General features: G+C 35.5%; 1 protein-coding gene across 1 annotated transcript; it reads right to left on the bottom strand.

The window, feature by feature from the left end:
* Nucleotides 1-23,207: 23,207 nt before the first annotated feature.
* On the bottom strand, nucleotides 23,208-53,138 carry OPRK1 (opioid receptor kappa 1). The gene is made up of 3 exons (XM_044658017.1): nucleotides 52,882-53,138; nucleotides 33,547-33,899; nucleotides 23,208-23,737 (listed from the first exon to the last, which is right to left on the bottom strand). Exons 1-3 carry the CDS (start codon nucleotides 53,136-53,138, stop codon nucleotides 23,208-23,210), a joined length of 1,140 nt encoding a protein of 379 aa, XP_044513952.1.
* Nucleotides 53,139-72,089: the final 18,951 nt, after the last annotated feature.

The following is a 72,089-nucleotide window of genomic DNA, read 5'->3' as shown; positions in this document are numbered from 1 at the left end:
CAAGATAGCTGATAAACTACCATTTTACCCTTTTGGACAAAATGGAGACAGTGGGTTAGACAATAATATTATTAGGTACATTCTGAAAGGGTTTAATGATCAGATTGAAACTGTATTAATTAATATTTTACTGTCCATTTGGATACTGGAGTAGTTAAGGAAATTATCTTTGTGACTTAGATAAATGTTTTTATCAGTGACTTTGGCATCATTAACAAATTCATAGATGATAAGAAAACTTTGCAGGATAGTTACCATATTTTATAACAGTCAGATATCAAAAGATTCTAGAAAAGATTGGACAGTACTCCAAATCTAATAAGATGACATTTAATGGGGACAAACATAAGGAACTTGAGCTAGGCTCAGAGGCTTTTTTGTGCAAGTACAATACAGAGGAGAAATGTTTAGATTAATAATTATTTCCCTTTAAAATATTCAGGTTTCAATGAATTATAAGTTCATTATGAATTCAGAGTATGATATTGCAACCAAAGGCACTAATACAATATTAGGCTATTTTGAGACACATAGGGTCAAAAATCAGAGTGACAGGGAGGCAGACATAGGCTCTTAAAAGCGAAAAACTTCTTACATCAAAGCAATCTTAAAGTAGAATTGATAGCCTTATGATATTGTGGATTCCTTATTAATTAATTAATATTAAATGTCATAAAAATTATTGGATGATCATCTTATTACAAATATTGGAAACAGAATTCCTATTTAGCTATACACACATACATATATATTTATGCGTGTATATGTGTGTGTATCTCCCAAATAAACTCCCCCTTGTTACAAAGGAAAACAAATTTGAATGATATAATAATAAGCACTGATCTACATGCATAGTACACTGTATTTCTAATGAGACAAAAGAAGGATATTTCATCATCTGTCCTCTGGGCCTAATATTAACATCATTTACTTTGATCTGAGTTGAGTAATCTTACTGTATTATTTCATTTACAATATTGCTGTTATAATGTACATTGTTCTCCAGGTTCTCCTTTCATCTCTTGGCATTAATTCAGAAAAATCTTGCCACTGTTTATGAATTCCTCACTTTTTGTCATTTTTTAGCGAACAGTGATATTCACATACCACAATTTGTCCAACCATTGTTCAGTTCATTGGGTGCTCACTATGTTTCTAGTTTTGCTGCCACAAAAATGTGCTGCAACTAATATTTGATATATATAGGATTTTTTAAATCTTTGTCCTGTTTGGAATATATAACAGTAGTGGGATTACTGAATTAAAGTGTAGTAAATTTTCTTATAAATTCCAAGCTTCTTTCTATAATAGTTGGATCAATTCATAACTACATTCAAGGAACATTAATTCTATCCCATACATCAAAAACTGACTCTTCCATCTTTGCTTTCTTTGTTGTCTAGGCCTAATAGTAGTAAACATGCATCAAAGTGTATGCATAATCTAGTAACTTTTTGGACATAGTTCCAAACTCCTTCCTAGAAGGACTAGTCCAATTCACAGCTCCACCAATAGCACACTGTGTACTTGTTTTTATCATAGCTCCTCCAACATTTTTCATTTTCTCATTTTGTCATCGTTGCCATTATGATGAGTGTAATGTGGTACTTCAAAGATATTATAATTTGCATGTCTCTAATTCTTAATGATTTAGAGCAAGTATCTAGCCTTCAGCCTACTTTTTGTCCTGGTAAGACATGAATCTTTTTTTTTTACAATTTTAAATAAAGTGTTATTGTATTTTTAAAATGTAAAAACTGTTTTCAGCTCTCCCATGGAAAAATAGGTAGCTGGTCTTCTGGAAAAAAGCTTACCAATCTTTGATTTTGAATACCTTCTTTCATATGATGGTTTATAGCTTGGATTTCTTACTTTTAAAATTTCATATTTCCTTTGACTATTTTTCTATTATAGAATGATTCTTAGTCTCATAAGTCTGAATTGGTTTCATATATATCCTGGACATGGGACTTTTATTTGAGAATATATAGGAAAAATTTTCCCCAAGTTTCCCTTCCAATTTTTGTTATTTTGTATTTGTTTGTGGAAAACTTTTAAAAAGTTATATATAATCAAAATTTCCCCCAAAGTAGGACTGATATATATTTTGATTGTTGAGGGGGTAGAAAAAAACTCATGGTTGGAGAAAAGAATGTTTTGTACACATTGTCAAGTTTTATTATTCTACAGGAGTCTAAATAATTTCAATACCAAAGAAATGTTACCTCTTTCCTTCCAAAATACTAAGCAATGGAAGGATTTTTTGAGTCATTTTCCCTATATCAGTCTTAACCTTCTATGTTTTTCTCTCAAATTACCATCCTCACAAAATTCTGGGCCTGTAAAAGATAGAAATCCAAATAAATTTATAACTTGTTTCTTTAGGAGTAATTTATTGTCAAATAGCAACCACATGATGGAGCCCCATGTGTTTAAGAGATGATCATCTTATTTCATGTATAAGAAAATAATTATTTTAGTCATTTAATGGCAATTTATGCATTGTGTTTTGGTACTAACAATGCCTTTTTTGGTATCTGCCAAGAAAGCAAATATAGATAGCTTGGTTTTTGTTTTTTTCTTTCTGAACACAGATGTCACTTGTACTATTTATAAAATATTGCCAGTGTTTAGAAAAATCTTCAAAAATATTACTAATTTTTCTTGTCTAGTGTGCTAAATTCCATTTATATTTTTTAAATGAACTATCATTGTGAAGTCGTAATCATGGTGTTTTATAGTGTTTCTTTATCATTAATGACCGTGTTGTTGTTGTTGTTGTTTTGTGTGTGTGTGTGTGTGTGTGTGTGTGTGTGTGTGTGTGTACCTAAAACCCAAATCCATGAACAGAAGGAATATGGGAGTGAATTAGTCTGTCAAAATTGTCCATGTCCAAAGTCCTATGGAAGTCAATGTTAATAATCCTCCTCTTTTAGCTTCACATTCAACCTACTTCCACCTCCACCTCTTCCATTCTTTAACATTTCCAAGTCTCTCATACCTGACCCCCTTTTCCTTTGTCACTTTTTACCCTTTCAACACTAAATCTTGCAATTAGTTTCATCTTTATGGCCTTCTATTTCTTTTTTCCATAAAAGGAGATTAGATTAGATGATACCTAAAGTCCTTTCCAGCTATAAATATTTTATGATCCTATGATGTGCAGAGCACTAAACTTCCTATTGGAGAAGATACCAAAATTATACAAGTCACTGATATATGTCATTCATAGAGCTTGGAATAAAAAAGAAAATAGGAAATAGTCATAATTATAATGCAGTATAATATATGATAATTACTTAGAAAGGCACAAAATTATAATGATTAAAATTCCTTGGATACTGTTAATTTCAATATAAATTTATTAATTATAATTATTAATTTAAATATTAATTTATAGCTATTTGTTAGTGAGAGAGACAGAGAGAGAAAGAGAGAGAGGAAGAATATCTTAGCCATGGAAAACAGTACCAGAAAATTCAACCTGTGCTCAGGAGACAAATAGTAGTCCAGTTTGACTGGAGCATAGAGTAATTAGAAACAAGTAAAAGGGAATAAAATAATAAGAGACAGGATGGTATGAGTCTATGTAGGCACTTGAATATTGAGTAAAGAATCCTGGCAGTAGAGAAATTCCTTTTTGTTCGTAGGGGGAATGAAGCATTAGTAAATTGGGGACATGTACAATTGAGTGTATTTTTCATTTGCCCCAAAACAATATTTAAATAGAAAAATAGAAAATGATGATTCACATGTATGAGTATTCCTAAAGAGAAATAAGCTACATTATATTATAATTTGCTCAAGATGACTCAGTGTATATGAGGAAGAAAAGTTTGGTTATTTCAATCTGAAGTGATTGGTGCCTTCAAACATTTGAAAACCTCTCATAAAATAAAGAGACCAGACATTTCATAGTGCTACCAAAGTCAAAATTAGAACCTATGGAGAGAGCTTATAAATTGCTGCTTTTCAAATCAACATAAGAATTTCTTCACTATCTGATCTATCTAACAAGGGAATGATATTATCCTGGTAGCCAGTAAGCTCCTCAGAATTTGATATAGTTAAACAAAACTTAACAATGAAAAATGTAGGAAATTAACTTTCTATCCTATGTAAAAGTTTGAAATTATTAATTTGATCATGTGGCAGATTTAAAGACAATGTTACCAATCTCCACATAGGTTGAAAGTAAGTGGAATAATTTACCCTGAACTGAACTTGAAGCTAGCCTGGTTTTTATTAGTGGATCTAAGGTGCAATGTCCTATGGGAAGTTTTTCCTAATTACCTTATTATTAATGACCTAAAGACATAGAGGGTATTTAGTCCAACTCTTCCACTTCATACATTAGGAAAACAAATCCCAGACATGTCAAACGATTTGCCCAAATAAATGAAAGGCTTTAGTCATTGTAAACAAAGATTTTGAGAGTCTTTACATTTCTTCAGGCTTGATTACTTCAGATTTTAGAGAATCATTTTATTTATGGTATAAGTACATAGATGTACACTAATGTTATAAAAACAAACATTTCTGGCCATAAAAGAAGAGATGGTGGAATTGGTTCAGATATAACAGATTTTCTTTTGAGTTTTTATAAAATATTGACAATGAACTGATTTTTTTCCTTGATGTGCACAAGTGAATTAATAAATGCCTCCATCATTAAAAAAATTACTTCCCCAAAGTCACATAGATATTAAGCATTAGAAGTAAGACATGAACCTAGATCCTCAAATTCAATTCTTTCATTTGCTATGTTGTCTAATTGGCTTCCATATTTGAGTAGGACTCTTGGCACAAATCTAGCTCCAGCACCAGTTTCAGTTCATGCTACAACCTTTGGCCTCCTGATTGACTTCTCAAACTCCTAGTATATCTCCTCTTCACTTGTCAAAGGTACACTTTCTTTGATAAGATTGATCTCCAAGCAACAACATTGAACTATCTAATTAGCTATTACTCTCAACAGACCTTTTCACATCTACTAGCACACCAGACTCATTAGTTATTAACCTACTCTCAACCAACCATTTTACTCTTTGTACCTCAGTGGTTATGCACTCCTAACTGCTAAAGAACGTATTTCTTTCTCTAGCCCAGGTTTTTATTCTGTTATTACTATCTTCCCCAACCATGTTTCTTCAATGGCTCATTCTAGATTTGCCTGAAAATTCTGCTGTGCCCTATGAAATGACAGTGCTATAATTAACAAACTTCTTTATATCTTTTTTAAAATAATTTTTTATTTTAGAAAAATTTTCCATAGTTACATAAGTCATGTTTTTACTTTCCCCTTCACCCCCTCAACCCCCCTCCCCCCCGCCCTGTAGCCTATTCGCATTTCCACTGGTTTTATTATGTGTGGTCAGTCAAGACTTATTTACACATTATTGATAGTTACATGGGTGTGGTCTTTTCAGGTCAACATCCCCAATCATGTCCTCATCAACCCAAGTGTCCAAGCAGTTGTTTTTCTTCTGTGTTTCTGCTCCTGTAGTTCTTCCTCTGAATGTGGGTAGAGTTCCTTTCCATAAATCCCTCAGAATTGTCCTGGGTCATTGCATTGCTGCTAGTACAGACGTCCATTACATTCGATTTTACCACAGTGTATCCATCTCTGTGTACAATGTTCTCCTGGCTCTGCTCCTTTCACTCTGCATCAGTTCCTGGAGGTCTTTCCAGTTCACTTGGAATTCCTCCAGTTTATTATTCCTTTGATCACAACAGTATTCCATCACCAACATATACCACAATTTGTTCAGCCATTCCCCAAATGAAGGGCATACCCTTGTTTTCCAGTTTTTTGCCACCACAAAAAGCATGGCTATAAATATTTTCATACAAGTCTGTTTATCTATGATCTCTTTGGGGTACAATCCGAGCAATGGTATGGCTGGATCAAATGGCATGCATTCTTTTATCTCTCTTTGGGCATAGTTCCAAATTGCCGTCCAGAATGGCTAGATCAGTTCACAACTCCACCAGCAGTGCATTAATGTCCCAATTTTGCCACATCCCCTCCAACATTCATTACTCTCCCATGCTATCATTTTAGCCATTCTGCTAGGTGTGAGGTGGTACCTCAGAGTTGTTTTGATTTGCATTTCTTTAATTATTAGAGATTTGGAACACTTTCTCATGTGCTTATTGATACTTTTTTATTTCTTTATCTGAAAATTGCCTATTCATGTCCCTTGCCCATTTATTAATTGAGGAATGGCTTGATTTTTTATACAATTGATTTAGCTCCTTGTATATTTGAGTAATTAGACCTCTGTCAGAATTTTTTGTTATAAAGATTTTTTCCCAGTTTGTTGTTTCCCTTCTGATTTTGGTTGCATTGTTTTTTTTTTGTACAAAAACTTTTTAATTTAACATAATCAAAATTATTTATTTTATATTTTGTAATTTTCTCTAACTCTTGTTTGGTTTTAAATTCTTTCCTTTCCCAGAGATCTGACAAGTATACTATTCTGTATTCACCTAATTTACTTACAGTTTCCTTCTTTATATTTAAGTCTTTCACCCATTCTGAATTTATCTTGGTGTAGGGTATGAGATGTTGATCTAAACCTAATCTCTCCCATATTGTTTTCCAATTTTCCCAGCAGTTTTTGTCAAAGAGTGGATTTTTGTCCCCAAAGTTGGGCTCTTTGGGTTTATCATACACTGTCTTGCTGACGTCATTAACCCCAAGTCTATTCCACTGATCCTCCCTTCTATCTCTTAGCCAGTACCATATTGATTTAATGACTGCTGCTTTATAGTATAGTTTAATATCTGGTACTGCTAAGCCACCTTCCTTCATGGTTTTTTTTTCATTATTTCTTTTGATATTCTTGATCTTTTGTTCTTCCAAATAAATTTTGTTATAGTTTTTTCTAATGTAGTAAAAAGGTTTTTAGTAGTTTGATAGGTATGGCACTAAATAAGTAAATTAATTTGGGTAGAATGGTCATTTTTATTATGTTAGCTCATCCTACCCTTAAGCACTCAATGTTTTTCCAATTGTTTAGATCTAGTTTTACTTTTTTGGAAAGCGTTTTGTAGTTATGTTCTTATAATTCCTGTATTTGTTTTGGTAGATAGATTCCTAAGTATTTTATATTGTCTAGGGTGATTTTAAATGGTGTTTCTCTTTCTACCTCTTGCTGCTGTGATGTGTTGGAAATATATAGAAATGCTGATGATTTATGTGCATTTATTTTGTATCCTGATGCTTTGCTAAAGTTGTTGATTATTTCTACTAGCTTTTTTAGTTGATTCTCTAGGATTTTTTAAGTAGACCATCATCATCTGCAAAGAGTGATAGCTTAGTTTCCTCCTTGCCTATTTTAATACTTCCAATTTCTTTTTCTTCTCTAATTGCTACTGCTAGTGTTTCTAGTACAATGTTAAACAAAAGAGGTGATAATGGGCATCCTTGTTTCACACCTGATCTTATTGGAAAGGCTTCTAATTTATCCCCATTGCATATGATGTTTGTTGATGGTTTAAGATATATACTGTTTATTATTTTTAGGAAAGAACCTTCTATTCCAATACTTTCTAGTGTTTTCAGTAGGAATGGGTGTTGTATTTTGTCAAAGGCTTTTTCAGCATCTATTGAGATAATCATGTGGTTTTTGTTGGTTTGCTTGTTGATATGGTCAATTATGTGGATGGTTTTCCTAATGTTGAACCATCATTGCATTCCTGGTATAAATCCCACCTGATCATGATGAATAACCCTCTTGATCACTTGCTGGAGTCTTTTTGCTAGTATTCTATTTAAGATTTTTGTATCTATATTCATTAAGGAGATTGGTCTGTAATTTTCTTTCTCTGTTTTTGATCTGCCTGGCTTTGGATTCAATACCATATTTGTGACATAAAAGGAGTTTGGTAAGACTCCTTCTTTGCTTATTATATCAAATAATTTGTATAGTATTGGGATTAATTGTTCTTTGAATGTTTGATAGAATTCACTTGTGATTCCATCAGGCCCTGGTGATTTTTTCTTAGGGAGTTCTTTAGTGGCCTGTTCAATTTCTTTTTCTGATATTGGATTATTTAAGTATTCTATTTCTTCTGCTGTTAATCTAGGCAATTTATATTTTTGCATATATTCATCCATATCACCTAGATTACTAAATTTATTGCTCTATAATTGGGCAAAATAATTTTTAATGATTGCCTTAACTTCCTCTTCATTAGAGGTGAGGTCTCCTTTTTCATCTTTGATACTATTAATTTGGTTTTCTTCTTTCCTTTTTTTAATTAGATTAACCAGTACTTTGTCTATTTTATCTGTTTTTTCAAAATACCAACTTCTACTCTTATTTATTAATTCAATAGTTCTTTTACTTTCGATTTTATTAATTTCTCCCTTGGGATTTTTAGTATTTCTAATTTAGTTTTCATCTGAGGATTTTTAAGTTGTTCATTTTCTAGTTTTTTAATTTGCATGCCCAATTCATTAACCTCTGTCCTCTCTAATTTGTTAATATATGCACTCAGTGATATCAATTTTCCCCTTAGAACTGCTTTGGCTGCATCCCATAAGTTTGGGTAAGATGTCTCATCATTGACATTGTCTTCAATGAAATTATTAATTGTTTCTGTGATTTGTTCTTTCACTAAATTATTTTGGAGAAATATATTATTTAATTTCCAATTAGTTTTTGGTTTGCCTCTCCTTGTATTCTTACTAATAACTATTTTTATTGCATTATGATCTGAGAAGGTTACATTTATTATGTCTACTTTTTTGCATTTGTTTGCCATGTTTCTGTGCCCTATTACATGGTCTATTTTTGTGAATGTTCCATGTGCTGCTGAAAAGAAGGTGTATTCCTTTTTTGTCTCTATTTATTTTTCTCCAAATATCTATTAACTCGATTTTTTCTTGGGTTTCATTCACCTCTCTTATCTCTTTCTTATTTATTTTTTGGTTTGATTTATTTAGATCTGATAGGGGAAGGTTCAGGTCCCCCACTAGTATGGTTTTGCTATCTATTTCCTCCTTGAGCTCTACTAGCTTCTCCTTTAGAAATTTGGAAGCTATTCTATTTGGTGCATATATATTGAGTACTGATATTTCTTCATTGTTTATACTGCCTTTTATTAGGATGTAGTAACCTTCCCTATCTCTTTTAACCTTATCTATTTTTACTTTGGCTTTGTCAGAGATCATGATACCAATTCCTGCCTTCTTTTTCTCATTTGAAGCCCAAAAGATTTTGCTCCATCCTCTCATTTTTATTCTATGTCCGTCCGTCTGTCTGTCTGATGTATGTTTCTTGTAAACAACATATGGTTGGGTTTTGGTTTCTAATCCACTCTATTTGCTTCCTTTTTATGGGTGAGTTCATCCCATTCACATTCAGAGTTATAATTATCAACTCTGCATTCCCAGACATTCTGATTCTCGCTCCTAGTCCTGTCCTTTCTTCTTTCACTGTTTTCTTCTATACCAGTGTTTCATTATTAATCAGTTCCTATAATCCCCTCCCTTGTTGTACTTCCCTTTCTCCCCCCTCCCTTCTTATTCCCCTCTTATTGTTCTTTAAAGCCACACAGTGATCCCCCCCCCAAGCCCTCTCCCTCCCTAGTATTGCTTCCCTCCCTGCCAGTCCCTTTGTTACCCTTCTACTTCTCTATAGGGCATGAATCAATTTTCTGCCCCTGTGGATCTGATTGTTCTTGTCTAAGTTGATTTCAATGCACTTAAGTATTGAATATTCCCTCTCTCTTGCCTCTTTGCCCTTACAGTATATTGTTATTTTTCCCTGTTGATCCCACATGCTTCTTTATGGAATATAAATTTATTCCTTTTTGTTTGCTTTCCTTTTTTTCTTATTGTTATCTTCTTCCCCCCAGTTTTGTATATTTTATACATACATACATACATACATATATTTATATATCTCTTGACATTTCATCCTATACAGTTTGTCCCTGTTCCCTCTATGTAAACTTCTTCTAGTTACCCTGTTGGTAATAATAATTTTTAATATTTGTCAATACCTTCTTTTCTTCTTGGGATATAAATTGATTTAACTTGTTGTGTCCCTTAAAGAAAATAATTTTTTTCTCTTCCCCCCATTCTCTTAATTACCTTATGTTAATTCTCTTGAGTTCTGGGTTTGGGCAGCAAACTCTCTGTTTAAGTCCGGTTTTTTCTTGATGAATGTTTGGAAGTCCTCAGTTTTATTGAATGACCATACTTTCCCCTGCAATAATATAGTTAGTCTTGCTGGATAGTTGATTCTTGGTTGTAGACCCAGTGCTCTTGCTTTCCTGAATATTGTGTTCCATGCCTTCTGATCCTTCTGTGTTATCCTAACTTTGGTTCCCTAATATCTAAATGACTTCTTCTTGGCAGCTTGTAATATTTTTTCCTTGGTCTGGTAGCCTTTGAATTTGGCTATAATATTCCTGGAAATTGTCAGTTGTGGATTAAATGTAGGAGGTAATCTGTGGATCCTGTCAATCCCTCTTGTTCAAGAATTTCTGGGCAATTTTCTCTGATAATTTCTTGTAAAACGCTATCTAAACTTTTTCTTTTATCATGATGTTCTGGTAAACCAATAATTCTTAAGTTGTCTCTTCTATCTGTGTTCTCCAGATCTTTGGTTGAATCAATGAGGTGTTTCATATTCTCCTCAAATTTTTCATTTTTTAAATTTTGTTTAATATATTCTTGCTGCCTTGTGAAGTCATTTTCTTCTAGTTGTTGAGTTCTTTTTTTTTAAAGACTGAATTTCATCCCTTGCTTTTTGGTCATCCTTCTCTTTCTGGTATGATTTTCTTTGTAGATCATCTTTTGCCTTCTTTGCTTCATTTTCAACTTGGCCAATTCTGGCTTTTAAGACTTTATTTTCTTGTTTTAACTCATGTATTTTCTTTTTCAAATTGTCTCCAGCCTCTCTTGATTATTTTTTGAGTTCCTAAAGTTCTTGACTTAATTGAGTTTTAAATTCTTGAGTTAATTGAATTTTGAGATCTTCCAAAGCCCGTGTCCAGTTCATTGGAACTACTTCCTCTTCTTCTATTTCTGTTTCATTTGCTCCCTTTTCACTTCCTTGAAAGAAGATGTCAATTGTCATTTCTTTTCTCTTTTTCTGTTGTTTACTCATGTTTTTTCCCTTCCTTATTCTGCTAGTTGGAGCAGATGGATTTGATGATCTTTGATGAAAGATCTTCCCCCCAGTGGCAAAGGTTTGTAGTTACTTTCTCTGCCCTTGGAAGACTTCTCTCTCTGTCCAATTGTTGGGATTAATCCTGTATTGATTGGATTAATCTGCCGTGAGGCTAAAACCTCAAAACCTTGAGGGGAGGGAAAAACAAACAAACAAACAAACAAACAAACAAACAAACCAAAAAAGGTGGGGTGACAAGAAGGAGCATTTTTTTTTGTTGAACTGAGCTCTCCAGCAGTGGGGTGGCCCTGCGCTATCAGCTGTGTTTGATCTGGTTTTCTTTCCTCTTGAAGCCCTGAGTTCTCTATCTCGGTATGAGGAAGCCAAGCTGTCTGCACTCTGAGCTTTGGCTCTCTCTAAGCCACCATCTTCTGGGAGTTTTTGCTGTGTTTCTTTGTTTTCTCTTTCAGTCACCATTCCAGTGCCTGTGTTTGACTCCCTGAATCCTATGCCAGCAAGGCCCTCTCTCCTGACCAGTGCACCCACCGGCCCTGCAATTTCCCAGCCTCTGGAGACTCCACACAGCATGTGGGGGAGGCTCCTGGGATCCTGGGATTCCCCATCTATGCCCTCAGTCCTGATAGTTCAAGCATTGAAACCTTTTTCTTGGCATACCTCTTTAGTTGTGCTGCAGGGTACAAAACAATTATATTCTCATTGCTTAATAACACAATTTCATATTGGGATAGCTGTTGAGATGTAAAGGCTTGTAAATTGCTTGTTTTTTAAAAATATATTTTCTATTTGATGTGGGGAGTAAACTATTAGCTTGCATCCAAGAACCAATTCAGATGACTTTTTTATAATGAGGGCAACTGCGGCTATTGCTTGGAGACACGGTGCCATTCCTCTGACCACCACATCTAATTGAGAACTATAATAAGCCATGGGTCTGAGAACTATAATAAGCCATTGTTGTCCTAGGGTTTGTACCAATACTCCAGAAGCTACTCCTTTGTCCTTGTGGACAAAAAGATTAAATTCTTTGGAATAATCTGGAATTCTGAGAGCAGGTGATGTAAGTATTACTGTTTTTAGTTTTTCTATTGCATGTACATGCTCTCTTGTGAGTTTCAGAGGCTCTGAGATTGTTTTCTTGGTTAAATCTGTTAGAGGTTTAGATATCAGACTGTACCCAGGAACCCATAGCCTACAGAACCTTGTCACTCCTAAGATTGCACATAGCTGTTTTTTGGTTGTTGGATTACACAGCTATTTTTTTTGAAATCTAAAATTACTTTATCTTATCGACATTTTATCATTCCATCTTTTTCTGTTTTACAACCTCTAACTTTGTTATTCATTCTCATCATGAACTCTAATCTTTCTATTACATAGTATTTTCCCAGATTGTCAGTTGTTCACTAGACAGACTCTCCTTTCCCAATATTAATATTTTGGTGAAACAGTTCTACTTTATACTATATGCACTACCTTATAATTTTTGTTCTGTTTCTATTTTTGTTTTTGTTCAATTGTTTTCATCATATCTGATTCTTCATGACTTCATTTGGAGTTTTCTTGGCAAAAATACTGGAGTTATTTCCCTTTTGCTCTTCCTGCTCATTTTACACATATGTAAATTTAGTCAAAGAGGGTTAAATGACTTGTCTGGGATCATGTAGAGAGCAAATGTCTAAAGCTATATTTGAACTCAGGAAGATGAGTCCTCCTGACATCAAACACATCATTCTACCCACTGTGCCACCTAATTCCCTCAATTCTACTTCCTCCTTGCCAAACTCTGACTTATTCTCATAATCCTTCTTCTTTGCTCTTACTGATAGATTTATAAATGAAGCTTAGAGAAGTCACAAAATAGGTCAAATTCAAATTATGTAATCTCAGTTGTGCCTTTGTGGTAGCAAGACAATCTTACTCATCACTAGTAGATCCTCTATCTATTTCTATTCCAAAATACCTCAAGCTAACTTTATCACATCTCTCTTTTCCTCCTCTCACATCTCTTTAATATCTTTTAAATGTTATTTCTCTCCCCATACTCTATAGTTTAATTATACTAGTCTATTTACTAGTTCCTGTTATATTTCCTAACTTCATGTCTATATACATCATACATATATATGCATATATGTATACATTTATATAACTTCTATGTTTAGAATACTCTCATTTCCCTGATCTCTTTTGAGACCCAAGTCAAATGCTTTTTATTTTTCCTGAAGGAGGTTTTACTGGCCCTCTCCCATTCTCCATGCTCAACTACTTGAGCCTTCTCTTCTAAGATGACCTTTCATTTGCTTTGTATGAATCTTTTATGTCTGATTTAGTTGGTTATCCCATCAATATGTAAACTATTTAAAGGCAGAGATTTTTTTCTGTTTTCACCTTTTTTGTATGTCAAGTATTAAGCACAGAGCCTAGAATACAGTAAGTATTCAATAAATATTTGTTTTATTGATTGATCCATACCTCTTCAAATTGTCTTCTATATATTAATATGTATCCATATTGCATTCCCCTAATAAAATGTAAGCCCTTTGAGAACAAGGACTCTTTATTCCTTGTTTCTGTATCCCCCTAGCAACTAATGAAATTTTGTGTATATATCAGGCACTTAATAAATGCTTATTTAGCAAAATTAGACTAATAAGCATTTATTAAACTACTATTATGAGTAAGTTACTATATCAGTTAGCTAGAGATACAAAAAGAAAAATTTTATTTTGCTCTCAAGTTGCTTATATTCCATAAAAGAAAGCAGTATGTTCACATAAAAATATATTTGAAACAAACACAAGGGAATTTATGTGTAGCAACTAGGGATATTGGGAAAACCTTTGTGTACGATAACTTAGTTGATGTAGTGAATATTGCACTGGACTTAGAATCAGGAAAACCTGAGTTTTAATCCTGCCTCAGACATTTAATAGCTGGATGACCCATGGCAAAGTTCACCTTGCCTCAGTTTTCTCATCTGTGAGATGATAGATATAAATACTATGGATTCTGAGATCCCTTCCAGCTTTATAGCTATATGACTCAATATTCTTGGAAAGAAGTAGGTGTATTAAACTTTAAAGTACACTAGAGATTTCTCAAGGTGGATTTAAGAGGACATATATTCCAGACATGAGAGAACCCTTTCAAAGTCAGTGTTTTGTTTTATGGAATCTGATATCAATCCATTCTCTCTACAAGAATAGGAATGTGGAACCAAGCAAGACAGATCTTGATAGTATTTAGTATAATGGTCCACAATCCTTGAGTTCTCACTGAAGGATAATTATGATATATTAAAAGAGATTCCATCTTGATTATTATGGCCATAGAGACTTAATCTGAGGATGTCACAAAGCAATTGAATATGGGATACTTCTCGTAGAGGAATATTATCATTTTGAGACTATTGTCATCACTGACAATAATTAGTCATCCAAATGAGAGAGTAGAGGCCAACCTATGTTCTTACAGCCTCCTGGGTCATACCCACTGTTGTGGCATTTAAACCTCCAAGATCAATGTAGGATATTTTGTGTAATGTTATGGAAATTAAATTATATAATAGTCCCCTTTCCCTTGCAACCACTGCTTTTTGCCCTAGAACTATGATCTAGAATTGGATAATGGGTAAGAAAGTTGTCGGCTGGCACTCATTTCATTCGTCCTATCTGTGAATATACAGAGGCTCCCTGAGATCTCTTTTAGACCACGTTTTTACTACTTTGGTATATGATCCCTGCATTGCTATTGCTACCACCATTCTGTTACCACTCACATTTATGCTATGTTGTGTTCCTGACCATTTCCAATGCTAGTGTCCACCAATCTCTCTGTCTATTTTCCTAAGCTGCCCTGGGCTGGAAAAATGATTTACTGTGATCTTTCCTTGGTTTTGCCAATCAGAATTCAATTTAGTGCACTTTTGATGTTGTGAAGAAGTTTTGGAGGAATTAAGGCAAAAATGCTACCTCTCACTTTGCCATTTTGACTATACTCACTCTGAAATTCCCTTCCTTCACCAAAGTCTTTTGTCAATTCACTTCTCTCTCTGCCTTGCAGCAACAAATCCTGTTTTTTATGCTCCTCAGGACTTTAAGTTCCTCAAAACCTTAATTCTTTCCTCAGCAATCACCATTGCCCTGGCTGCTCTTGCTTCTGTTCCCCATCTTGACCAAGGGAGAAACCAGTTCAAGTCTATAGTATTCTCTTTTAAGTGCTTTGCTCCTTGATTCAATTTAAGACCTCTCCTTGACAAGCCTTAGCCCTGGGTCCACTCCACTGAATCTCACAATCCACTGTGTTCACTCCTACTCACATGGTCTCAAATAATGCTATAGGATCCACTGAAAATTTATTTAATGTAATCTGAACTGGGTACTCACTACTTCAAGGCAATTTATATTTTCATAATTGGCTCATTATCAAACTCATTGCTAAGGTTTTTCCATGCTTTTTCATCCTTCCTCAAGCCTTCCACAGTTTCCATTTCCCCCACTCACTCGGTTGAGAACTATGGATCATATTTAATCTGAAAAAAAATTAAGCCAGTCTCTGAGACCAGATTCTTCTCCTTCTCTCCCTCATCTCACATATCCATTCTCTATTACTACCATACATAACTTCTCTGTTAATGTCAAAGGTACTAGCATCTTCCTAGTCACCCAGGCTTGGCTTGCAACCTAAGTGTAAATCTCAAGTAATTACTTTTTTTCTCACTCCCTTTGCTCTGTTGCCAAGTCCTGACAATTTAATCTTCCTAAAGTCTCTTGAATATTCCCTCTTCTATATTCTGACTCTACCAGCACCATAGTGTAGGGCCTCATCATCTCATACTTAGATCATTGCAATAGCTTACTAGTTAGTCTCTGCATGGTCTCTACATATTTTGTTCATTCTCCACTAAATTGTCAAAGGGATCTTCCTAAAGTCCAGTTATAACTTATGCTTTGTTTATTTTCTGTATGTAAATTTATAGTCTACATTTTTTCTTTATAAAGTACTGAGCATCTTTAATGGCATATAGGAGATACTACATAATTTTTAACTATGTATAATCATCAATCTTGTTTCAATACATTTTGCATATTGTCTCCCTCAATAAATTGTGAGCTCTCTGAGAACATGGACTTTTGAGGAAGGAAGAATGGCTTCCTTTATATTACTAATACCTAACACACTTGTGACATGTGAGAATAATTTTTTTATTAATTGTCTTTATGTTCAAAATGTTTCCCTCATATTTCTTTTTCAAAAACTATCCATCCTTCAGAGTCTAGCACATATGTTATTTCCATTCATCTATATCACCAATGGATGAGGACATTACAAGGTGTATATCTTTGGCTGCTTATGGATGCCTGAGAATCAAGACCTTTGATGTATGTGAGTCCCCATCTTCAGACCCTCTAATATTTCCATACACATTAAGCACCTGAATATAGATTGAATTGAAGTGAACTGAATGCGCTTGATGATGCTATGATTGTCAAGTCATAAAAATACTTTCAGTAGTCTCTATGAGAGATGTCCCCTTGAAGGACATAAGGGTTGTTTTTTCTAAAGAACATCAGATCAAAGTCTGTAGCAGTGGTAACTGAGGCTTTGTTGGCAGAGTGGTGTCATTTGCTGAAAATTTTCCTTCACTTGTCAAGAATTGAAACCATCTATTCAAAGGTAATTTCTTTACACCAGAAGGATTAAGGCCAAAAGGGGCAAAATTTTGTCTTTTTTTTCATTCTGTTTCAAAGTCAAGGGGCCCTCAAAGAAGCTTCATTTCACTCTAATACATACTCCACTACCATGGTCCCATCCTTTGCTAGCTTAGCTTATAGGAACCTACTTCAAATGAATCTGCCCTTCCTGCTTATGTGGAGAGGGCAAATTAAAGCCTACTTAAGCAGCAATTTGACTAACCTTGAATTTTGACAATGTGATGAAAGTAAGTCCACAAATGTATTGTTGCATAGGAAACCTAAGGAAAAGAATTAGCCATAAAACATATCATAACCCTCTCCTTGCTTAAATTCTGTTGCAAAAGCAAGAAGGCTTTGAGTTACTCTTACTACATAATGTTGTACATATGTGTGTGGAAGGATTAGACACTCTGCAAGATTTATGCACTGCAAAACCCCAATGAACAAAATATGAGTAGGCTCATCCTGGTCTATCCAACTTAGATGCTGAGAAATCCTAGAGAGAGCAATAGTAGGGAAACAGAAACCCTACCTTTTATTCTCAGAGGATAAAGGACCAGAAATAGATTAACTTGATGGGCTACCTCTATCTATGACCAACCTATTCTTTGGGTAAAACAAATTTAATAGTGACCTTCAGGAGATAATCTAGTCTAGTCACTATCCCTAAGTAGCATATGGCAAATCTCTGTGTTTCACTGAGATAACTGAATGGTTTCATAATTTTCCATTGAAATAGTGTATAGAAATAGTGGGTACGCCAAGGTGTGTAGATGATACTTCAGTCCCCTTTTAGTGCAGTAAAGCAGTCTGTGCCTTATTACTCTAGGCCAGCCGCAACCAAGTCTTCCAAGTAGTTGTTGTGAAAACTAACAGGTTGATTGGTTAATAAGAGTGAAGGAGGGAGGATTGAAGATTGAGGATGCCCTTACTCACCAATTCTCTCATTTTCCCACTCCAATCTAAGTCCTCTGCAAAAAGGACACTTCTGTTGCTTGAGTCTTCCTAAAATCCCTTCCTGCTTCTGGCTAATAACCCCAAAAGTCCCCTCTAATTCTTTCTGACACTATAAATCCTCCCTTTGTTGATTTATCAGGATGTGACAGGTTCAGGATGAGAAGGTTAAACTCTGGATGTTGAAATTCAACCCAGCTGGGCCGGATCTGAGGTTTGACCCTCAGCCCTCACACCAACAACTGCCTCTGGACCACTATGTTTTTAGTCAGGGTTTGAGAGTCTTTAGGATCTTTTTCAGAATGGTTCTTCTGGTGAGGAAAGGCACTCCCAGAGAAATCAAAAGGTTTCCTTTCTCTCACTTACAGGCTGGTAGAAACAGGTTCAGCAGAGATAAGCTCCTTTTCTCAGCTTCAAGAGAGGAAGAACCTCATTGGTAGTTGCTCCTTCAAAAATCTCTCCTTCAACATTCCAGAATCTCCTGTCTTTGATTTCTTAGCATGCAGTCATGCTATCCTCTTCAAAACCACTTTTAATTATACTTAAATTCATTTATAATTCTATCATTTCTACCATAACACCATATAACCTCTTAAATAAAAGTCTTCCTCCAATAATACAAGAACCTTTTAATGAATAAAGTGATTTAAGAAACAGGATTCCCAATTAATTCAAAATCATTTTTTTGTTGTTCTTTCCCTATATTTTTAGTTATAAATTCAGGATCCTTGATCCTTAAAGGCAAAACCTATTTAGAATTAGGTTTTAGGGTTTTTTCTTTTTACTGCCAGAATCTGGGACACTGCCTTACATTTAGTAGCTTCTTGAGGGCTTTTGTTCTCCCCCACCATACCCCAAACCTTATCTTCTTTCTTAGTACAAATTCTAAATCAAAAGAGAAGCAAGCAATTAGGATTAAGTGATTTGCCCAGGGACACATAGCTAGGAAGTGTCTCAGGGCAGATTTGAACCCAGGTTCTCCCACGTCCATCCTATCCACTGAGTTATGTATTTGCTTCTTCTTGAGTGCTTTTCAAAATATTTAGAATTATAATACTTAGAGGTGAAAACTGCCATATCAATCATCTATTACAACCCTTCATCATATATATGCAGAATTAACATGCTTAGAAATGAAAATGTTTGCCCAAGGTCACAAAAGTAAAAAATAGAATTACAATTTGAATACAGATTTTCTTTTTATACCAAATACACTGCTCTTTGGGGAAAAAATAATTCTGACTCTTTGCAAAGTAATTAGATACCAGGGGGCAGCTGGGTAGCTCAGTGGATTGAGAGTCACACCTAGAGGCGGGAGGTCCTAGATTCAAATCTGGCCTCAGACACTTCCCAGCTGTGTGACCCTGGGCAAGTCACTTGACCCCCATTGCCCACCCTTACCACTATTCCACCAAGGAGCCAATACACAGAAGTTAAGGGTTAAAAAAAAGTAATTAGATGCCAACATTCCACTTTTTTCTTTAATTATACCTTAATGTTTCCAATATTCTCTCTATGAAAAAGAAATAGTCCCAAAATACCTCTATAATATCAGGAAATCACTTTACCTTACTTTTTTTTTTTATTAATACCAATCTAGAGAGAAAAAGTAGTAGAATGAATGAGTCAACACGAGAAATGAATTTTGGGAAATTTAGTTTCTTTTTTTAACAGTATAATTTTTTCATCACAACACACAACCATATACACAATACATAATTATCACCATTTTAGAATATAAGTATGTACATTATATATATGTCATACATATTTCTATCAGATCTCAGAAAAGAAACAAGAAAATACTTTTGGCAATTAGAAGAATTCATTACGGCAAAAGGCTTCCCTTTTTATACATAGTTTTCAGGTTTCTGCTGAATCAAACAATTCTAGCTTTGGGAACAAATTCTCATGAAAGGACCATACAGTACAGTCACAGTTCTCTCTTTGAGAAAGTGCTAAGAGAAATTCAGCCAAATGTATTCCTTTTACTCCAATTATTTATCCTGTCAGGCTGCATTATACATACTAAATGACTAAAAAGGGGGTAAGAATGAGTATTCAAGTTTGGGGCCAAGTTTTGCTCAGAGATACACCCCCAAAGGTCACTTGCTTGTCAAAAATTGACTGTCTTTTGAAATTTTCCAAAATTTCTTTTTAGTTTTTACTTTAAAACAATAGATTAAGAAGACAGTGATAATACCTCTGATTTCATTAGGCTATTAAACTCCCTGGGAAAGAAACTCCCTTTACCAATTGTGGTTGGCACCTTGTCTGCAGTGTATAAGAGCTGTCTAGTGTATAAGAGCTGTCAAAAGAAGTGAAGTCATTTGCCCAGGATCACATAGATAATATGTGTCAGAAGTAGAACTTGAAACTAGATTTTCCAATTATCCACTAAACTATCAATATGTATCAATATAAATTAAAAAAAAATCTTTGTTAAGGGCTATTCAGGGCAAGGTCATAATAAGGATCCTGGATGCCCAAGAATCACACCTTTCTCTGCTACCGGGGTCACTCTATTAATTCTTTTATCTATATCTCGCTCACTGCTGCTTTATCATATGGTACCTCTCTCCAAATCCTTAATCTCTTGTCACAAATCTATGTGATAGAAGCAATCACTGGTAAAACTAGTAAAGTAGAAAAATTGCCACAAAAAAAGGTGAGGGGTAGCTACCTAAAGTTGGACAGCCTCATTCTGTCCTCAGATAGATACTTGTGTATTGTCTTGCCATAGAATGGCATAGCAAAACATAATATAATAGGGACTAATAAAAAAGGGCCTTTGACAATGCCATGGTCTGAGGGCACGTACCTGGCACAAATCTTGAACCTCCTGCTACACAGAAAAAAAAATTTCTAGGAGAGGAGCTTAAAAACCAGGCAATATTTTTGACAAAGAGGTTTAATGCATCATACTCTTTTCTTATTATTATATCCCTAAACTTTGCATCTTTCTGTATATTTTTGGGATCATCCATAGACCTAATGAAGGCCATAAGATTCTCTAAGTATCCTTGGCACAAGATGGGCAGATGTCTTCTATCCAGGTATAAGATCCAGATGACCTCAGTGCCAATCAGGGTGTTAGCATGAGGACGTCTCATGTACCCTTCACAGAACCCTCTTTCATGCTTAGAATCCAAGTTTTTGTTTACTCCCCAGGGTAATAGTTGCAACGGGGAGGCTAGAGCACAAACAGATGAATTAGTTGTTCCAGGAAATAAATAACATTATCTTGATATTTATAAATATTATGTATAATATGCTTCAGAAAGGAACATACTTCTTTACTACTCAGTATTATGTACTCAAGCTACTGTGTATATACATATATGTATATGAGTATTCACATGTGTTCACATATATGTATGTATACACATATCCATTGAGGATTGCAGTTGGTATATTTAAGTATATCACGTTATAGTCAATAAATATTAAAATTGGCTATATATCTGGCTATAAAAGCACAAATATGCTTACATAATTCAATGAAATATGAGATAAAAATTCCTTAATTTTCATTTAGAAATGTGTCCAGGGACACAGTTCAAAGAATTTAGGAAACATTCTGTATGTATAAGATAGAGACAAGCTAACACAGTTGAGGTAAAATTTGAAAATATTGGTTTAACTTCTTAAGTGCCAAGTTTTGGTTTAGTGGATATAATAAAGACACACAAGTATAAGAGCAAGCAGGTATATTCCATGAGAATTAAAATTACAGATGTGTATATGTCAATGGAGCTAATGAGAATAATGATCCTTTTTAAACCCTGGATAGTATTTATCTTGTACCCACCTGGGGAAAAAGCCTTAAGTCTCAAATTCACCCATTGGCCCAGGCATATGTCAAAGCAATGAACAAGGAAGGGGAAAGTACCCTAGCTTGGTGAGGTCAAAGAGAATGCATAAATGAAGTATAATTCCCATTATACCTGTACTGTTTTGAAATTTTCCTCACTTTAGAGTTTAGAGACTAAATGGCAAATCACCATACATAGGCTGCTAAAGGTTCTACTCCAACTACTCCTTCTTTAACTTGACCCACGCCAAAGCACAATAAAACAAAACCATATAGTTTCAATGTTCTGCCCATGAATGGCATTTCACCAGTGTATCCCATCATAAAAAAAGAAAATCTGAGCTCTATTTACAGAAAACTGTCAGTCTATATTGATGATGGGATAAATCCAGATAAATTATAGGGTTGAACCCTCAGGATGAATTAAGCTTTTAAGGAAACTTTAGAAATGGACTCTTTTGGGTTAAGCAGGCACACTGGTACTCTAGCCATCTGAAAGAGATTGCGTCACTTCCAAAAGTCCTATGATTAATTCCAGAAAATATGGTAATGACTGGAGAAATGTTTTAAGTGCTGTAATGATTGCCAGCAGTATCATCTCTCCAAGCGAATGAATTACCTGCTTGGGTTATTTTTTATTTAGGCACACATGTCAAGAAGAACTAATAATGGGCCAGCCCATCCTTTATCTACATATATAAAATATTTCAAGATGAAGTTCAGGTATATTTTAAGCAACCAAACTCTCTCTGACTCCAGTTCTCTTTTTGTACAGAGATGATCAAGGGAAGATTTTTTCCCCCAACATATTTTCCAAGGTATGACTTAACAACTATATAATTTATCATCTTAAATACCAGAAAATAATAGCTAAAAGTATTAAGCATCATCTGCAAATGCCAAGTACATCAAAATATATTAGAAACTTTATTTCTGGCATTCTAACAATTTATTTTTATCTTTTTAAATAGCAAAAGACTCTCACATTATACAGAAACATTACACACTTTAGGTGTAAATTCAGGCCATGCGTAAGCTGAAATTTTTGCCACAAAATCAAAGGAAATTCTTGTCCAGGAAGAGTAAAGGAAGATAGGGAGAACTTCACAGTGGCCATCCTTCTTGAAACTGCCACTGTGCAAAGATCTGGATTTACAGTGTTCACCCTCGGACTAAAGTAAATGCTTCTTGTTCTCTTTTTTCAATTCAATTATATGAACAATATCTCTGCATATAAGGCCATAGCAAATGGTGGTGAGCTTAGTTTAAGCCTTAGAAGATGGAAATCTGACTTTATCTTCCATAGCAACAACTGTCAGATAGTCTGACCTCCTAGATTTAAAGAAGGTACCTTCCCAGTTAGATTTTTTTTTTGTCCTCAAATCCTGCCTTAAAACTTTGGTATCAACTGAGCTTGACTGCCATAGCAGCTAACCCTTGCCATGACTCCACAACATAAGAACTTCTAAAAGTCTTTCCAAAAATAAAATTCTGTTTCCAGGCTCAGACTGCTGTGGTAATCTGAGTTAATCCTAGATCATTGAACTCCTCTCTTCCTGGAGAACTATATGAAGACATTTCCACGACTAGTCATACAGGTTTATTTATCCCATCAACCTCCCTCATGTAGGGAGTGTCCTGAACTGTGTTTTGGACTCTACTGGTACTCTGCCTCTCCATCCTCCTAAATGGGAAACAAAAGTCCCTGAAACATCTTTTGAAGTTTTCATCCAAGAAAGCATAGAGAATGGGGTTTAGGCTACTGTTGGTATACCCTAAAGCTATGCAGAAATAATAGCTAGAAAGGGCTGCTGTACTATGGGAGGTGTTCCCCAGGGCCTCAACCAGTACAAATATATGAATGGGGGTCCAACAGATTATAAAGACTGCCACCACCACCAGAACAAGTCTGGTGATTCGGCGGAGGTTTCGATCTTTTTCTCGAGAGCCAGAGAGTAGCTTCACGCTCTTTAAGCGCAAGATCATCAAAGTATAGCAAACAATGATGATAAGAACTGGAATCACAAACGCAAAAACAAAGACACAGATCTTCATGAAGAGGTCCCACCAAGAGTAATCATCATCTGGGAACTGCAAAGAGCATTCAATGGTATCTAAATCTGGAAGAAATAAGAGAAAAACAATAATAAAGAGATTAGACCAAACATCTCGCAAATTTTTATAGACACATGGTAGTGATCATTTAAAATGTACTCAGTAGATATTCTATTTGGAGAAATGAGTTATTCTAATATATTATCACACAGAGGGCAGTTAGATAGTCAGTAGGTTGAGAGCCAAGCCTAGAAATGGGAGGTCCTGGGTTCAGATCTGGCCTCAGACACTTCCTAGCTGTGTTCCTTGGGCAAGTCACTTAATTCCAATTGCAAGCCTGTACCATTTTTTTTTTGCCTTGGTACCAATATTGTTGTGAGGAAGATTAATACTTAATTAACTACTACCTAATCTTCCTCACAACAATATGTAGTATTGATTCTAAAAGAGAAGGTAAGGGTTTATATATATATATGTGTGTGTAAATGTATGTGTGTATATTATCACACAAAGTAAGACAAGAAAGTATAAAGTTCACACTCCAATGAGGCTTTTACCTTTCAGTGGAGAACCAAGGGTACCAAGAAACTAATTACACACTGGTCATATAAGGTACTTTAATTACAGAGTAAATCAATAAAAATATTAATAAACATTGTTCATTTCCTTGTAATGTATAAAGCTCATAATTACTAAAATTCATTTTTTTTCTAGCTGACATTCACGAGGAACTCAGGTGATATTTTTCTAATGGAAAACTGCCTTTATTAAGTTTTTTATTTTTTTAAACAATTTTCAAACCACTGACAACCTAAAATAAAATTCAGTTGGATTAAACAATAGAATTTTGAAGTCAGCCATACAATTTTGCAATGACTCACAAATATGAAAGAAATTTGATTGAGCTACAAGATATCTGGAAATGAACCAAGATAAATGCAATCCATGGCTCAAAAGCTCACTTGCATGCGATACCCCTTATTAGTGAATATGAATTACTCAATGCTCTTCAAATGAATGAGGAAAAATGTAAGTGAGAGCTTGAAGGAGAAGACAGACCCTGACCTTCTGGCTTTCAGTTTTGAAAAAATAATACACTCAGTTTCAACTTCCCTTGAAGGGAGAGCCACTGAAGGGGGCAGAGAAAGATTCTTGAAAGAAGCTGACTTTTAAGCTTTGAGCAATGGATTATATCAATTAGAAAATAAATAAATTTCAGTAATTATGACTCCATTTCATATGTTTGGGCAATTGCCTAAAATGCAAACAAAACAATTTTGACTCAAAAATATTTAGGAAATTATCTAAATAATGGTAGTAAAATTTTATTTTTCCTTTTTTTTTAACTGTAATATGTATAAAGAAGGCTATGGCCAATTTTTTCTTCTTTTAAACTAGAAAATCACTTCCATTTCACTGCTTCCTTTTAGTTGAACAGATTTTTTTTCAACAATGGAAGGAGTAGAAACTCAGTCCTATCCTTATTTAGATGGTATCCAGTGGCAAGTTTATTTGCTCATGCCTTTTCCTTTAGTATATGAGAAAAGAGTTGAGATAATATTGAAAGGGGTTCTCTTCTTTTCATGGGAATTGTTTACACAAATATAGAATTATTTTTTTCTGACATAAGAAAATTCTGTTCCTTAAAAAGTATAAGTCTATTTCCTAAAATATTTTAAATACCTTCTACAACAAATAACTCACAAAAGAATAAAACATTCTATATTCAGATTACTATTCATCATCCCACAAATTACAAAACATGTAATTATTGTGAATGCTAATAAGGATATATGTTTCAGAGGCATTCCCTTTTGCTGGCTCAGAAGCAAGTCAAAGAGTAGTAGATGAAAAGTCAATCAAGTCAAAGGTCATTTTTAGCACCTGAAGAGAATTTGCACAAACTAATGCTAGGATGAACATTTGATCATAATGAGATCATAATAAGAAGACTAAAGGAAGTCAAAACTGAGAGGTATTTCTTAAACTTCTGCATCCAGCTTTCACTTGGACATTAATGCTGTACCAGAAAACTAATATCAGGGCAATAAGGTGGTACAGTGGAGAGAGTGCCCAGGCTGGAGTGGGGAGGACCTGGTTTTAAATCTATCCTGAGAAACTTCCTATCTGCCTGAACCTGGGCAAATTATTGAACCCTATTTGCTTAGCACTTCCAGTTCTGTCTTACAGTTGTTACTAAGACAGAAAGTAAGGATTTAAGAAAGAAAAAGAAAGACATTATTCATGTTTTCATCATCTTGTGGGAGTGTGATAGATCTAAACTTAAGATTTAGTTAATAAAGCAATATCACAAAGAGGAAATTCCCTTCACTAATGCAGACTGGCAATTATTATGCTTTACAGTGTTTTTTGTCTAGGTTACTTACAAGATAGGTGACTTTCTATATACTCAAATAGCTAGTTATGTGTCAGAGGTAGGACTTGAATTCAAGGCTTTCTGATTCTGAGGATATTCATCTCACTGCCTCTTTTGGCATTTTTGCCTTTACTAGAAATGTTTAATAAGTATATTAAAATATATTTGACAAAAACAACTGATTTTCAGTCTTATCACTTGTCACTATCTTGGATTTTTATTAAGAAAGTAGTCTGTAGTAGATAGGTAGTGCAATGGATAGAATGCAATATCTAAAGTCAGGAAAACTCATCTTTCTGAGTGCAAATCTGGCCTCCAACAAATTTGTTGCTGTGTGACTCTGAGCAAATCATTTAAGTCTATTTGCCTCGGTTCCTCATCTGTAAAATGAGCTGGAGAAGGAGTCGGTAAACCACTCTAGGATCTTTGCCAATAAAACACCCCTGGAGTTATGAAGAATTAGACACTAAACAAGTAAACAACAACAAATAAGAATGCAACCTGTTAAGAGTAGAGGATCTATTTTTGACTTCTTTATTCTCTCAAAATTCCTTCCTGAGGGGGCCGCTGGGTAGCTCAGTGAATTGAGAGCCAGGCCTAGAGACGGGAGGTCCTAGGTTCAAATCTGCTCTCAGACACTTCCCAGCTGTGTGACCCTGGGCAAGTCACTTGACCCCCATTGCCTACCCTTGCCACTCTTCTGCCTTGGAGCCAATACACAATATTGACTCCAAGATGGAAGGTAAGAGTTTTATAAAAAAAATAAATAAAAATTTCCTCCCTGGGAATCATGTGTATATGAATTCCTTAATGATATTAATGGTAAAAACAATGATAGACTGCTTTTCAGGTCAAGAGTAGGAGAAGCTTTTAGCTCTATGTAAAGCAGAATACTAACTTTGTGAGTTTGCTTAATTATTTTAACTTTGAAACGTTATTTCCTATGTGAAATATAATTAATGATAATTATATAGGTTTTGTCTATGAAACATCAATCAAAGTAAAGTTGGAAGTAGTCCATTACTGTAGTTATACATATAAAGGAAGGAGAAATCCTTCAGTGAATTCCAAGTAGTACAGTGGATAGAGGACCAGGTCTAGAGTCAGGAAGACTTATCTTCCTGAGTTCAAATCTGTCCTTTGACACTACTAGCTATGTAACTCTGTCCAAATCATTTAATCCTGTTTGCCTCAGTTTCTGCATCTGTAAAATGAGCTAGAGAAGTGATTGGCAAAACACTTCAGTATCTTTGCCAAGAAAACCCCAAAATGGGATCATGAAGAGTTGTGAACAAAAACACATACACTTTAATATAAAAAGAACCATGAAAAAGTGGAAGAAAATCAAATATTTAAATTATGAGAGGAAGTAGTTTTTTCTCTTAAATCAAAGGAATTATTTTGTCTATTGTTAGACATGCTTGTTTATATAAAAATAATGTTAAAAGTGTATAAAAGAAAAAGTAATATAATTAAAATGAAAATGGAGTTTAGGAAAATATTTATAACAAATATGATAAATATTAAATATTAAGAAAATGATTACATTTTATAAGGGCAACTCTCAGTCTGCAATGTATAAATGGTTAAAGGATGTGAAAAGATACTCTTAAAAAGAAGAAAGCCAAATTGTTCATAATAACTTAAGGATTTTAATATAATAATTTCAGAGGTACAAATAATTATAAGGAGAAAAATTCAATGTAAATAGGGTTGTAGAGAGATGGGTACACTCATTGCTTCCTGATAAGAATGTAAACATATAGACTCTTTGAAGAACAACCTCATCATACTTGGTGAAAGCTTTAAAAAATCAGCATACATTTTGAGGTATTAATTGCTTTGTTGGAAATATGTATTATGTGTAAAGCAATAACAAAAACAGCTGATTGCTCAAGATTTCTCATATTACTATCAGTTGTATTTAGAAAGAAAAACAATTGCTAACAACCTAATTTTCCAATAATAGAAGAGCGATTAAATAAATTGTAGTGCAATAATGAAATGGAAAACAAATCAAATTAATATGAGTATGAATGAGGAAAGTAAGGAAATATAGAAATAATTTTATTAAATGATGCAAGGTAGAAAGGTCAAATTAGAATAAATATGCACACTAATTATAACCACACAATAGGAAAAGTAAATAAAAATGAATAGGCAAATGATCCTGTTGGAAACTTATATTTCATGTATTAAAATTCATCTACTTACATGTAAATAGTAGGAAAGGGAATTTAATTAGTTGTATTTAAGTATATTAAATCATGAATCATGTATCTTATGATTTTTAGAAGGAGAAAACCAAAGGCATTACTATGAAAATTAAAGCCAAAATAATCATTTATCTGATTATTTTTAGTATAAATATTTTAGTCAGATATTGTTGACATTCTACTTTAGCTTGTCTGTATTTTTCTTAATAATCTCTAGAAGGTGCTTCAGCTTCTTTCATAATCTATTTTGTCTTAAAAGCTTATACTTCATATCTAATATTGTCTTGCTAATTAATCACCAAGTTAAACATCTTGCCCCATTCTTAGATTTTTCTTTTATTCTACTTTCATTTATGTAAGGAACATCCTATGTGAAAACTCCTTTCAATGATTGCCTTGAATGTTGAGAGGTTAAAAGACCTGTGGCGGGTCACTAATCTCTTTTTTATCAGAGTTGGATAAAACTAAGCCTTCCACTCCTCTACTCACTATACCATGCTGCCTCTGCTCTTTGTTACCATGCTAAAAATACTTCAGTGCCATAAAGATCCTTCTGTGACTCATCATTGCTGGCACTTCTTCTACCAATCCTCCTCAATAGTCAATAGTTATCAAATCTTGTCATGTTGGACTTCTCAAAAAAATTCTCATATCTGTTTCTTTCCACTCACATCATAACCACCCAGATCAGGCCTTCCCTTCTTGGATAATCCATTTCGAGAGATGCTTAATCTCCCTGTCTTTCTCAGGCCTCTCTCCTCTCTGATCCATTGTCCACACAGTAGCCAAGTAATATTCCTAAAGCATGAGTTTAATTGGGTCACCCCCTACTTAAAGGAGCTCCCTTATTTCCAAGCTAGGTTCTTAAATTCTTTTGTGTTATAAAGCTTTTTGGCAGTGTCGTTGATGAAACTTGGAGACTCCTTCGCAGAATGTTTTTAAAAACCAATTATGATAAAGCACAGTTAACAAGTGTTTTATTCTGGTTCACAAACCAACACCTTAAGAAACATTGGTCTAGGATAATTACAAAGTCCTTTACTTGGCATTTAAAGCCTTTCAGAATCAGACTCCATTCTACCTTTTTAGGCTGATATACATTTCCCTGGTATACAACAGGTTGCCACTTCTTGGAACCCCTGGCATTACTCAGAGTTCAATGGAAATGCTACTTGCTTCAAAAGGTCCCCAGTTGTTAGAAAGATTTTTTCGTTCACCAAGTCTTAAATTTGTCTCAGAAACATCCACTAGTTACTTTTAAACTAAGCCGTCTAATGCCTCCTGTCTTGGCAGTCCCTCAGCATCTTAAGATGGCTATCAAATCCTAAACTTTCTACTTTCCAAGTTAAACAGCCCTAGTTTTTTAAAAATCCATTCTCAGAAAATTAACTAGTCCTTTCATCATCACGGTGGCTTAGCAGCATATCCATTTCCTTCCTAAAATGTGTTGTCTAAAACTTAATACAACATTCCAGTTGTAACCTGGCCTTAAGAGAAAGAAGACATGAAATCATCATCTCCCTGCTTCTGGATGCTGCACTTCTAAATGCAATCTGAGTGTTCATTAACAGTCTTAGTTTGATGAGTTTCCTGGGTTCATACAGATGGTAAGTAAGAGAGCCAGGATTTAACCCCAAATCTCCTGACTGCTTTTCTGGTTCCTTTTCTACTGCATCATGTTGTCAATTACCAAAATTTTCTAGCAGGTTTAATATTACCAGTGTAATGTTCAGAAACTCTTTCCTACAAAATTCTCAGAAAGGAAAACTTTAATATTCACTATATTCTGAACTGCTATGGAAAAGAAATGTATTTTCTCTGGTATTTGGTTTCCAATAAATGCAAATAATAAGTTTCTGTCTTCAATGTGCAAGTCTCCTCCTATCACTTAGCTATTTATTCACACACTATAGGAAATTTATATGTACAGTCCCTTACCTTGACTCAGGCTTCATATTCTGCACAAAGACCTAAGACTTAAAAAAAGACTCTTCTGAGTTTTTTTCTCTCTGAGGATATAAGAAACAAATTCCAAATGTATTCAAACATACAGAATGTCTTCTCTTTAAAAAAGAGTTAAGACATGAGTATGGGTGAGCACATCTATAATCCACCCTTGATACTAAAGAGGCTGAGTCTGGTGGAGAGGACAAGCCCATCAGGAGTGTCCACACTAAGTTCAGCAGCAATACAGTGAGCTCCCAGGTTCAAGGGCCCAGCCAGGAGAGGTGAAAAGAGGAGAGGAGAGAGAAAAGGGAAGAGAGGGAAAAGGGAGAAGGGGAAAAAGAGAGAGAGATTATTTAGATATCTTCAAAAAGCTATTAATCATAACCTTCTTTGGCTATGATGGAAATTCAGTTCAGAGTTTTAAAGAGAAAAGCACAATGTGCTTTATTAAATTACTTTTACCATAGAAGATATGTTATTATTTCAAGACATGTACCTGAGCCATGACCTTGAAAGTATTTTACAGCCATATGTAGTCAATTATCTGTGCCCACAGGTATTCATGAACTGTAGCACTTACACAATTGCTGCAGAGAGAAACATCATCTATAATTTTCAAAGTGATTGTTCTGCCAGCAAAAATGAAATTCTATTAAGAGCAGAGTTCTTTTCATAACTGTTCCTTTTACCCTAGAGATGCAAAAACCTAGAAATAGAGTGAAAAGAATAATGATCCTGTTTGGCTAGGGACATGAGCTAATGACCTGAACCTGAAAAGTTTGTCTATCACTTCTTAAATTCGATTACTAAGATTTTGAGAGGATTGGCCCCTCAAGTGTATGGGGTTAAATAAATGGTGCTGCTGAAGACAGGCTGACTTGTTACTAGGAGGGAAGGAAAAAGCCCCAATCTGTCTTATGAGGGTTTTAACATGTTGACTTGTTCCATGGTACACAAAACATGCAGCAAGGTCTTGGAGTAGGCACTCCAAATAATTGCAGTGCACTTGTCAAATTCATTTCCTGCCTATGTGAACAGAACTAAAAACCATAGGGGGAAAAAAGAGAATGATCCTTCTCAACCCTGGGGCATGGGGAACATGATTTTCCTATTATTTATACAGATTTAAGTACTATTTTTCCTCCTGTCTTCTGTTTTTTTGTTTTTTTTTCCTTACTGGGTCTATTTGATAGTCACAATAATATTCTAAGAATTCACTTTTCTTTTGTTCTCTTCTAGGGCCTAAGCTGTTTAAGACTTTATAGATGAAGTTTTGGACTCATTCATGAAAATAAGCTCTAGTCATGAATACTGAATTGAATATTGACTAATCATGAATTAGTTTAGTGTGTGAACTGCTTATCTGATTCACCGGTACTTGGAAACAAAACGTGAATTGATCATGATTGGTTAGAATTTATTTTGTGTCTCAAAGAATGCTTCATTCATTCATTCATTTATTTATTTTAATTCTTACTTTTTGTCTTAGAATTAATACTAAGTATCAGTTACAAAGCAGAAGTGCAGCTAGGGCTAGGCAGTTTGACTTAAGTGACTTTGTTAGGGCCAGACAGCTAGACAGTGTCTAAGTATAGATTTGAATCCTGGACCTTCCAACTCCATGCTTGCCTCTCTATCCACTGAGCCACTTAGCTGCCCCTTTAAAGAATCTTTTTTATATTTAACTATAGTCTATATTTTTTCTATATTTGCCATTAATGACGTATTGAAATGTCCTTGCCTTAGACATTAGCTTCACATCTACTGGCAATACACAACCTCTAACTGACAGTTTCTTCATCTGTAAAATTGGGATGATAATAATAGCAACTACTTTTCAAAGTTGCAGTGAGGCTAAAATACAATAATGGTTGTAAAGTTCTTTGAGAAACAAAGTACAAAGTAAGTATTATCAGTACCATTTTAATCAATTTATACTGCATTTATTGTGTTTACAACTTTTCAAGAACAAATCTATTGTACCAAGTTGAGAAAGATATGTAAACACATATAATCACCAAAAGACTTTATTTTAGCCAATTGTCTGCTATCCTACATTTTATCTCCTGCATTAAGGCAGTCTGTTGTAATTTTTGAGAGAAGATTGATCTGGATTCAAAGTCCATCTCTGTTGTCTGTCAATGGATAAACACACTCTCTCTGAGGCTTATTTTTCTCATCTGTAAAGAAGGATAATAATACCTGCAATACATACCTCCCAAGGCAGTAATGAGGGTATAATGAGATGCTATATGTCAACTGCCTTGAAATATTAAATTGCTATAGATAAATGTCAGTTACTTTTTCTAGAGACTACTTCATGCCTACCTGCACTTAAGTCTTATTCTGATGTCTCATTCATTCAGCCAATTAACATTCATTAAAAGTATTCTATGTCCCTGCCAGACTGTGCTAAGTGCTGGGAATACAAAGAAAAGCAAAAGACAGTCTCTTTTCTCAAGAAGTTTACAGTCTAATGGAGGAGACAACTTACAAATGGCTATGTATAAACAAGCTATGTAGAGGAAAAACTGGAGATAATAGTAGAGATAACCCTAGATTTTCAAGGACTAAATCAGACAAGAATAAGATCTGTCAAATCCTACCAAGCAAAAAAGATTTTGAATAGGGATCAGGCTAGTAACAGCATTGATATCTAGTATTAGAGGACAAGGCTGGCTAAATTTAAAAGGGCTAATCATCAAAACGATGGCCACCAAATGTTTTGTTGTTGTTTGGTTGCTTTTTATCAGGGCAATGACTGCAACCAATTGAAGAATCGTCAGTGTCCACACTCAGAAATCATGGGCATTTTGAAATAATGAAATAGCTCAAACTCAAATATTTTTTGCTTAATAATAATTACATATAGAGTACCCCAGTGTCTGTAGAGAACTTTACATCTCCATTTTATAAATAAGGAAATTGAATATGAAAGAGATAAGGTATTTGCCCAGGGTCATATAGCTAAATAGGTGTCAAATTCAAGTCTTGATTCCAAATACAGCCCTCTTTCCACTGCAACACCTAGCTGCCTAAATAATAACTGGCACCCTAAAAACAGGTTAAAATAATTACTGGAACAGAAGAAATTTATTCACTCTCTCCTATTCCTGAAATTCTCACCCCCCCCCCCATCACTATCATTTGATTTCTTTCAAGGCCCAGATAAAATTTTATCTTCTACAAGAAACCTTTCATGATCCCCCTGAATTCTGGTGCCTTCCCTTTGTGGACTATCTCTGGGTTTATTCTGTCCCAGCATTTTCTATTATTTGGGGAGAAAGGGCAAAAGCTTGGGTAATACTGAAAGAGTTAAATGTTGACTACTTACCTTCTCTGACCTTGGTTCCCCCTAGAACTATAGCAGAAATACCAACAGAGGATGATAGTAACCAGATACATATGTTGATAATCTTTGCCTTCAAGGGAGTGCGGAAGTCCAAAGCCTTGACAGGGTGGCACACTGCAATGTAACGGTCGACACTCATCATGGTCAGTGTGAATATGCTGGTAAACATATTATAGTAGTCGATAGAAATCACAACTTTACAAAGCACATCTCCGAAGGGCCAAGAATTCATCAGATATTCGGTGCTTTGGAAAGGCATAGTGGTAGTAACCAATGCATCTGCCATAGCCAAATTAAATATGTAAATATTGGTTGCTGTCTTCATCTTTGTATATCTGAAATAAAAAACAAAATTCAATTTTTTCTATCAATATGTCCGATTTATATAGAACTGTGGAAGCTAAACATTCTAATAGAGTATTATTCATTCTGAAGTTCAGCTGGCATTGACTCATTGAATATTTTAGTTTTCTCCCCTTTAATATAGTTAATGACATATGTTTCCAAGTATTCTTTCAATAAAATTTTTCAGATTATATTTTGCAAAAATATATTTTGACTGTTTCACAGATTTCTCCTTCCTAAGGAAAACTACAGATTTTAAGCTAAGAAAAAGTATCATTTAATGATAAAACAAATAACTATGATTAATGATCTTAGGGATTGTATTAGAGATATGAGTCAAAACTAAATAATGATATTGAAAATGATAGCAAGATGATATATGCCTTATAAAAGCTGGGCAAACAGTTCATGAGGAATGGAGGAAAAATTATAGAAGTTGAAAAGAATGGAAGAGACTATCTAATCCAATTCATTTTCTAGCTAAGAAAAATTTTCCTGATCAATAGGGGCTAGAGGATTAGACTTGGAGATAGAAAGACCTGAGTTCAAATCCTATTTCATACTAGAATGAGAATATGGCCCTGGTAAGTCACTACTTCTATTTGCTTCAGTTTTCTTATCTGTGAAATAGGGATAAGACTAGCACCTACCTCCCAGATTGTTTGAGAATGAAATAAAATATATGTAAGATATTTTACAAAACTTAACATACTATATTAATGCTAGTTATGCTATTATTATTATCATAGTTATTACCTCATTAAGCCTCCAGTTTTCATTCTATGCAATGATGGTGATATGGAATAATATTATGTATAGAGAAGATACTTGTTTTAACTAACTTCCCTAAAATATATCTGGTCACATAAATAGAGGGATATAAGAAGTAAGAGATCCCTAGGTGAAGGTAAAATTCCTTTAAAAGTTCCAAAAACTTTTTAATCATTTAATTATGATTAAATTAAATTATAGTAGTTGATAGAAATCACAATTTTACAAAGCACATCTCCAAAGGGCCACGAATTCATCAGATATTCCGTGCTCTGGAAAGGTATAGTGGTAGTAACCAATGCATCTGCCATAGCCAAATTAAAAATATAAATTGGTTGCATTGGAAGCTCTAGTGATCTTGATGAAAAAAATAAAATGTAGTATCACAGAAAATAAACAGAGGCAGCATGGGACAGGAGAAAGAGTACTGACCTTGGAGTCAAAGAACCTGGGTTTATATCCCAGTGTGTGATCTTGGGCAAGTCACTCAACTTTCCTTAGGCCTCAGTTTCCCCATCTGTTAAATGAAGGAGTTAGTCTAGATGACCTTTGAGGTCCCTACTGGTTATACCTCTATGCTCTTAAAAAGAAGCAGAGGAAATATAAAATAATGATTTCTGAATAGTATTAGGAGCATGAGAGGATAAAGACATCACTCCTTACTGCTTCTCTGCCTCTGTCTGTCTGTGTCTCTCTCTATGTCTCTGTCTGTCTCTCTTTCTCTACATATCTATATAAAATGAATGATCAGTATATTTAACTTCTGCCTCCTCCATATCTCCTGTCCTCTCAATTCTACTTTGTATCTATCTCTTTAATTCAACAAATAAGAAGATTTTAATAGATGACTGCTATAATAGTTATTCTGTCAAGGTTTGGACCAGCTGCCTTATAAAACAGGTCCAAGTAGCTAAAGTGTTGCACAGGTTGTCCCCAAAGTCTTAGGACACTGAAATTTTAATAGCTTAAGACCACAGGAAGGAAGGCTTTTGGGGACACTTTTTCTTCCCAACGTGGGAAGAGAGAAAGCTAGAGAATTCAAGATAAGAACTAGGTGATAGAGTTTTCCACTACATTGTCAGCCCCGAAGTTCCAGACAACGAACAGCAGCGGGAGCTATAAAAGTAACAGCAGATAGAATATGTTTTCCGGGAGACTGACTCTAAGCTTTGTAGCAACTGAAACCTCTTCCTTTCCCTGGATCGACACTGGGCTTATTAACAGTATCCAACAGTGAATGACTGAATTATGTCAGTTCAGAGAAACCATTGAAACAACGGCGAATTGACTTCCTTCTTTATGTCTTTATATTTTATTACCACAAGACCCGAGTGGTATGATTCATTATTAAATGTATCTATAGTATTTCAAATTTCGCTTAGTGGTTATTTGTATCTTTAGACGATGATTTTCTAGATAAATAGTCGCATTTGCTTTGAGTTGACATTTTTGCTATAATGTAATCAGAAGGTATGGAGGAAGGAGGAATAGCCAGCAAATGAATGATTTGACTAAAGTCATCTGTCTAGACGACCACCAACTTAGCTTGAAAATAAACAGATTTCCTGGGTATTCAGAGCATTTATGAATTTCATTTACAACCTGTGTTTTTAAGCTCTCTTTGTTGTCAAAGGAAGCCTCATGCAAACAAAACCTCCAGCTACATTTCACCTCCAAGTAGGCCAGTCACTCAGCCTTAGGGGATTTTGGATTTTCTCCACTCCCTAGTGGGGAAGAAAGAAGTTGGGGGAGGAGTAAAGTGCTGAAAACTCTAGAGAAGTCAGCCTAATATTGGAGGCAGGCATGCTTAGAGAGGATCAGACCCACTCATTCCTCCTCATCCAAAAGGCCTTCCACAAGGATCACTGTTAAACATCATCACTATGGGCTAAAGGATGCTGAGAGGTGTGGAGAGAGACAGAAAGGCAAATAACAATGTAATACCTGCTCTGAGAAAACCTACAAGATCAGAATGGATATGTCTACAGAGAATATAGACAGGCACTCAATTGAACAAGTACAAATTATGAAGTTCAAAGAAGAAAATGGCCAATTTCATCTCTGGGATTCATTTCTATTGATCTAATATCCTCGCCTTAGAGCTAGAAGGGACCATAGACATCATTTAATACAGCCTCCTCACTTTGCAGATGAGAAAACGGAGTGATAACTAACTTTTGGAATTTGATTCCAGGTCTTAACTCCAAGCCCAGTATTTTCTCCACCAAGGGGCTGGTTGTACTTTATTAATAACGTCTTGGTCAACAGTGTAATACAGAGTAAGAAATAGGAATTAGAAGAAAGCTAAAAACACAAGAAACGTGGGTATCAGATATGAGAAATATAAGGAAATAGGTTCCATGAGATTAAAACAAATTAAAGGGGGAAGCTGGGTGGCTCAGTGGATTGAAAGCCAAGCCTAGAGACAGGAGGTCCTAGGTTCAAATCTGGCCTCAGACACTTCCTAGCTGTGTGACCCTGGGCAAGTCACTTGACCCCCATTGCTTAGCCCTTTCCTTAATTCTAAGCATGCTTAATACTCTCTGGGGGCTGATGAAAACTAGTATCATTATGTCTGCTTTTATAAACCAAGAGTTAAAAGGGCATTTGCCAGACACCTAATGGGTGACCTCCTCCAGTGGGGCAAAAAGACATCTGTCGATATTAAATGCAACAAGTCACCCATTCAGCTTCATTATACAAATAATGATAAGTAGATTGACCTCTGAGTTATTACTGAGTCAATAAAAGGACACTATTATTATGAGATTCAGTTGCCTACTATTCAGAGTATTTGGAAAACTTTGTCATCACTGGGGACTTCTTCCTTTATGTGTATTCTGCACAAGATATTTTCTCTGATGGAGAGGTTCCTGATTTTCATGGTTTGACAAGGATACCTTTAATGCATACATAGACAATGGCTGTGAAGATTTTATGGATCTAAGAAAATATGCCTATTGGTAAGTAGTTGTTGCTATCTTCTGGGTTAAAAGAACTGAATGTTATGTCTTCCATTCTAGGCAGATAGGTGAATAGTAAAGTGCTGGGCCTGGCATCAGAAGACCTTGGGTTCAAATCTGGCCTCATATCCTTAACTAGCTGTGTGACCCTGGGCCAGTTATTTAAGCTCCATCTACATCAGATTCCTCATCTGTAAAATGTGGTTTATATTAGTACTTACCTCCCATGCTTGTTATGAGGATCAAATGAGATAATACTTAACAAAGTATTTTGTAAGCCTTAAAGTGCTCTATAAAAGCTATTATTTCAACTCTTCCTTTTTTGAGATAACTTAAGAATCAGTCCCACAATACCTTAAAATATTAAAAATTTCTTGTGTATGCTTTAAGTGACACTCAGCCCCTCTCTTGACTTCATTCTCTCACATGCCATTGGGTGTTTCCTTGCATAGTACATTACATGGATGGATGGATGGAGGTGGCATAGTCCAAATTCGAGAGTACCACTATCATCATTGATAAAATATATTCTTTCAAAAACATGGGAAGATTTTTTCTATTTCACATATATGTATTTGTCAACTATATAATTTTTAGTTTCATTTCTAATTCTTGAGACAATATAGCTTAGATGGCCTGTTAAACTCTCTTTAGTCTCATTATCTTTTCTTTTTTTTTTTTTTTACTTTTTTTTTTTATTTTAAACCCTTAACTTCTGTGTATTGACTTACAGGTGGAAGAGTGGTAAGGGTATGCAATGGGGGTCAAGTGACTTGCCCAGGGTCACACAGCTGGGAAGTGTCTGAGGCTGGATTTGAACCTAGGACCTCCCGTCTCTAGGCTTGGCTCTCAATCCACTGAGCTACCCAGCTGCCCCTAGTCTCATTATTTTTCATTCATTTTGTGAGATTAATTTCATTTCTAGCATCACTTTGACCCACTCCCAACACTCTCCTCACCAAAAAAATCATCCTCCAGTGTTCAAATTTCTGGTGATACAGTTTCTATGCTTAACTAAGCAAGACTTCCAGGCTCTGCCTTCTACCCCCATAACTTTCATGAAACCAATATTACCTCTACAAGAAGATGAGACTGCAGTCTTTTGTAGAGGCAGCATCATGATAGTTTTTCCACATTAATTTGATAAAATCATTCAACTCTAAGCCCAGGTACTTCAAAGAATCTCAAAGGAAGATGGAAGAAAATAATTCTTCTTTCATTTTCTATAACTATATATTTATATATCGAGAAGAAAAGAATTGAGGAAATATTGAGTTTGAGAATAGACAATACTTTTCTCTCCAAATTTGTCTCATAAAAGCTGAAAGGGGCCTAAAATCAATCAGTATTACATTTTTTATTTGATAGGGTTTATTTTCCCTTTTAGGAAACTTGTATTTAACCTCCTAACCACTTCCCTTCCTCAACTTCCACTTTTTCTGGTGAAGAAGATGATATTAATAACACATATGGAGTGCTAACTCCATATACTCAAAGATGGCAAAGATAAAAGAACAGGTTGCCATCAAAGGTGGTGGAGAAGTACTAGGGAGAGTCTGAAGTCTACAGAGCTGTGTGAGTATGCTAGGCATGGCAAGGACCATCATGATTTTTTTTTTAACTGCAGCAACTTTAACATACACTATTGGAGCTGGAATTACCGTGGCTACTGGCACCAGACTTGCCCTCCAATGGATCCTCATTAAAGGATTTAAAGTGTACTCATTCCAATTACAGGGCCTCGGAAGAGTCCTGTATTGTTATTTTTTTTGGCGCTACCTGCTTGGGTCGAGAGTGGGTAATTTGTGCACCTGCTGCATTCCTTGGTTGTGATAGCCGTTTCTCAGGCTCCCTCTCTGGAATCGAACCCTGATTCCCCGCCACCCATTGGATACTGTCTCCAACACTCACTAGCTACCAGAACCTGGAAAAGTCATTTAACTTCATGGATTCTCAGTTTTATAGTCTGTAAAATGAGACTAACAATACTAGTATCCATCTCCAAGCATCATTTGATAGATGTACAGATCTGTTGTTGATGCTGAGTCATTTTCAATCATATAAGACTCCCCATGACCCTGGTTGGGGTTTTCTTGGCAAAGACACTAAAGTGGTTTGCCATATCCTTCTCTAGCTCATTTTACAGTTGAGGAACTGAGGCAAGCAAGGTTAAGTGACTTGCCAAGGTCACAAAGCTAGTAAGCATCCAAGGCCAGATTTGGACCAAGGAAGATGAGCCTTCCTGATTCCAGGTCCAAAATTCTATCCACTGTACCTTAGCTACTTCATATACAGATAGAAAAAGCATTCACCAAGCACTTGCTATATGTCAGACAATGGGCTAAGCAATAGGGATACAAAAATAAGTCATCAAGGCAGTTCCTGGCCTCAAGGAGTTTAAATCTAATAGATAAAGTAAACATAAAAAGGGAGCTTTGGCAGTCAGAGGGTGGGAATGGAGGAGGGGGGGCAGTCAGGTACAGCTTCCTATGATCCAGCATGGTTGGAAGCTGCCAACCATCGTAATAACTTTACTGAGAAAATCTCAATTGGGGTAATGAAGAGTTGGCCGTGACTGAACAACAATAAGAAGTCAGGAAGCAAAGTGAAACCCAGGTTGTTACAATAGAGATGAAAAGATCACATTTCAGAAAACAAGGTATTTCCAAGATCAGAGTACCTTTTTCAGAGGGATGATGGTGAAATTAAAGAAGATGTAGGAAAAAAAGACACACACACACACACAAACATATATACAAACCCTATATAGGTATATATAGTTGGCTAGAGATACATATGTGTACATATGTATGTATATGTGTGTACATGTGCTTATAGGTTTATGTGTAAATGCATGTGTGTATTCATGTATGTGTATGATATACTTACATTGCCTTATATTTAAATAAGTATTTAAACAAATGTAAATGGGCATATATAAAACACTTTTCCAAGTCATGTTACTATTTTAAGTAAATAGTATGTATTCTGGGGCAGTCTATACTGGAGCAAACAAGGATCCATGTTAACCAAGAAGCCACAAAGTCAAAATTATCCCAGCATGAACTACTGTGGGAGTTACCAAGAAACACAAGAGATCATACCCTCAAGGTGGTTAAAATGTAGTTGAGCATTCAGAGAACGCCAGTCTAACAAAGCCCCTCAAGTTAGCAAATATCTCTGTTATTTACTAGATCTTCATGCCTCAGGGCTGTACAATACTAGTTTTGCTAGGAGGAAATCTATAGAGTAGTTTATTCACCCTGTTTGCCCTTCTCCACTTTATTCAAACCAAACATGTTTTTTATTTCACAGATGGGGCTTTTGGGTAGGTCTATTTTTGTTTCAAGTAAATTGGTGGGCATCCCAGAGAGAACTTTTGGCTTATGTAGAAATCCTGGAGGTGGAATCAATAGCAGGTTGCTTCATTTGCTCATTGCACATAACACAGTAGCATATGGCCCTAAAAGAGTGCAATATGTGACCTAAGTTACACTTGACAACGTTAAAAGCTATAAAATTGCCATAGGATGTGCCATGTGGGAATGTGTAGGGTAGGAAGCTGAGAAGCATCCAAACAGAAAGGGGACATAAATCATTCCACTTCTGGATTTCAGGCAGCAGTGAGACACCCATTGATTTTTGTACCTGAGCTCTGATTCAGGCAATATAGGGCAAGACTAGTACTCTGCTTTCTTTGACCCAGAGAATAGGGCATTGCTTTCCCATGGAATTTGGCAAAAGCCCATTCAAACATACAGCAACGCAAAAACAAAAATAGGTAGCTCTTTGCAGACAAAATGAAGGAGTTGGCCTCTCCAAGAAGACAGCTGTATTGCTTTATGCAAATCAGAAAGGGAGCTGAATTACTCATGGCGATGCCAAGAATCAAGGTCCTTAGGCAGGGTTTTGGGGAAAACACAACCCTCCTCAATTGAGAAACAAGCATAAGGTTGGAAAAGACCAGAAAACAGAAGCAATCATTAAAATGACTGTGTGCCACTGTCCCCTGGTCTCCCCAGCAGGTTCCTTCTCTGCCTAGTGTCAGACAGCAGGCGATCAATAAAACTGACTATTGCCCAACTGTCTCTATATGCAAATTATGTTTCCTTAATCAGGAACTATTTTAAAGACACCACAACAATTTATACAAAACTTGATCTTTCCTTTTTTATTTGTTATTATTTGTTATTATTTTTTCCTTTTTTCAATTTTTAGAAAAGAAATAAAATTGGAGAGATGAAGTGAAGGCGAAGTTTGTGGAAAAATTAGAACTTGAACCCTAGTCACCTGCCTCACTGTGAAGTGAGTAGCTCTGAGGATCAGTTAAAGAAGCTAGGGATGTTTAGACTAGAGAAAAGAAGACAAGGAAAACAAGATTGTCATATTCAGTATTTGACCAGTGACCACAAGAAAGAGGAATTACATTTGTTTTGGTTTAGCTACCAAAGCATGACTTAGACACAATTGGTAGAAGTTACAGAGGAGCAAATTTTACCTCAATTTAAGAAGAATTTTTCTAATAACTAGAGCTCAAAGGTAGCATGGAACAAAGAAAGGAGCATTCACTTGAAGAGCAGCTAAGTGGCTCAGTGAATAGAGAGTCAAGTCTAGAGTTAGGAAGACCCAAATTCAAATTTGACCTCAAAAACTTACTAGCAGTATGACCCTGAGCAAGTTATTTAACATCCTTTACCTCAGTTTCCTCATTTGGATAATGAGCTGAAAAAGGAAATGGATAACAATTCCAGGTTTTCTTTGTCAAGAAAACTCTAAATGCAGTCACATGGTCAAACATGATTGAAAAGTGACAGGACCCGAGTGCAAATCAAAGATGCACAATTTACTCTATTGGCTTCAGTTTCATCTGTATTAAGGGTTTGTATTTGTATTTTATGACCTTTAAGTACCTTTCAATTTCCTGATCTATAATCATGTGAAGAATAGAGTGAGTTTCTGTGGGAGATGAATCTCTCCAAACTAAAGGTCTTTTAGGAAAGATATTGGAGAAGGAATTCTTGCTCGGGAGCACTGAGCTCCCTTCTATTAAGATTCTACTATTTATTTCAGCAAACTACACTATTTACCTTACTATGATAATTTCATATATATGAATTGTTTGAATAAGGCCAAGTGGAAGAGATAGGTTTTCAACTGGATCTTAAAGGATTGAAAAAGTAGGGGGAAAAAAGATACTCCAGGCAGCAAGAGTTACATGAACAAAGACTTGAGGTTACTAATGGTCCATAGGACTAGTGGGAAATCAAAGAATGCAGTATTTGTGAAGGAAAATAGTAGTAGGTAAACAAGAGTGTACTGGAGAAAGCTCTACTGGCCTGAAAGAATCTATTGTTAGAGTGAGCATATTCACTTCTGTAATTAGCAAATATTAAAAATCAAGGCTCAAATTGTATTTTTGTTGATTTTTTAAATGAGAAAGTGAATAAGAATATGTTTATAGTGTTGAGTAAACCTAAAAGTGTGTCATTGGTATGTTTATATTTTTCAGAGAGCCAATTGGTAAAGATTTGACAGTCTTCCCCTAAAGATAAGGCTGGACAGGTAGACTAGGAATTAAGGAACAGGATAGAGTTCAGGATTCTTTTTTTAAGAATGTTAGGACAGAGAGGGCACTGGGTGGCTCAATAGATTGAGAGCCAGGTCTAGACATGGGAAGTTCTACATTCAAATCTGGCTTCAGATACTTCCCAGCTGTAGGACCCTGGGTAAGTCACTTAACCCCCATTGCCTAGCCTTTACCACTTTTTTGCCTTGAAACCAATACATAGTATTAATTCTAAGGTGGAAAGTAAGGGTTTTAGGGAAAAAGAATGTTAGGACAGAAAAATAGCATAATTAATATGACTTGTACAAACTCCTTCAATACTGTCCTGCACACTTTCTATGACAACAGAATTTCTATATAATAAAGGTGGAAACAGAATGCAATCAGGGTTCAGAAGAGCCTCACCTTTGTATGTAGCTAGGAATGTATACTAAGTATGATGTCATTGGACATGAAACAGAAGCCATTAAAACAAAGGCCAAAGAGTGCTGGAAAAAGTCTAAATTGGAATATGTTCAAAGGGACTACCTTTGCATAATGTATCATGAATTTAAAGCCAGGAAGAATCTTACTAGTCTAGTCCAAATCCCTCATTGTAGAGATGAGGTAAATAAGAAGCTCAGGAAACTTCAGAGACTTGTCAGAAATCAGAGAGGTAATTAATGTGGTGGGGCCAGGATTCAAGCTCAAGTTCTCTGAAGCCAAATACAAGGCTGTTTGTTCTCTTTGTTTTTCATTTAGAAAGGCACCTCTGGGGGCATATACCTGGAAAAAATGTTATTTTTTTCTTATAGGTCCATCCAATCTTATGGAAAGTTTGATGACCCAGAAGACAATGTCATACTACAAAATAGCATTAATCAATCAATCAATAAACCACTAAATGGGACCTTGGGCATTGAAAAGTTACTGTAATTATTTAAGTACTTACTTATTTCAAAAGAATGACAACCATTAGGGATAATGTAACCCTATATTTTCAGAAATGGAATAGATGTACCAAGTTAAGCAAAATTGGGGGCAATAATTTATCAGCGTGCATAATTATTCCTTTCCCATAGCCCTTTCAGTTATGTAGTATCCATGGTTTTGTGCTCAAAAATATCTAAAATAATCAGAATTAATGGATGCTACATCTGATTACCAGAATAACTAATTTGAAAACATAATCAGAATCCAATTCAACTAAATTCTTCAAACACCTTCAACGAATCTCAGTGAAATTTGCTAAATGTCCATTTAAATGCCTTGTCACTGCAATTTGTTTCTTTATTAAGGTAAAGTAATTTGGCATTTAAAAAAATTTAGATTTGGCTTCAACAAAATGCAGTAAGTGAAAATTGATAATACCTATGTGCAAAAGTAGTAACTTAATATGCATCTAAGTTACTCAAGCAGCACAAATTATGTCCAATTATCTCCAATTACTTTACTTTTATTGCTCATTTATTATGAAAGGGCCAGGTTCGTATACCTTCCATATCTTTTCTCTGTTGCCTTTATTGACTCCATGTGTGCAAAAATAAAAGATAAAGGGGGCCAGGCTACAATGAGGCAGGTGGTGGAATATTTATCCTGAGTATTAAGGCAGACAGGTGTTGATGTTGTCACAGTTGCTAAAATTAAGGGTTTTAATATGTTTGCTGGCCAGTAAGAATATAACTATACCTGTGACTATACAATCGAGAGAGAGAGAGAGAGAGAGAGAGAGAGAGAGGCAGACAGAGAGAGACAGAGAAAGAGATTAGGAGAGGGGTACCATAGGAAAGGGTACTGCCATAGTTGCTGCTAGTGATATTATTCATGACTCTGTATTAAGCTTTATATGACTGCAATTCATAGCTCTACTACATATATAATTTGTTTTCATAATGCTAAAGAACAGTTGAAAACTGAAAATTCCAAATAATTTTATTTTTTATAGCTACAAAATATTGAACAACTGGATAGATTTGAATTATGGATATTTTATTAAATTCTTCAGTTTTCCTAGAGATGGCAGCAGATTTGATAAAGCCATATTTATGCAGACATTATTCTAGAGTATCGTTATATTTGGGTAGCCCATTTCTTTTTTCACAGTTTGTCCTCAGTAAGCATCTTCAATTTAATACAATATTAAGTCAGATGATTATGAAGTTCTCTTCTCAATCTAAGATTTTATTATTTTAAATCTGTCTTAGATACGAATTTCCTTTGGTATCAATTTTTTAAAAGATGACTTAGACTCCTGGATTTCTTTGAGAATTAAGCTATTTTTATCATTACTTCTACTGTGTATAAATATTTGTTATATAAAAGTAATTCAATATAATTCATCTGATACTTTTCTCATCTAACACATTAAACTACCCCCAAACCACAAACTGCTTTTCCCTTGAGGATTAAATCTCCATCATTGTGAAGTCAACTTTTGTTGATGATATATCCAAACCTGTAAAATTACTTGTACCACTGATTTGGCTCATAAGCCAAATCACAGGAGGAACTAGATAAAGAACAGCATGATAGCAGTTCTAGCCAAGGAAGAAACTTCCTAAGGCAAGAATCTGAGTGCATTCAAAAATCAAATCAGCAATTCAGGAAATGACAGCTACAGAGCTCACACTAGATTTGTTATTGTTCAAGAAAAGAAAGTAGAATGATTGATTGGAGGGGCACTCTTCTCAGTTGGAAATAAATTCCTATGGAAACCAATCCTGAACTGTGGAAAAAATGAAATGATAGAATGCTCTAAAAAGTATTTTTGAAGTAGAATTCATAACTTGATTGTCAATCTCCAGCTTGACAACCGTTGAGCTACTGGCTCATCAACCTGCTACTTCATACTTCATTTACAATTTCAGATGTGATTATATGTTTAAAAGGAAGTCCATTAAACTGGTTAACTAATCAACATAGGCCACTGGGATGAAACCAAACCTACATTCAAAAACTTTGTGGTTGGATTTTTGTTTGTTTTTTAAAAATAATCTCCTAAAATAATTTTTTTGAGAAGAGAAAGTATCTGTTTCAGAAAACAACTTATGCAATGGGGGACTTGGAGGAAATAAAAGTAGCAATTTAAACGTGATGATGTATCTGGCAAAGCTAAGGAAACACTTTATTGTTTACTTATAAGATTGCATTCATGGGAATTTAGAAAGAATTACCCTAAAGAACACTATGGGAAAATGACAAGGGTGAAGAATGAATCAATCAATCAACCAACAGACTCCTACTGTGTGTCAGGCATTGTGCTAAAGACAAAAAAATGAAACCATTTTCTCAGGTAAGATTTTACTATTAAAATTAATGTAAACAACTAACAGATCTATATCTATGTCTATCTATAGATATGTATCTATATTTCTAGAAATAAATACATAGATAGAAAGACCAAAAGCCATTCCCCAATACATAAAGGGTCAAAGGATATGATTAAAGTAGTTCTCAAGAGAATTTCAAACAATTAACAGTCATGTGAAAAATTACTAATAAGAATAATGCATATTAAAACAACCTTCAAGTTTCACTTCACATCCTGAAATTTGTCAAAGACAAAAGCTGAGAATAGTCAATGTTGGAGGAGTTCTGAAAAGATAGGCTCACTAGTGTATTGCTGATACAACCAGAGGAAGTAATTTAGAACTCTTGAAATAAAATGATTAAAAGATACATACCCTTTGACCGGAGATTAGATTACCAGGCTAATAACCCAGAGGGATCACAGATATGAAGAAAAACCCCATATAGACCTAAACAGTTGTGTGGACATTTCTCTGGTAGCAAAGAATGGATAACAAAATAGATAACCATCATTTGGGGAATGGATAAATAAATTGTGATTCATGAACATAATGTAATATTTCTGTTTTGTAAGAAAACTGTTATGAACTTAGAGTCTAATGAGAAAAATAAAAATAAAAAGTAAATATAAAATATGTACATATAGCATAAATATGAAATGAAAATATACAAGTATATACAAAGTGGTGAAATGATACAAGGTCATTTAGGACAGTAGTCACTAGCAGTCAGAGAAATCAAGAAAGGATTCTTTGAGAATGGAAATAAAGTGAGTGTATAAGCATGGGGGAATAGAAAATGCAAAGGCATAGAAGAGAAAAGGGCTGGGAGAGAATAGCCTTGCATAGATTACTTAATATGTGTCAAATAATATGCTAGTTCCTTATACAAATATTGCACATTTAGTCCTTACAACAATCCAGGGAGGTAAGAGCTATTATTACCCCCATTTTAAATTTGAGAAACCTGAGCAAATAAAGATTAAATGATTCACCCAGGGTTATACAGCTAGGAAGTGTCTGAGGCTGGATTTTAGCTCAGGTCTTCCTGACTCTAAGTCCAGCTATCCCCTGTGCCACCAGTCTCTGGGAGAGAGGATATCGTATGATGAGTGTGATGAAGAGAGGGAAAATCAGTTTGACTGCATCTCAGGGTGTGAGAGAAAGAGTAATGTCAGTTGACATTGGAAAGGTAGGTTGGGGCCAAATTGCATAGGGTTATAAAAGTGAAACTAGAGATTATCTTTAATTCCAAAGCCAATAGAAAATTACTGGAGTTGGTTTAGTAGAAGAATATGTCTGATATGCTCTTGAGGGAAAATTAAATTGGCAACAGGGTGTAGGATGGACTGGAGTAAGAAGTGAGGTAAGGAGACAGTTATGAGGCTGTTGTAATAATCCAGGCAGGAAGGAATGAGAACTTTAACTAAAATGGCTTGAATGAAGAGAAGAGATTGGATACAAGAGATATGGTGAAGGTAAAAATGTCAAGAGTTTGCAACTGATTGAATATACAAGAGAGGATAAGGAGTCCAGGATGCTTCAAAGATTAAAAGCTTGTGAGATAATTATAAACTTAAGGGTGAACAGAATTTATCTCACCAGAAATAAAGAAGCTTTGTGGGGAGCATTTAGAGACAAAGATAATAATTTCCATTTTAGATGTGTTGAGTCTAAGATGTCTCTAGGACATACAGTTTGAAATATACAGTAGGCAATTGGTGATGGGGCTGAAACTCAGGGGTAAGAATGGTACTGCTTCTTGGAATCATCAAAAAAAAGATGATAGTTAAATACATGGAAGAAAATGAAATTTTCAAGAGAAAGTATATAGAATGAGATAGAAAAGGGCCCAGAATAGAACATTAGAGAAGACCCAGTTGAGGGGTAGGTGGGGTATGATGTGGATGATAAATTGTATAGCTAAGGGTAAGTATGCACAAGAAAGGGGGAAAAAACCACATTTGGAATCAGGAATTTAGGTTTAATTCTGGCACTTTAGTAATCTCTGTGATCCTGGGCAATTCACTTCCCATCTCTAGGTCTCAGTTTTCTCATCTATAAAATTGTGGCATTGGATTATTTATGATATTTTATGAGCTCCTTTTATGCCCTCAGGAGCCATGATAACCCTAATGAGTCAGGTCAGGAATCCATGATGAAAGTATCACTCTTCTCTTAGAGAAAGACACTATTATTTCAGAAAAAGTACCTAAGAGGGGAAAAAAGATAGTCTAGTTTATCAAGTGCTTGAAAATGCATACTTAAGGAAGCAGCTGGGTAGCTTAGTAGATTGAGAGCCAGGCCTAGAGATGGGAGGTCCTGGGTTCAAATTTGACCTCAGACACTTCCTAGCTGTGTGATTCTGGGCAAGTCACTTAACCCCCATTGCTCTTCTGCCTTGGAGCCAATACACAGTATTGATTCTAAGATGGAAGGTAAGGGTTTAAAACAAAAAGAGTCCACTTAGAAGAGAGGCACACAGGGAAAGAAGATCCAGGTAACTCACTTCGATAGTACTGCATAGCTTTAATTCTCGGTCCCCCCCTTGTAGTGGCCTCTTGTTTTTCCTCTTGGGTGCAGTATCTCTGCTAAGACCATGAACTGTACTCTTCGGTTCTATTCCCCTTACAGCTCAGCCCACAAAAGCAACTAATCCTTTGGCCAGTCAATGACTAGTTTTCTTCTGATTCTTGAATGATGAACATGATGAAATTTGAATGATTAACTTTTTCATACCTTATAAAGGATTAATAGTTGAGGGGGTGAGGGGCAACTAGGTAGCTCAGTAGACTAAAAGCCTAGCCTATAAGCGGGAGGTCCTAGGTCCAAATCTGGACTCAGGTACTTTAGCTGTGTGACCCCAGGCAAGTCACTTCCCACCCATCGTCTAGTCCTTACCACTCCATATGCCTTGGAACCAATGCACACTATTGATTTTAAGATGGAAAATCAGTGTTCTGTTTTGTTTCTTCAACAGGAGTAATGGCTGGCACTTTCTCATTTCATCCATATCATCATAACGTATACAAAATAATACCAGTAGACACTTTTTGAATTTCATTTAACACCTTATCATCTTGGCTCTGTTGCCTGTTCTTTAGATTCTGCAAATTGGTCTGGTGGAGAAAGTCAACTGATCCAGATCTCTTGGTTTAATTCTCCACTAGATTCCTAGATAAACCTTTGCTTTCCCTAGTATTGAATATTTTGGGCACCTTTGTATATGGGGCCAATTCTAGATAGCCTTGAGGATGCTCAAACATTGTCTTTTTCCAAGTACCTCCTCCCAGCGCCTTGTATAAAAAATCTCAGCAAAGTGAATGTGATGCAGTTTCTAGACAATCCAAAAATCAATTCTTCCCTTAAGACCTAGTCCTACCTTTTGTCCGTTTTGTTTTATAATTCATTAGCTAGGTTGCAAGCAAAGCAGTTGGTTAGCTCATATCAATATATAAGTATACATGTGTAATGGAAGAAAGCTGATGAATATATGTGCATATGAACACAAATAGGTCTATGCATTATACATGCATGTATACATCTGTATAGTGTTTGGGGACTGTATGTATGTATACATATATGCATACATGCACACATGTATACATACACAGAGAGAGAGATATAGATTGTGTATCATATGTAGCTCCAAGATTTAGCACAGTACCTGACACATAGAAAGCACTTAATAAATTGTTACTGACAGATGTGTTTATATACAAATATGCACAGTTTTGAATATCTATATAATATGAGCTTGTATATGTGTATATACAAATAAGCACACACACACACATTCACTCAGTCCAGGACTATGATTTCATTGATGTAGAAGACACTTTGTAAGGAAATATATAGTCCCTGGGGTCTTAAGAGGTTAAAGGACTTGCCCAAGGTTACATAATGAATATGTTTCAGAGGCAGGACTTGAAACCAGATTTTCCTAACTCTCAGGTCACATTGCTGACAATTATACCACATGACCTCTCATATTAGGGTGACCAATTATTTACTTGGCTGAAGTGAAATACTTTAGATAGTAAAATTTTCATGCTTTAGGTCTTATTTTTGTGGGAGAGTTTTGGACCCTTCACAGAGAAAGAAATTATTTTTCTCTAGAAAAAACATTCCACTATTTACAAAATTCAATGTCAGTGCTTCTATATGTTAAACTTAATTATTCCTGTTAATGGATATATGTGTATATATTTGAATATATTCACAAACATCAAACAATGCATATATGTGTATATTCATGTATATATGCATATATGTTATACGCATATAATGGAGAAAGCTCTAGTCTTTTGTCTCTTAAGATGAAAAAAACACTAGCCTTATAATAGCATCTATCATTTTAGCTTTCTTTCAACTCTTTCACAAACTTTTTTCTAAGTTAAATATTCCTGATTTTTTACTAACCCCTTGATAGTCTATTACTCAGATCCATCTTTAGATTTTCCACATATTCTTAATCTATGAAGTCCAGAACTGAACATTTTTCTACCACCATTTCAAAAATGTATTCTTTCTCTATTTATTCTTGAATTTAATTCCTAAGGATCTTGAGAAAAAAAATTTCCCTAGAATCTCACTTAGCTAATCCTGATTTGGGGTTAAATATATCTGTAACTAGTATATTTTAATTTTTGATTTCCTTGATTTTATGTGCATATTTACCATTCAGTTTTTAAGTGACTCATGAACAATCTTTGCATGGTATTTTTTGCTTTCTTCTGACATTTAAAATTCTCAAATGATAGGCATCCTGGAATACTGTCACTAAGATTATGTTCTCTTGTCTCCCAGGATTCTTTATGTCTTTCAGCCAAGACATTCACTCTAGAAGATGACACTCACCCTAGAACCACTGAATACAAAGGTTAAAAAGCTTGTTCCAAACTAAAGATTTCAACAAATCATTTCTTAAATACTGTAATGATGTTAACCTGTTTCTTAATAAACATTCATATTTTATTAAGTAGAAATAAATACTGATATACTATTAATAACTTTCATTTGTGTATATTTAAAAAATTTAAGCATCATATACCAAAGTCATAAAATAATATTTAAAATCACAAATTTCATTGCTATCTCTCTTCTGCCACATAATCTTCTTCATGGAGATAAACTGTAAAATTAATAAAGATTGAGAAATATTTTGTTTTTATATCCCTTTCCATAACACTAATTGAACTCCTGTGACATGAAATAAATTACAAGAAACAAGTGTACTGAGGTAGTTTAACAAATCCCAGTCAATAATGAGTAAAATGAGTTTTAAAAGATACACTTGGGAAATTAACCAACAGATTGTGCTTTCTTAAAATGTGATCACATGTATATTTGGAAAAATACAACCAAATATCTGGAAGCAAAAGTAAAATTCACTGAACTTTCTTACTGTGGTTTCTATTATTCTGAAGGAATAGGAGAAATAAATATTCTAGGTTTAAACTCAATTAGTGATTAGAAGAAAAATTGGTGTGTTGCCATTTCCTCTTATTCCCTAAATTGGCTACCCCATATCTTTGTCATTTATTTTGTCACGCATTTCATCTTCTCAGTGATAACTTATTGAGATTCCATATCAGGACACAAGTGAAGCTTTTTTGAAAGTGGGCAAAGGCTAAATGATCTCAGCAGTCAGAATGCCAGCATCCTCATTTGTCACCCAGAGATATTTCTCCCAACCTAGACCTTTTTTACATGACAGGGGTTGGGAGGGGAAGAATTATGTTCAAAAAAATACAACAAAAGAATATTGATCTCCATTTTCTCTGGATGAAAGCATCCAAGTAATGTAAAATTTCACAAATCCATAATCCCCTTCCCCCAAATATATCATTGGAAAGTCAAAAGGCTTACTAACCCCAGCCGTTAACATTGCCACAGAATAATCTTATTTTCCATCTCTAATTTATAGAGTGGAATTTAAGTTATTAGGAAGGCTTATGTGAATACCTTCAGCACATAATGGAATATTGGATTTTAACTCCACAATTGACAACACTAATCTGATGAGTCACAGAAAACCTTGAAGTGTGTGTGTGTGTGTGTGTGTGTGTGTGTGTGTGTGTGTGTGCCAGGGGATTTTGAAAATTTATTTCCACGAAACTTTCCATAAAGGAAAAAAAAATCTGACTTGTGCAGCACCTAGCAGGGACTGACTGCCCACCTCCACCTCTAATCCCTCCCCCAAGAGGCAAAATCTTGAACTGTTCTTTTTCTACCTTGGTAAGAGTTTTCTATCTCCTGGGGGCGCTCTATATCGCCGAGTTGGAATGTATTACCCACCCTTTCCCCTGTTTTCTGAATCCCCTAAAAAGTAGACTGGGAATCTATTTCCCTTCCTTCCCACCTACCTTCTCACTTTCCTTACCTGATGATCACAAACATGACCAACGAGTTGCCCACCAAGCCCACCACAAACACCACGGAGTAGACCGCAGTGATGATGATGGGAATGACAGGGGAGATGTGCGTATGGTTCAGCTGCTGGTCCTCATAGCTGTCACTCTCGTTGTTGTCCTGGTCTGCCCATCCTGGGAACCAGTTGCTGCTGTTGGGAAGCAGGCAGTTGCCTGGGGGGCAGGTAGGGCCCATATCCCCACGGAAAATCTGTACGGGGGACTCCATTGAGAGGCTGGCTGGAGCCGAATTAAGGGGACAAGGAAGCCGGAAGCCAGAAGTTACGATGTCTGAAAAAGGGAGAGGAGAAAGAGTGCTTATGGGTGTTGGGGGCACGTGAGGCAAACTTTTCTTACACAAATCTCAAGTTTCCTGAAGCATGGAGTAACACAGAATCATAAATTTGGATCTGGAAGTGACCTTAGAGATCTAGTCCGAACTCTTTATTTCACAGAAGCAAGACCAGTCAACTGAAGTCCAGCTAGAGCAAATGATCGCCCAAGGACACACAAGTGTTAGTAAATCGCAGTGCCAGGATGAACTCTGCTTCAAATCCAGAAGCCTCTTATACGCACCACAGAGCTACCTTGAAGGGGAAGTCTTTTAAAACTGATCCAGGTCCACAAGCTTCACCCCACCCCCAGTGTGAAACATCAGCTCGCCACCCCTCTCAAATGTCTAGACAGAGCTTTGAGATCCAAATGAGAAAGGTCAGAGTACAGATCTTATACCAAAACCTTTGCGAACATACCCAAATCCACACACGCACACCACACACACACACACACACACACACACACACACACACACACACACACACACACACGAGTTACCGTCTCCTTATCTTTGACAGACTGGTTGAACTGGGTGGGATGCTACGAAGTGCAGGGGAATGGTCCCTTTTCCCCCTGTTAGGTTACAATCGCGCCCTGATCCTGAATTCTGTAACCCCTGGAACAGGGCCAGAGAAAGATGGACTTGTATTCCCAAGGACAATGAAGTGCAAAAATATCCCCCAGCCCCGCAAAGCTTACCTCTGTCCCTCTGCAGGACAGTCTTTATACACTGCCCCTTCAAAGTCCAGGAGAGCTTCTTGGGGTCCCCCAGGTACTGTATTGTACTCGCTGGCCGGACAGTCTCAGCGCTGGATATGCGGGCGCATCTGCGCCACGAGGTGAACCCCAAGTGGAGCAAACCGGTGGGTTTTTGTTGTTATTGTTGTGAGTTGGCTGCTGCAGCTGCAGCTGCAGCAACCGCTGTCGACTCTCCCTTTCCCCCCTGTGGCTCGCCTGGCTCTGACTCCTGTTGGCGCCTCCGGTGCTGTGCCAGCCTCTCCAGCCAGCAGCTCTCTGGACTAATGGGCACACACTCTCCTTTAGCTCCGTCTCAGCTGCAGCTCGCAGGCTGTCAGGCTCACATGACTTCTAACTCAACTCAAGGCAGAGACACTGAAAAGGAAGGTAGAGAGGAGTGAAAGGGCGATCCTGCTGCAAACTGTTTACATTTTTACACACATGACAAAGTTCCTGCCCCCATCACCAAAAATCTATAGGACAAAGCTAGTTAGAGTCCCTGCTGAGGTTGTTGGAACAGTAACATTCAATGTTCTCTCAGCCTGCGAAGCACTGACCTTACTGGCCCAATCAAGGGATGACTCCTTGAATTCATGAAAATCGCTCCCCAAATACACACCTCTTTGAAATGTGATTGTGCTTTAATATGGCTTCTCCTGCTTTGTTCTCATGACCCAGAATCTAGGGGGTTGCTGATTTTGTTTCCCTTAATTTGGAAATGACTGGAAGATAGAGACTGGGCACTTATACAATCAAGGAAGTTGCTTCTAGGGAAAATGTTGGGAAGATATTGTGCCTGCCATATCCTAGCTTTACTGTTTATTACTTTTGTGAAAAATGACAAAGCATTTAGACTGTCTAGATCTCAGTTTGTTCATCTGTAAAATAGAAATGTTGCCTGAATGACCCTTGAAATCCCTTCCAGCTCTAAATCTGTGGGCTTTGTGACTGTGTAGGAATAACAGGCTGGAAAAAATCTTTTGGAATTTGAAGAAAAGATGGCTGATTTCTAAGATAGTTCACACTGAGGTGGGTGAAAAAGATTCAATTATGAGAACAGATCACAAAATCTGATTTAAGATGTAAATAAGATACTTTTATTTATTGACATCCTTTCAGTTCTCTCATCCTGACAGTAACAATAGCTTTATTCACTCCATATACACCCACCCTCTTCTCCATTACTAATATTGTGACACTTGACTAAGTCTTCTATATGTGCAAATGATAGAGAAGATAAAATATTTGTTTTAATTTTATACATGTATACATATTTATATATATTTGTGTGTATGTGACTTTATACATACTGTGTGCATACATATATACTATAAATGTATTCATAGATATAGAAAATATCTACATATATAATATTGATGAGTATAAATTTATGAAGAAAGAATGATAGGTGTCTCAAATAGAATGAAGAGTTTTGGGATAACCTGCATATAAATATTACACATACATATATATATATATACATCTAGAAATACATTATTTATCTATCTACACTCTCTGAAAAATAAATGGTTAGAATAAAATGAAAGCTAAAATGGGAGGAGCATTTAAAAAGCCTTCAGGTGAATCTTGTTGCTAAGGGAAACTAGAGGGTCTCTCTGTACACACTCAGACCAGATGCTTCTGTGGAGTCTGACTCTCAGGCATATGAGATTTAATCACAGGATTGGATAAAGCTTATAAAGAAAAATAACCCTTTAAAATGCTAGGTACTGCATAGAGATTTAGATCTTATACACACATATTCATACGCACTGATACACAGTCATATGTACTCACAACCATGTGCCTATATATAGGTATACTATATATATATATATTTTTTTTTTCACACTGGGTGGCATGCTAACCAAAAGCTAATTCTAGACAGTCTTGATTAAATAATATAGTATAGAAAAGGACACTGGTTTGGAATCCAACTGGGTTCAAACACTGTTTCTGTCACTGTATGACCTTGGGAAAGTAATTTTGCCCTTTGACACTTAACTTTCTTCCCATTGAAGATGTTAGACCAGATAATGTTTAAGATCACTTCCAGTTCTAAGTTGGAAAGAAAAACTCTTAAGCTTTTCAATAGATTTTGAAAAAAGTTAAAAGCATGATACAAATATAAGATAGTTTCCCTTAATTATTTAATATTTATTAAGGATCTACCCCAGGGAGAAATATATAGATATATCAATTATGTGCCATATACTCAAGATACTTATAATCTACTATTATCACTTTAATTTATTAGTAGAATTAGGACAAATAAATGAAATTTTTGCCTAATTCACAGAGTTGATTTTAAGTCCACATCTTCCACATGTGAGTAAATTTGCCACAGAACATTAGTAGTATCTATGTATCTGCTAGGGGAAAGGAACAAGTTGATGTTAGGGCAGCTAGAAGAAGATATCTTTGTTTCTTTGGGCAATATCATTTCCTGATCATGTGTCACAAATATATGAAGGAAGGACGTGAAACATATCCACCTCATGTGAAGAGAAAAGAACCTGATTTGGGGGGAATAACACACTCTGGAGTAGGCTTTATTGCCCTGTTGTGTAGGCCACAGTCTCCCTCCATGAACTATGACACCTAGGCTAAAAAGACATCTTAAAAAGATATTAGGAAATATGCATTATCTCCAGTACTATTTCCTTAGCCTATTAAGTGTTTGGCAATGCTATCCTTGTCCCCTAACCAGTTTTCCTGCTTTACTAAGTGAACCTCTGAGAAATGCTAGAGTAGGAATGACTCCCTGGGCACATATAATCCACTTACAGATAATAGGAAGTTGTTTGTATATGTTATTAAACTCATATCCTCCACTAAGACTTTGGATTTGCCCTTCTATCTTTCTTTGAACATCTGTGCTGATTGGATTTTTTTAAAAAACGTGTTTTAGTGCATTGCCTTTATCTAAAGTAGTAGGGCTCTCCTTCATGTTGTCTTGGAAATAGTGAAGTTAAGCTGCCTTTCAGAAAAGAAGTCATTAGTGCAAATGAGCATCATTATTTCATGGCAACACCAAACACTAGTTCAAAATCTCTTCTGTCTCTAAATTCAGAGCAAAAAATGATTGTCAGCCTATGCCTCTTAATGAGATCTCAGGGAAGTAGCTAGCAATCATTCTTAGCTCTACCCTATATGGGAAGTTCCCAGGTGTTGACCATCTTCCCTCTAGGGCAGGGATGGTGAACCTTTTAAAGACTGAATGTCCAAACTGCAATTTCACACTGCATGTAAGCCCCTGCTTTTACCCCAGACAGGGGAGGAAGTGCTCCCATTGGGCTGCTGAACAGAGGGGTGGGTAATGAGAGAAATGTCCTCAGGCTCATGGAGAGGGGGGGAGGAGCAGCCCCCTCCAGCATGTATGCCATAGGTCAGGGGTTGGCAACCTTTTTGACCATGAGAGCCATAAAAGCCACATTTTTTAAAATGTAATTTTGTGAGAGCCGTACAGTGCTCACAATGTGTGCTCCTGTAACAGCGCCTGAAAAAAAAATTGACTTTATGGCTCCTGCAGAAAGAGCCATATGTTGCTGACCCCTGCCATAGGTTCTCCAACACAGAGCCCTAAGGCAGTGATGGTGAACCTTTTAGAGATGTGAGAAATGTTCTTAGGTGGGTGTGGAGAGGGGGAAGGGAGCAGTCCAGACCCCTCATCCCTCTGGCTTTCTAATAATGAACTCTGGTGAACTCTGTGCTGGGGCAAAGGCATATGTGCTCACAGAGAGGGCTCTGAGTGCCCCCTCTGTCATGCATGCCACAGGTTTAGGGAAATGTATGTTTCCATGTAATCATATTATTCAATTTGTTGCCCACCTCTTCTCCTATTTCATAACTCCCATTATTATGTCCCTGGCTATGTGTCTCATTTATTTACTTCTTTAAGGTAATTAATTTGTTAAAATTTTACTAAAAGTAGATAAAAAGTAAAAAAAAATATCAGAAGTATTATCCACATGTAACATATATGGACTATAAATTCCATTTGGTCCCTGGACCCAGCCCTTCCCAAAGGCAAAGTGTTCATGTTATCCTGAAAGGTATTGTGATGTAAGGGAGAGGGTACCAGACAGAAACAGGAAGAATTTGATGAAAATTTTACATCAGAAATTATCTATGTGACCTTGAGTAAGTCATAAAATAAATAATAATAATAGCCAGAATTTATATAGAACTTTAATGTGTATAAATCACTTTACAAAAAAAAATCTCACAAATCTTATCCTCTCAATAACCCTAAGAGGAGGTGGCATTATTATCTTTATTTCATAGATGAGAAAATTGAGGTAGACAGAGGTTGTGTACCTTGCCCAATGCCACACAGCTAAGTGTCAGAAGCTAGGTTGAAACTCAAGTGTTTTTGATTCCCTGTCCCATACTCTAGCCATTTTACCACCTAGTTGCTTTAACAACTCTGTGCCTCAGTTTCCTTGCCTGTAAAATGAGATGATTGGACTTCATGGCCTCAGAGTTCCTTCTGGCTCTATGTCTATGATGCTATAATTCCCTAACCCCAGCTGTATCCTGGGCTCTAGGATAATAGGGACGAGCCTCCATGCATAATCATCCTGGCTCCTAACAAAACTGAAGCTAGATATATGTGGTAAACTCACTGCTACCTCAGAGCACTGAAGGAAATCTGAAGTGCTTCACTTGTCTACAGCTACTAAAGAAATAGCATATGTGTTATCTCAGGTCTCAATTCCCTCTCTCTATATTGGCCTTCCTATATTTCTGTTTCTTTAGTTCTGGGACAAAATCTATTGGGTTTCTCCACAAAGAGTTAGTTATTTCTTGCTATCAGGGCCTGTTCAAAGTCAAATAGCATGGAGGGGAGGAGCGAGGGGAAGAGGAGAGTCAGTGCCTATGTTCCTGGCTGCCATTATTCCTCCTCTAATCTTCTTGAAAAGCCTATGCATTTAGTTATCTTTTGCCTAGACAGATCGCGTGTGAGTAAATATGTCCCCTGTTAGCTAGGACATGTGTTTCAGAAGTAAATGCTTCCTAAAAGCCCTTTTGCAACTGACACTCAATTTTGTTCATTAGGTAGTTTGATCTTGCTTTCATTAGTCAAAACAGTAGATTAATGCTCACTGCGATCTCGAAACTGTGTAGCTATTCATCCTCCTCCAACTCAGCTTTCCTCACATATAAAACGATGAAGTAGGATTTATTCACTTCAGCCCATCGAAGCTCTAAATTCTGTGATTCTCTTTGTCATCAGATTGAGCCATGCTTGGTTGGGGGTCTAGGGGGAAAGATGTTGCTAACTGGGATCATTTTCCTGATTTAGTCACTATCTCAAACAGTATAAACTTTCCCTATCATAATTCCTAACTAAAGAGCTTCTGGGATCCATGCTTTATGCTTTTGGCTCTCAGGGGTTCTACTAGAACTATTTATTCCCATGCAACCAATATTTTTTTTTTTTTTTTACCAATTACATGTAATAAATTTCCATGCAAGTTTTCCTATGTCTTTTGACTGAACTTATCATCTCTCTCCCTCTCTTTCCCTGCCCTTTCCTGGTGCTGGCAGGTGATTTGATCTGGGTTATACATCTCTTATTTCCATATTGTGCATTTTTGTAAGTGAATAATTTTATAAAACTAAAGCCCTAAAACATATACCCAAATAAACAAGTGAAAAATCATATGTGTTCATCCTCATTCTGACTCCAACAGTTCTTTTTCTGGATGTGGAAAGCATTCATTGTCGTAAGTCCCTTCGAATCCATGCAAACAGTATTAATGTGTTTCTTTTACCACTGAATGCATTCCCTGATAACAAGGACTTCTTGCTGTCATGATTCTTAGCAGCCAAAAATGGCAAGCCAATGCAGCAGCTGTTTCTTCCAGGGCTATCATGAAATGGTGGATGCAAAGTCCTGCTAGAAAGAAAAAGAGCTTCTTGGGTCTAGGTTAGCATTTCACTGGTGCACAAAGCTGGGACCTCTTTCTATGAATACTCATCAGCAGTACAAAAATAAACTTCCTTGAGGACAGCTCTTATTAAACTTAGCAAACATTAGGTTCGGACAATATGCAAGGCACTGCATTCGGACAATATGATAGGCCCAAGGAAAACAAAGGTAAAAACAATGACACGATTCATTTCCCTCAGGAATGTAGATTCTATAGCATGTACACAGGCCAAATATAATACAAGGAAGAATGTAATGAATAAAAAGAAGTGACCCAAGTAAAGTGCTGAAAATTAGAGGAGGAAGAGAAATCCTTTCAACTGTGACCCTCTGGTTTCATGGAGAAGGTAGTATTTCAGAAGTACCTTAAGGGAAAAGAAAAAGAAGAAATTTTTAAAAAGTTGAGAGTGTTTCAGGCATGGAGAATGGCTTCTACGAATGTTTAGAACCAGAAATGTCACATCAACTTTGGGGAAACACTAGTAATTCATCCTGACTGAAATATGGAGGACATAAAGGGGGAAATGTGAGATTAAACTGTAAAGGGTTTTAAGTGGGAAAGTGTCCTAGATGTAGTCAATCCAATTCAGAATTCAACAAAATTGAGATTTAAAGTGTTTTGAAAAGCCATTTCAAACCACTAGACCACTTAGGTCATTGTATTACAAGTTATTCAGACAAATGTTCTAATTTTCCATTTTGTTTTGTGGTTGTAATTATTAGTTTTAGGGAAGAAACTTGGCAAATGAATGCTTTTTGCTTTAGGCCTAACCATAATATCTGAGGATTTAGTCGCGCAAGATAGGTCTTTTAGGTCATGTCTACAAAGTCAAAGTAAAATGAGAATTTGTACTCATAAAGTGCTCCTCTGTGGCTGGTGATCTTCTCAGGCCATCCATGTAGTAGTTTTCCAACACCACTTTAAAAATGGCACCATCCTAATGGGAGTGAAATGACAGCCCTGTATACCCAGAAAACAGCCAGATAGGGACAGTACCAGCCTAGACTTGGCCCCACAGAGCCAGATCATTTGAAGCAGCCATACATGGGCATGCTACATTATTTTACTGAGTAGGGAGAAATTCCTTGTCAAATTGGCCCTCATATATATAAAAAAGCCCTTCAAATAGCAGAAGACAGCCATAATTTTCCTTCCCCCTCCACATATACCCTGAATGTCTACCAAACAACTAGCTATATAAATAAACAGAATAGACTTAGTCGAACATGTTATTTGACTAAAATAACTTGAAGCCTGCTCAAAATAGTTAAGATGGTCAATTTGGTCCTCTGGGGTAGATGCAGACTTCATATTTAATTGACTATTATCATAGAAGAAAAATGGAGTTTGGGTAATACTCTTTAAGTGGTCATATTTGTGGCACAGTGGATAGAGAGCCAGGTCTCAAGTCAAGAACACTCATCTTCCCGAGTTCTGGCCTCAGATTCTTATTAATTTTGTGAACTTGGTCAAGTCACTTTACCCTGTTTAGCTCAGTTTTCTCATCTGTAAAGTGAGCTGGAGAAGGAAATGGCAAGCTATTCCAGTATCTCTGCCAAAAAAACCCCAAATGGGGTCATAAAGAGTCAGCTGTGACTAAAAAATGACTAAACAACAAAAACATTTGCTAATAAATTAATAGTCTTCAGCAAAGTCAGTAGGATAGCTATCAACCTTCACTTCCATTTATACCACACAGACAGTATAAAGAAATATAGAATATATTTTAAATACTTATTTATTGACTAATTAACACTAGGTGGACATAGCCATAAGGATAAGGACTACAACTGTTATTTTACTGGTATAGGGACATCCTTAATTAGAAAACTTCCCCAACCAATGTAGGTTAGTACTTTTTCTAAAACTATTAGTTGTTGAGAATTGTTGAGGACACTGAAGTATTAAATGGTGGCTCAGAGTTTTAGTCAGTAATTTTTTAAAAACTCTTACCTTCTGTTTTAGTATCAGTTCGAAGGCAGAAGATTGGCAAGGAAGATCTAGGCAATTGAGGGTAAGTGACTTGCCCAGGATCACACAACTAGGAAGTATCTGAAGCCATATTTGAAGGCAGGTTCTCCCAACTCCAAGCCTGGTACTCTATCCTCTGAGCTATCTAGTTGCCCCTCATGGTCAGTAATTTTTAGAGGCATCATTTGAACCCATGTCTTTCTGGTTCCAAGGTTGGCTATTTATTTATAGTACCATAATGCCTTTCATGGATCTGCAGAGAGTAAAGAATGATTTTGGTTTACTGGATTTTTTTGTTTTTGTTTTTGTTTTGTTTTTGTTTTTATGATGGCCTCTAAGACCCATATGAGGGCATAGAAGGGAAAATTAATGAAATGTTTCACCTAGCTATGGTAATTTGGGTCAGCAAGAACAAGTCAACATACTAACCATACTACTTCCCCAATTTCCTTTTATATAGGTATATTTGTTGAAGAGGCTGGAAAGAAGATGAGCAAAGAATACCTGTGGGATAAACTGGAGACACAAACAAAATCGATGAGTTAGGAGACTTGTTTTGGTATAACAATATGCTAATAGAGTTCTAAGCACCAGAGACCCAGAGGCAAACAGAAGGTGGCATAAAACTGTAAAAATAACAACAAACAGTTTAAAGCTCATCGCAAGCCTTTCCCTTGATGACAGTGTTTGTTGAACATGTTCCTGGTGCTAGAAATCTAACAGTTATTTAGAAAGCTCACAGAAGCTAAAAACCAAATTCCCCTCAAAGCAAGGCAGCCACAGTAGCTGATAGCATATAATCATATAAGCTCTGCCAGATTCCTCTATCTTATGACAATGATCTGCTTCAAACCCCCGTAATACTTAGCGTATTATTCAAATCGAGAGCCAGAGGTTATAGCTATGCTCTGGTGCTCCAAGAACTGGATTAAAATTTGCTTCTGGAAAATACAGAAAAGAGGAGTCACTATTTAAATGATCTACCTTAAGTAGGAAATAAACAGACAAGAGTACTTTGCAACACACATTCATCAGCATACCTGCCACGTAGTAGGTCTTCAAGAAAGAGAGGTTAAACCAGATTGTGACAACTTCAGGCACAAATTAGGATTGAGTACTACCTAGATGGATTTCAGTTTCCCTTTTTTCCAAATTCAATAAAATATGAGAATAAGGAAATATGAACAGCAGAGGGAGTAAGTGTGATAAAATATTTCTTTTGTAGAGATGATAAAAAATAAACAAGGACCAGACTGGCATATGAATGTTACATAATGGTGCAAATAATTTTTAATTTGGCTTGTTTTGCAAAATCTGCTCTGCACTACACTCACAACAATGTTTGGAAGATAATGACAATACTTTACATTTGCAGGATGTTAAGTTAATGATCATAAAGATACTTTTACATGCAGTAATATCATATTTAAACTTGAAACAGTCCTGTGAGAGAGATAGAACACTTTTACCAAAGAGGAGCCTGGGACTCAGAAAAGGTAATAATAACATTAGCCAGAAATGTACATAAAGCTTTAAAGTTTATATAAGCAATTTCCATATTGTTTTATTTCACTAGACCCTCACAACTCTTTGAGACAGACATTGAATATTTTTCTCCCCATTATACAAGTAAGTAAACTGAAACTCAGAGTAATTTATTTAGAAGTCAAGATCCACTAAATGGATGAACTAAGACTAAAACTCAAATCATCAGATTCCCAGTTCAATGCTCCTTTTATTCATATTATTTGGAAGTAAAGCAAATGTGATCTGTAAGACAAACAAAAATGCAGAAATCTTCCAGTATACATAGATAAATATATAACAAAAGGAAGAGAATAGTATTTAGCATCAGAGGTTCTCCTTGTCTTACTTTGGGTTAGTTTCTTAAAATTCTAGATCTCAGTTTTTTAATTTGTAAAACAAAAGTTGAACTTGATGTCCTCTAGAGGCTTTTCTAGTTATAAACCTATGATCTTATTTACTCTACATTGGCACCATCTTTCTGTATAAGAAAAAGTTGACATATTGCCTGACACTGAGATTAATAATAATTATGGAGATGATTTTGAAAAGCCCCAGGCATGTTTTGTACAATATGTAAACTTTACCTATGAAAGACATTTGTCTGGATAAATGAAGTGAGAAGAAAATGAGAAGGTGTTCAATTTTCCAGATCACTTTACAGAGGATTCTAGGATGAATTTCTGAATACTGCCAATGTCCATATAAAGAAAAAATTGGTAAGGGTAGCAGCTGATATGCAATACAAGTGTAGAAATTCAAAGCTGACCAGATATAGATGACAAATTTGAATGTAGCAGAAAATCATTCTTGCAAAATAGGTTATAGATGGGATGCCATCATTTGTTTCATAACACATAGGAAGACAAAAACACATTTTATATATATATTTGTGTATGTGTGTGTATCCACACACACACACAGAAATACACTTAACCTTGTATTATATCTTTATGTGTATATACACAAATTAGTATTGCAAGCATACATATAATATATTATATATGTATATATAATATGCTAATAGCATTCTATGCATCAGAGATCCGGTAGCAAACAGGTGACATAAAAATGTAAAAACCACAGCAGTTTAAAGTTTATATATAGACACACACACACATATACTTGCATCACTAATCTAGTATTTCTAGGGGCAGAGGCAAACTAATTTGTTCAGTTAGTCAAACTGTAGTATTCACTAATAGCACATAAATAAGTCACAGGTGATAACAAACATTCATTCAAAGGAGACTTATTCTAATTATCTTCACCATTCCTTTGGTCTCAGTGCCAACAGTACTCCTTTAATATGAAGAAATAGAAATAATGAACACAAAGATATCTATTCCACTATTAATGAATATGGAAAGAAAATAAGACTATAAGCTCCATGTTATGAGGAATAATAGCAAATGAGGAAACAAAATAGATTGGGAATTGAAGGAGAAAACCAGAAAGCAGTGAGGCATTCATTATTCATTTAGTTTTGAGGCTTAATGGCACAATGTCATTTGTCACTTCGTAGTATTGTGAACTATACTGAATGTTAATTAACTTTAATTTGAACTAATCCTTATTGCTAGATAATCATAGGTTCCATGAAAATTATTAAGTTCTGAAGCTTTGTGTGCCCAACACCAAAATGAGTCAGTTTACAAAATTAGGATCCCCCAAATGCCAAAAGTTCAAAGGCATTTTAATGGACAACTAGTCAAGTCTATATTTGAAAAAGAATTCCCTCTACAACATACATAACAAATGGTCATTCAACCTTTGCTTGAAGATCTCCATTAAGAAGGAACGTAGTACCTCCTAAGGGTGTTCATTCCACTTTTGACTATAACTATTACATTATTCTCCTGACATCAAGTCTAAATCAAACTATCAAAAAATGATCTCATAGAGTTAGAAAAAATAATAACAAAATCCATTTAGAAGAACAAAAGGCCAAGAATATGAAGGGAATTAATGAAAAAATATGAAGGAAGGTGGCTTAGCAGTACAGGATCTTAAAGTATAATATAATGTAGCCACCATCAAAACAATCTGATATTGGTTAAAAAATAGATGGGATCAATGGAATAGATTAGGTCTCTGTTGGTGAAGCCATGGCAACATGGGGAAGGCTGCTCCATTCCCCCTCTCCACAGCTCTGAGGACATTTTATTGCATGCCCAGCACTTGGTGAAATTGTCCAACGTGAGCACTTCCTCCCTCCACTGTCTGGCATAATGTGGGTTGGGGCTCACAGGAAGTTCAAAGTTGCAATTTAGGCACATGATCTCAAAAACATTTGGCAAGGTTGCATTAGGTTCTCAATACACAGTAGTAAGACCATCATAACTTAGTGTTTGACAAATATAAAAACTCATGCTTTTGGAAGAAGAATTCACTATTTGCCAAAAACTGATGAGAAAATTAGAAAAGAATATGGTAGAAACTAGACATAACTCAACATGTCATATACCAAGGTAAAGTCAAAATGGATACATGATTTAGAAAGAAAGAATAAAACCTTAAGTAAATTAGATAAGCATGGAATAGTTTATCTGTCTGATCAATGGATAAAGAAAGAACTTATGTGGAAACAAGAAATAGAGAACATTACAAGATATAAAACAGATACCTTTAGCAAATTAAATTTAAAAGTTTTTGCACAAAATAATCAATGCAACCAAGATTAGAAGGGAAACAATAAAATGAGAAAAACATTCATAGCAAGCATCACTGAAAAAGGCCTTATTTTTCAAATATGTAAAGAATTGAGTCAAATTTATAAGAATACAAAACATTCCCAATTGTCAAATGCCCAAAGGAAATGGACAGGAAATTCACAGATGAAGAAATTAAAACTATCTTTAGTCATATGAAAAAATGCTCCAAATCACTATTAATTAGACAAATGAAAATTGAAACAACTCTGAGGTTTCACCTCATATCTATTATATTAGCTGATATGATAAAAAAAGGAAATTTATAAATGTTGCTAAGAATGTGGAAATATTGGGATTCTAATATTTTTCATGGAGCTTTGAAATGACACAGTTCTAGGGAGAAATTTGGAAACATGCCCAAAGGGCCATCAAACTACATACCCTTTGATTTAGTAATACAACTACTAGGTTTTTATCCCAAAGAGATAAAAAAAAGGGGAAAAGGACCTTTTTGTACAAAAATATTTATAGCAGCTCTTTTTGTGGAGGCAAAGTACTGGAAATGGAAAGGATGCCCCTCAATTGAAGAATGGCTGTAAAGTTGTGGTTTTTTATTATATTGGAATACTATTGTGTCATAAGAAATGATGAACAAAATTATCACAAAAAATTAGAAAGACATATGAAGTGATGCAAAGTGAAGTGATCAGAATCAGGAGAACATTTTACACAGTAGCAACAATAAAAATAAAAACTATGATCAACTGTGAATGACAACTATTATTAGCAATGCAAGGAGCCAGAACAACTATAAGGAACTCATGATGAAAAAGGCTATCTGCTACCATGAGTTTGAATACAGATTCAAGAATGCCATTTTTCACTTTTTTTCCTCCATAATATTTTTACTAGTCTCAGTGATTTATTTTCTTTTACAGCATGATAAGGAAATATGCATTGTATAAAAGTACATGTGCAGCCTATATCACATTATGTGCCATCTTGGGGAGGTGCAGGGAAGGATGGGAATGAGGGAGAGAACATGGATTACAAAATGTCAGAAAACAATTATTTAAAATTTTATTAACATGTAATCTGGAAAAAATAATAAATTTTATAATAATATCCAACTTATTTGTAGTGAAGCAGCAAAATAGTGGTTTGGAAGACAGCATTCCCCAAAAATAGGCATGACGACAAAACTGAGAAGTGACAGCCTGGCTATGCATGAGAAAATAGAAAAATTCAAAAACAAATCTGAGCTGGCTATGTAATAGCACATAATATGGTTATGACACTGAAGTACAGGCAGGAACCCAAAGGGAATGAAGGCTATCCCTAGAGAATGAAGACTGTTAGCAAAATTCAGCACGAGAACTAACACCAAGAGGTCAGAAGATGCTGATATTCTAAACAGCCATCCACAAGGGCAGGATTTAAGATTGCATTCCTATAGAGGTAGATATCAATGACTTTAGCCACTCTGGCTCTCAATCATCTATCATCATCATTAATAGGTACTCAATAAGTAATTTTTGTTGTTGTTTGGTCATTCAGCTGTGTCTGATTCTGTGATCCTGTGGATCACACTGTTCTCGGGATTTTCTTGGCAAAGACATTGGAGTAGTTTGCTATTTCCTTCTCCAGTGGATTAAGGCAAACAGAAGTTAAATGGCTTGCTGAGGGCCACACAGCTAGTAAGTGTTTGAGGCAGAATTTGGACTGTGGCCTTTCTGACTCCAAGTCCAGAGCTCTATCCACTGAATTACTTAGCTGCCTCCTCATTAAGTAATTAGCGCTGACATAACCCTACATTGTCAAGAAGAAGTAAGGTTCCCTATTCAAAATGCTTGATTCAGAAGGCAGTTATGTACAGAATTCATCCAAAGATTTGTATCTAAAGTTCTAAATGTACAAAGAAGTGATTAGATCATAATTATCTGCAAAAATTGTTCATGGTAGCACAGTATAAGGAGGCAGGGCAATACAGTGCAGAGTATAGAATTTGGAGAGCCAAATAGAGTCATGAGATTTGTGTTAAAATCCTGCCTGTTCCACTTACTGCTTTGTCACTTTAGTTTCTGGACTTCTCTTTTATACTTGGGGAGTTGCACCAAATGACCTCTAAGGCCTATTATAGCTCTAGATCTTTGATTCTATAATCCTATAATCTAAATCAGTCCTGAAGATGTTGAATAAATGAGGAATCACTGCAAAGTCTCAACTTTAGCAGATGCTTCTACATGTGGGTACTTAAGACACAAATGTTGCTCATTTTTACATAATTCTGGGGAAACACAGATATGAATAGATTTTTGTGTAAAGAAGCAGACTCTATATAAATCTAGCAGCTGTCTTTTAAAAATGAAATAAAGCCACAAAGGCAACTGACACAACAAAGGTTGTGGAGTGCTTAGAGTTTGGTCAAATATAAAAGACACCAAGGTCATTCACTGCATCCAAGGCCATCACCAGTCATCCTGACTTGTGTCTTGCTACTCAACTTCGATGACTTTGGAACAGAGAGTGAGGCTGATGACTTTGTAACTCTACCTCACTTAAATTCAACTCACTGATGCTTAGATGTTTCCCTGTGATAAGATTGGTCCTCATCAAAAACAAAGGACCGACAACGACAACAACAACAATTCCCTAAAGAGCATTAAATACCAACTATAAGCAATGCAAAGTGCTAGGCACTGAGAAAGATACAATGATAAAAAAAAACACGTGGTTCCAAAAACAAGGGAATGGATTAGAACCAAGTTTTTAAAAATAAGAAAGAACCATGCATATTTCCAAAGGAAAAAGGAAATTGAAAAAAGGGGAGGAATATAACTTGGCACCAAAATACAGTTACCTGAGTTTAATTTAGTGTGCTCACAGTAATAGCTCAAGTAAGTTGTTGAAAAGAAGTGACATTATGTGATAATTCAATCTCTCAAGGGAGTGTAATATGAGAAATCTTTCACCTCTTTAAGCACTGTAGTGCTTACAAAAGCCAAGAGTTGGTGAATAAATTAGAAAATAGCACTTAGCTAAGTACTAGGTCTCCAAGAAAAGACATTAAACTCCAAAATGTTATCTTACTAGAGGACTATCATAATGGGAATGTGACCAGAGAATGCTATGGTTTTAGGACCAGAAATGGATCGTGTTCCTCTTAAGCAATAATTTCTAAAAAATAAGTTACTTCAATGTGCCATCCCAAGTCTTTACAAATCTATTTTTTTGCCCACACGAACACACCATCTCCTCACAGGTATTGTCATTCCTTTACATAACTGAGTAGATTGTGTAAAGAGAGCTAAAATTGGAGTCCTAGGACCTGAGCTGAAATCTTGAATCTACTATTTCATACATTTGTGACCTTACGTAAATTACTCAATCTCTCTAGGACTCAGTTTCCTTATTTGTATGATAAAGTATCTTGAAAGTTTTACTTTTTCTGGAGCAATAAATGACTCAGAGCTCAAATGTTCTGATAAACATATATTATTGAACAGAAATAAAAGTGAGCATTACTTCCATTGGGATTTTCTTATCAAGGAATGCTTGGCATACCCTGAGTAAAAAGCAGCCCACATGAAAATTCTATACAGTCAGAGATGACCAGAGCCAGTCAAGAGGGTGATATTTACATAGTCCCTGTCTCAAAGGACCATACCTCAGTTTCAAGTCAGTCCACTTACGGAAGGGGTGGCATTAAATTCAATCTGATTGACAGGATCATATCTCACAACAGAGAGGTAGACTAAATAACATGTAAGGTCACTTCCAACTTTAGGTAAATTATCCTATTTTTTATGATCCTTTGACCCACTCAAAATACATATATATGTATATATAGATAAATAGATAGATACATATATGTGTACACATATATATTACATCATGTCTCATATATTATTTAATTGATATGCAATAGTCAGGATTCCTTCAAGGTAGGAGTCCTTAACTTGAGGATTATGAATCCAAATTTTCTTTTATTCTATGAATGCAATTAAATGTATTTTCTTTTGTAATCCTATACTTTTTTTTTATTTAAAAGTATTATTCTAAGAAAGGATTCTTATCCAAAGATCCAAGCTTTGGAAGAAGAATTCACTATTTGATACAATCTGCTGGGAAAACTGTAAAACAGTATGGCAGAAACTAGGCATAGACCAATACCTCATGCTATGTAATAAGGTAAAGTCAAAATTAATACATGATTTAGAAATAATGATCAATACCATAAACAAATTAGAAGAACACAAAATAGTTACCAGACTATAATATAGAGAACATTACAAGATATAATATTACAAGATATAAAATAACAAACAAAACCAATGCAACCAAGATTGGAAGACAAATGACAAAATGGTGAAAAATCTTTATAGCAATTGTTTCTGACAAACACCTCATTTCTCAAATATATAATAGAACTGAGTTAAATTTATAAGAATACAAAACATCTACCAATTGGCAAATGGTCAAAGGATATGAACAGGCAATGAAGAAATTAAAACTATTTTTAATCATACAAAAATTCAAATCATTATTAATTAGAGAAATGCAAATTAAAACAACTCTGAGGTACCACCTTGTACCCTCCAGACTGGCTACTATGACAAAGAAGGAAAATTATAAATGTTGGAGGGGAATGTGGAAAAATTGTGACATTAACACAACTGTGAATTGATATAATTTAGTTCTGATATTCTGATCCATTCTGGAAAGCAATTTGGAACCAGCCCCAAAGGACCATCAACCTGTGTAATATCCTTTATCTGAACAAGAACACTATAAGATCTGTATCCCAAAGATATCAAAGATAGGAGAAAAAATTTCATATACAGAAAAAATATTTATAGCAGCTCTCTTTGTGGTGGATAAAAAGTAGAAACTGAAGGGTTGTCCATCAATTGGGGATTGGTTAAACAAGTTGTGGCATATGATTGTAATAGAATGCTATTACACAATAGGAAATGACAAATAAGATGATCTCCATCATCACCCTCACCCCTCCCAAAGCCCTGGGAATATTTATATGATGTGATACAAATTGAAGTGAACAGAACCAGGAGAACTTTATATATAGTAACAATAGTGTATGATGATCAACTATAAATGACTTAAGTATTTTCAGCCAGAACAAAACCAAGGTACTCATGATGAAAAAAGGCTATCAACTTCCATAGAAGAGACTGCCTGAGTCCTAATCCAGATTGAAGCATACCATTATTCATTTCGTTTCTTCAATGAATTTTCTCTTATATAAGTTAAATGTGTTCTTTCACAACACGATGAACACAGAAATATGTATTGTTTGATAATATATGTATAACCTACATCATAATACCTACCATCTTGGGAAGGGTGGAGGTAAGAAAGTGAAGGAAAGGACATGGATCTCATAACATCATAAAATGATTTTTTTAAATGGTATCAACATGTAATATGGAAAAAATATAAAAAAGAAAGGGTTTCTAAGCTTCACCAGATGGCCAAAGGCAACTCTTGACATAGAAAGGAAACACTGAAAATCCCTGTTCTAAAGTATCTCTTGAAATATGTAGTTGCTGAAATGTCTTCTAATTCTCAAATTCTGTTATTCTCTGATTCTCTCTCAACTCAAGTAGATTGATCCTCAAATAAGAGACATAGTCTTTCATCTGACTTATGTTTGAAGCCAGTTCCACTTAATAGGATCTTTTAAAAAAAATGTGGTCACCTGGCAAAGTGTCTGAGTACCCAAAGTCTCTTCTCTTCCAAAATGAGGTTTCAGGATAAAGTTTCTTTCACATTTGAGTTAATCGTCTAGCCATCTATGCCACTAAGGCTTATTCATGTAGGAATTTTAGTCCAAGAATCAGCAGGAACATTATCTTTAAACTGGCAATGATAGTAATAATTGGTATAACAACACAAAGATAACATTTATATACTACTTTAAGGATTATAGAGTACTTTGTCAATATTATTTCATTTTATCTTCACAACAATCCTGGAAGGTAGGAATTATCAGTATTT

Source organism: Gracilinanus agilis, chromosome 1 (assembly GCF_016433145.1).
Source record: "Gracilinanus agilis isolate LMUSP501 chromosome 1, AgileGrace, whole genome shotgun sequence".
In the NCBI taxonomy this organism is placed as follows: domain Eukaryota; kingdom Metazoa; phylum Chordata; class Mammalia; order Didelphimorphia; family Didelphidae; genus Gracilinanus; species Gracilinanus agilis.
This window is presented reverse-complemented; position numbering and strand designations above follow the sequence as displayed.

Bases quoted from the DNA above. Each gene is read 5' to 3' on its own strand.
- OPRK1 (XM_044658017.1), bottom strand. From the start codon at position 53,138: ATGGAGTCCCCCGTACAGATTTTCCGTGGGGATATGGGCCCTACCTGC. The intron at 33,900-52,881 runs GTAAGGAAAGTG...TTTTTATTTCAG, and splicing joins GTCATGTTTGTGATCATCAG to ATATACAAAGATGAAGACAG. The intron at 23,738-33,546 runs GTAAGTAGTCAA...TATTTCTTCCAG, and splicing joins GGGAACCAAGGTCAGAGAAG to ATTTAGATACCATTGAATGC.